Source organism: Miniopterus schreibersii (assembly GCF_964146895.1).
Source record: "Miniopterus schreibersii genome assembly, chromosome: 8".
NCBI classification, from domain to species: Eukaryota; Metazoa; Chordata; class Mammalia; order Chiroptera; family Miniopteridae; genus Miniopterus; species Miniopterus schreibersii.
In genome coordinates this window covers 9,567,388-9,628,335 of record NC_138109.1, presented here as the reverse complement: position 1 = coordinate 9,628,335, position 60,948 = coordinate 9,567,388, and the positions used below count along the sequence as shown (strand labels likewise).

The 60,948-nt window shown below is 53.4% G+C and overlaps 1 protein-coding gene across 2 annotated transcripts; it reads right to left on the bottom strand.

Moving 5' to 3' along the window:
• Positions 1-1,072: 1,072 nt before the first annotated feature.
• On the bottom strand, positions 1,073-28,067 carry WNT4 (Wnt family member 4). Of its 2 annotated transcripts, none has more exons than XM_081145153.1 (5): positions 27,827-28,067; positions 13,830-14,065; positions 5,008-5,097; positions 4,776-4,918; positions 1,073-4,069 (listed from the first exon to the last, which is right to left on the bottom strand). In XM_081145153.1, the coding sequence occupies exons 1-5, from the start codon at positions 27,901-27,903 to the stop codon at positions 3,602-3,604; spliced, it is 1,014 nt and encodes a 337-aa protein (XP_081001279.1). In that variant the 5' UTR covers positions 27,904-28,067; the 3' UTR covers positions 1,073-3,601. The 2 variants fall into 2 exon arrangements, with proteins under 2 accessions (XP_081001279.1, XP_081001278.1); XM_081145152.1 differs by having other exon boundaries at positions 5,008-5,139; positions 27,827-28,065.
• Between the last annotated feature and the right edge of the window lie 32,881 nt (positions 28,068-60,948).

Below are 60,948 nucleotides of genomic sequence, written 5' to 3'. Positions count from 1 at the left end.
TATTATTATTTAGCCCCACTTGGAATTGGTGCAAGGGGAGCTTCTTCTGTTGGTGCCTAGGGGCAGCTTTGCCATTGCCTTGCTTATTATGAATGAAGAAAATGAATTCCAGAGAGGGGCAATGAGTTGTCCAAGGTTCCCCATAGCAAAAGGATTCCAACCCTGGCTTGATTGCAAAGCTCAGGTCCTTCTCCCAGTTCTGAAAAATGGTTGGGAATGGAGTCCTTCATCTCTTCTCTCTGCCATCTTGGACTCTGTATTACCAGTCCCCTCCTCTGTGCCTTGACCCTCATTTGAGGATGAGGTGTCCTTTTCTATCCACGCGTAGTCTAGATCCCATCCCCTCCCTCCATTCTTCCTGTCCTAATTCTTCACAAATTTGTGTACTGCTGTCCTGAAAGCACTTTGCATCAGCCCTTTTATTTCCCACTAAACTTCTGGAAAGCCAAGCAGTTTCCAACCCATTTTCAGGCTGATGTGAATTTGCTGCAGTGGGGGTGGTAGGTGGGGATTCAGGCCATGTCCCCCTTGATGAGGATTTCACTAGAGTGGGGTTCCTCAGAGGCCACCTTGGGTTTCCCCATCACCTGTGACTTGAGTTATACGGTATCTCCTATCCAGACACCCCATTTTGACTGGGCTCCAATCCTGGAGTTTACTTCCAGCCACAGGCTTTGAATCCCTGTGTCCTTGACAGGAACTAAGTTCTTTCCATTTGTCCCCCGTCTCCTCAATTGGCACCCGCTTCACCAGACCCTTCCCTGTCATTGTGTTTGTCCCTCCTCACCATATCAACACTCAAGAAGGGCTCTGAGGCCTTGGCTCAGGCCAGGGTTTAAATATTTGATCATGGCTCAGTGAAATGCAAATATGGCCTCTGTGTTAAAAGTGACTTCCACACAGCCTACCAGTGGGTCCTTACTCGTGGCCATCAAACCAGTTATTTATAAGGAAAGAGGGCAAACAGGATGCCCATATCTAGAGATTGCTACTATTTATTTGCTTTTCTCACATCCTTTCCCAAGTCTCTCTTCTCCCTCTTCTGCAAAAAAGTCACTACCACATTGCAAGATAAAGAAATAATCATTTTATCGTGCATCAGACTATTTCATGGGGATGTCACAATGGCAAGGAGCCTAGTATAAAAATTGGAGGATGGGATGGGGCAGCAGAGGGGCAGCAGCATCCAGAGCCGGGGCTCATCCAGCCCGAGACCTTGGAGGACATCACCTTTGCCTGTGGCAAGTTTAGTGAAGGTTTGGGGCAGGACTTGGACCCTCTGGCCAGCTTCCAGAGTGGGTGGGCTATGTCAGGCCTGTGCTGGTTCTTCCTCTTTGGGACAGTTTGGAGGAGGGCGTGTCCAAGGAAGCTCCATTTTCCTGTGGCTGAGGATCCCTTTGGCATTCGGGGTGCTGGTGATGGTGATGGTCAGGCTGGGCAGAGGCTCTTAGAACCTAGTCAGCTTCACCAAAGTACACCCTTCAGAGCCCCAGGAGGATCAGCTTTAAGGAGCCCCCTGGCAGGTGGAAAGGCAAAGCCCGTGAATGGGCACAGACCCTCTCCCTTCTTCCTGGGGCAGTGCCCAGCATTCAGCCTGGACCTACTTTTCCTCTGGCTCTGGGGATAGGACTTAGGGGTGGGGGAGAGTGGCTCAGCCCTATCTCTGGAGGAGGAGGGGTCCCTACTGTTTCTTTTGTCTGGGCCTGGCCTCTGCCAGTGAGGGATAGTATTTTCCCTGGCACTGAGCAGACAGCTGACCAGAGCCCGCCAGAGGAGCAGCGAGCCCAGCTGGGCAGCTGTGGGGACATAGTCGGCTCAGTTTTCATCCACATCAGAGCCTGCCTGCCCCAAGATTATCCCCACATGCGAATGTGGCTCCAGCATCTCGCTTGGTTTTGGCCTTCTTGGATGGACATTGAGCAGAGAGCTTGGCTGGAGGCCAAGAGTGTTGACCTCTTCTTGAGGGAGCCAACATCAGGAGGCACAAACCACAAGGCCTGGAGAGCTTCTACAGTCCAGAGCCTATATTCTGAATCTGGAACTTTGATTCAGATGTTGAACCCTGGAGCCAAGAGCTTGGGGTCTGAGAACCTCCAATGGGGATCCCAGAGCTCAAGACCTCAAACAAGGAGCCTAGATCCCTAATGTGGGGGAAGCCTGGAGACTGGGCTGGCAGCAACTTCCTTTGGTGGTTGGGAGCCTACCCTAGAAGCAGTTGGGTCAGGCTAGGTCTTGCTGTGTGCTTGTCTTGCTCTCAGAAGTTTGTATTGGACTTCTGATGGTTTGGCTGGATTGCAGGGCCAGGCCCGGGCTGCTGATGCTGTCTTGGGGGGACTCGTCAGTACCAGTGGTACCCAGGGACAGTAGTGCCTTACATCTGTCCACCTTGTCCCTCAGAGCCTGCTCTGCCCTCAGGAACCATGTGGACTCTAGCTCAGCCTGTGGTCTATGCCACCAACTGCCTTGCGGCCCCTCTTCCTCCAACCACAGCCCCTTCCCCAAAGCTCAGGCCCAAGAAGACCTGCAGTTTCTGGGCCTTTGGGTGCAGTACCCCAGGAGGAGCCTTGGCTGGATGGCTCTTGTGGCTCTCGCTCTGCATCTTGTTTGCTCTGGTACCGGCTGGGCACTGCCCTCTCTGCTGTAAAATGGGCATGAGCATCCCTGTCTTCTGATCATCCAGTGAGGTGGCCCAGTACAGGGCCTAGACGTAGTATTTGCTCAGTAAGTTTGGTTGAAGGAAATAATGGTTGGGAGAGGGCTTTTTTACAGGGCTCTTTGCTCTCTATGTGTGTGAGAGATTTCCATTCTCAGTTCCACGGAGGAGCAGCACTGTGAGGAGACTCACAGGGGGGTGCCACTGCAAAGGCCCTGCTGAGATCTCTGATCCAGGATGGCAGGCTATACTCCTGCCTGGAAGGGACCAAGGAGTGGGGGTTTTCCCTCTCTGAGGGGGTTTTCCAGGCAGGATAGGCTCTAGGGTGGCACTGTAGCCTTCTCTTGCCCTCATCTCACCTGCTCTTCCTTCCTGGAAGGTCCCACAGAAATTGAACCTCTAGCTGCTCATGGAGGGCTGAAATTAACCCTTTACGCTTGACCTGGTATCTGCCCATTCCCTTTCCAGGGGGCTTGAAAAGACAAGGCTACCAGGCTGAAGCTGCCAGGGGGCCATGTGTATGTGTGGGGGTGCAACTTCCAGCAAAATGGCACCGATTTCCCCCCGCCATAGGGCCACCTCTTTCCCTAAATGGCAGGGTCAGTAGGCACGTGTCTGTAACACTCCTGTTACCCACTTTAAGTCTACAAGTAGAAAAACGGATACAGATAACAACTGAGTGGTCAGCAGCAGCCACATGTGGACAGCTGGAAGCATGAGCAAGGTCCCTTTGGTCAGTGGCAGCCACAAAGGCCCAGGCTTCAGGGAGACCCCAGTTGGTGCCCTTGGGGTCGCCTGCCTGGTTTCAGTAATAAATAACATGAGGACCCAAAAACCAAACCAAAACAAAAAAATATAACCAGTATCTTTTGGGGTAGGTGGTGGGGGACTTTAAATTATCGGCCTTCCCGGGCCACTAGGTGGTTGCTGGCGTGGGCGGGGCGGCAGTCACCGGCACGTGTGCAGCTCCACCAGCCGCTGGCACTGCCGGCACTTGACGAAGCAGCACCAGTGGAATTTGCAGCTGCAGCGCTCGGCCAGCTCCACCTGTGCTGTGTGGAAGCCGCGGCCACAGCACAGCAGCTCACAGCCGTCGATGGCCTTGGACGTCTTGTTGCACGTGCGGCCCCTGGTGCCCAGCACACCGCTGCGCATGTCCTGCTCGCAGAAATCTGGGCTGGGCTCCAAGTACACCAGGTCCTCATCTGTGTGCGGCTTGAACTGTGCGTTGCGTGGCACCAGCGCCCTGGAGGAGCCCACACGGCGTGGCTCCACCTCGGTGGCACCATCGAACTTCTCTTTCAGTGCATGGCCCACTTGGCGGAAGGGTGGCACGGCTCGCCAGCACGTCTTGACCTCGCAGGAGCCTGATACCCCATGGCACTTACACTCCACCCGCATGTGTGTCAGGATGGCCTGCAGGGAACACAGAGGGGAGAGACCATCAGGAGATGTCAGGAGAGGCTGGGGAGGGGTGACTGGGCGGCAGACAGCGGGGGCATAGCTGGGGTGGAATGCCACAGAATCTGAGAAAGATGCACTGTCATGCTTCCTCTGTATTAAGCACCTACTGTATGCATGGTGGGCTGGTAAGCTGTGTTGGGGACAGTTGAAGAAGATATTGTCCCTGCCCCTGGGGCACTTATAGTGCCAGGGGAGAGACATTTTAAAGGGCAGTGTCATGAAACAGTGAGTGACAAGTGACATACATGATGGGGAAGAACACGGTTGCATTGAATCTGTACAGGAACCTTGATGAGTAGGCATCAGGAAGGCAGATGGTATCAGAGATAAGCACGTGACCTTTGCTGTGGCACAGGGTTCAAATCCTAGCTGTGCTACCTGTTAGGTGTGTGTGTGTGTGACAGAGGGATGGAGATGCACACCTACGTGCATTAATATGGGTGGGGCATGTGGGGGGATGTGTGTGCTGTGCAGGGGGGCCACTCGCATTGCTCTGTGATGCCTTCTCCCTGTCTGTTCCCCACCCTGCCGCTCCGGGAGGTGCCTGGTGCTGGTGGGAGCCTGTTTTCTGAGTGGCATGTGGGTGAGAGAGTGTTTTAGACACTTTCCCGAGCCCCATGCCCCAGTGGTGATGGGGGCAGAAGAAATGCCACATTACCTTCCTGCCAGCCTCATTGTTGTGGAGGTTCATGAGGGCCCGGCTGGATGAGGCCCCCTTGCTTCTCTCCCGCACATCCACAAATGACTGTGAGAAGGCCACGCCATAGGCAATGTTGTCCGAGCATCCTGACCACTGGAAGCCTGGGGCGCGGTGGGCAGAAGGGGCCACGGGTGAGTGACGGCCCATTCCCCTGCTTTCCCACTCATGCCTCCCCACCCCCGGCACTTACCCTGGGGGCTGACCCCGTGCACTGTCCGGTCACAGCCGCACTTTTCCAGCTCCCCACTGCTGCACGCCCGCGTCACCGCGAAGGCCACACCTGCTGAAGAGATGGCGTACACGAAGGCCGCCTCCCGAGTCCCTGTGGGAGGCAGAGGGAGGGCAGGGCTGGGTCCCAGTGCTCCTCCCTGCACCCTCCTTTTCAGAGGTGAGGGGTATATGGGACCTGAATGATGGAGGCCCATGAGAGATCTAACTCCCACAGGCCAGGAGTGCCACTGTCGGTGATTATTCTCACCATGTGGATGCCAAGGACACTTACTACGTGCTAGGCACTGCTCGATGTGACACGTGCCAAGCATTCATCCTCACAGCGCCCATGAGGTCAGTACTGTCATCCCATTTTACAGAGAGATCAGTCAGCTTGTCCCTGGTCACACGGTACATGGTTGAGCAGGAAGACAGCGCCATTGCTTATAGCTTCTGTGGGGTTACTGTTCTTAAAACCCCTTCCAGAAGGCTAGTGATGTTCACGTCGTTTGCGAGAGAGAAGATAGGCTCAGAGAGGTGAATGAATGACTTGCCGAGGCTGCAGAGCTGTGAAGTAGCAGGCTGCACTGCCAGCCCTCCTGGCTTTCTCTAAAACCTGTGTTCTTTTTGTCCCTATTTCCTAGCCTCCCCCTGGGCTCTGAGGCGTCCCCCCTCAGGATCCTGCCTCAGCCCTTCCTGCTCAGGCCAGGCTCATTGCTGAGATTGTTTTGCTTCTTTATCTCTTTAAGTGTAAATTGTAATCACAGTGGCTTCTACTGTTCACCTCCATCACTGCTGATGAGGGCATGCCCTCTGCCACCGGGAGCTTTATCTGTGCCCATTTCACAGATGGCGCAGTGCAGGTTTGGGGAGGGGAAGTGATTTGGTCCCAGTCACCCAGCCAGGAAGTGATAGAACCAGGACTCAGACACAGGTCTGTCCGCCTCTGTGCTTGTTCTTTCCCTTCCGCCCAGGACTTCTCAGTGGTTCTATTTCGGTGTCTGCCCTCGCCCCCTGCCTGAATGGGTGTTTTTATCCTCTTAGGAACTGTGCCTCGGGGGGTGTAGCTTCTGTGGAGTCTCTTTCTGGGGGTGTGGGTGGTGGGAGGGAGTGTGTCTGTGTGTGTGTAGTGCAAGTGTGGTGCGTGTGTGCATGGCTGGCCGGGAGTGTGACCAGACAGGCTCTGCTCCTCTCCTGGGCCCTGTGAGGGCCTCTGTGTGCCCGTGACTGTCCTTCTGTCTCTTGCTGGAGCGTCTGTGTCCGCAGGAGTGGAGGGGGCAGGTTTTGGCCCCGTGGTTGGCAATTACCTCTGCGACACCCAGGCCTGTGCTCTCGGCTGCCCTGGGGAGCAGTCGCCGTGGTCAGACGGAAACAATCACCTCCTCTGTGCCCGTGTCTAAGGACAGGCAGCAGAAAAAGCGGGGCTGGGGTGGGGGCAGCTCAGGCCCTGGTGGCTCGGGATGCCTTGCTTTTGGCTCGGCCCTTGAACTGGGGATACTGCCCAGCACCCACTCTCCACTGCCCACCCTCTGCCCTACCCTGGCCATTTTGGGCTGGCATCAGGGGCCTTGGCTGGGGCCACGGGGGCCTCGACAGCCTGAGATGGAATCCTCTCCAAGTTAATCGAGGTTAATAGCAGGATCATGTTGGTTGGTTTTGTGCTGTGGCCGCCCAAAGAGAGACGACTTTAGTTTCTGGTATTTCTGGTATTTCCAGGCCTGAACCAGCACAATTCTTTGCCCCAAAGACCAAGGGGGAAGGGAAAGCAGGAGATAGGGCCATGGGCCCCAGCTCTTGGCCCAGTGTGGTCCTTTCTCCCTTGCTTCTCCGGGCTCTCAGGCAGCCCCAGCCCACCCCAAGCCCTCGCCTCACCTCCTCCCTTGAGTGCTCGTGGCCCTGGGGTGCAGGGCGCCCTGTGAGGTTGCCCGGGGAGACCTCTGCCTCATTTCCCAATCAACACCCATCAGCCAGGACTCTGGGTCCCCCTTTCCCTAGCCTCGGAACAAGGACGCTCGGTTTTCTCAGCTTGGGAGTGGGCCTGAGGAAGAGATCCTGGGAGGAAGATGGTAAGTAGAGCTACAGCTTATAGACCCTTCTCTGTGCTGGGCCCCGTCTCAGTGCTTCACGGAATTTATATACTCCTCCTAACACCCGCATGACTTTTTATTTTGTTAATCCTTACCTGAGGATATTTTTTCCATTAATTTTTAGAGAGAGTGGAAAGGAGAGAGGCAGGGAAGGGGGGAGAAAGAGAGATGTGAGATGTGAAAGAGACACATTGACTGGTTGCCCCCTGCTCGCACCCGGACTGAGGCTATAGATGGAACCTGCAACCCAGGCACATGCCCTTGACCAGGAATCAAACCCGCCCTTCAGCCCTTGGGCCGACACTCCAACCACTGAGCCAAACTGGTCAGGGCTGAAGTGGAGACTTTTAACCCTCATTTTACAGTTGAGGAAACTGAGGCACTGAGTGGTGAAGCAAGTTGTCCAACAAGACCCAGCTGGGAAGTGGTGGAACCGAAATTGGGACTCAGGCTCCAGAGCTTCCAACCTTGATATCCTGCTTCACAGCCGGAGCCACCCGGAATATACATCAGCCACTCTCTTCCCACCTCCCATGTGTGAAGCCAAGAAGGACTTCCTCAGGTCTACCCTAAATCTCATGTGCTGTAGGACAAACCCAGGTCCTTCTGTGGGTTCTTTACTGGGGGGTGGTGAGCAGCTGGCCTTTGTGCTCAGCACAGGAGGCCCCAGAAGGCCTGGAGAATGTGGCCAAGCCACCATGCCCCTAAACCGAAGGCACTGGCCCCTGCAGCTTTTTCTAACTGCCTCTGGGTCCCAGCCCTTTGACTCTAGTGCTGTGGCCCCTCCTGGCTCCTTCCCTCTGCCTGGGTGCCAGACTGAAGCCTTGCTTCCTAGTGGGGCACCTGGCAGCGACTGCTGAGAGAGAAAGGATTGCGGTGCGCCTGCGAGTGCAGCAGAAGGGAGCTCCCCAGCCACATGGTAGATAACTGCTCCCTGGGCAGCGTGTGCCTGTTCCAGCCGCGGGAGAAAGACAGTCCTGGCTTTGTCCTTCTGGGACAGCAGAGCCGGCCCAGGGTAAAGCAGGATTCTAAGGTGCCAGCAGCCGCCCTGCAACCTTCTGCCTTTTCCATACAGCCATCTGCCCATCCCACACCCGGCTCCTTTCTTCCTGCCTTTTCTCCTTCCCAGGGCACCTCCTTTGCCAACTCCACGGGTCTACATCCTGTGTGTCCTCTGGGTCCCACCTCAGTGCCATCTTTTCCAAGGTGCTAAGCAGCCTGGGGCTGGGAATTCAGAGTTGTCTTATGGATCCAGCTCCCCTTTCTGAGGGCGCTGGGGCCTTTGTGTAGGCTGCCTAAGGCTCACAACAACCTTAACCAGCTGGCTCCAGCTCTGCTCTATGGAGGAAAAAGCAAGGCTCAGTGGCTTGTCTGGGGTCCCTCCGCCAGCCTGTGGCCAAGACGTCACATGCGACGTCTCTCCCAGAAGTTAGAAGGAAAGACATTCTAGCAGGAAGGAGTGTTTGGAGAACCAGATGAGGCTGAGTTGGGCTGGAAAAGAAGCCATGGACATGGTGATGCCCTGGTACCAGGCTGGTGTCCTGGTGGAAATGCCATGCCCAGCGTACCTCACATATTTCCAAAGCAGATTCAGTGGGAGTCCTAGGGAGGTGGGCAGGACAGGCACTGGCCTCAGAAAGACATTATCCCCTTCTCTCCCCATCCCTGCCCCCAGCTTGTCTTTCCAGTTTCCTCTGCTCTCTCATCCGCAAAAGCTCACCTTTTCTTGAAATCAACCTGTCCCGAGTCCTGGTCCTATCACCTCCTGGAAGCCTCTCTGGATTTAAGAGATGATGTAGAACAGGGAAGAGGAAAGGCTTTGGAGCTGGACAAAGCCATGTTGAGACTCTTACTAGTCTTCCTCAGCCTCATTTCCCCAGTTCAAACATGGAGAAAATCTGCTGCCTGGGAGGTCAGACCCAGCACTTCTCCTTCACTTCCCTCCCACTATCATGGATTTTCTCTCGTAGGCCTGTCTGTCCTTTGCAATCAGGATCGGGGTCACAGACCATTTTATCTTCTAAGTGTCTTGTGTGCTTGTCTGGCCAGGCTGTCCGTCCTGCATACTTCTCTAGCAGGAAGCACAAGGCTGGGCACAGAGTGGGCCCCGCACAGCAGCTTGGAGACAGGTGGGGTTGGGAAAGAGCAGGGACGCTCACCAGGCAGGCCTGAGATCGAGTCCTGGCGCTCCCACTTCCTAGATGTGTGACTTTAGCTTTCTTGTCATAGAATGGGGTTGATAACAGTACTGACCTCATCAGGTGGTTCTGGAAATCTAATGAGGTAAAGTAGGGAAAGTGCTTAGTTTAGTCCCTGGTACCTAGTAGGTGCTCAAGACATAGTAGTAGTTATAGTGAGACTCACTGTTGGGTGATTAATGCCACTTTATTCATTTGCTAACAAACCCTGGGGGGGCTTGTGCACTATGGAGGCCAGTCGGTTGACCATGCCTTTGCCACTGGGCTAAAAGCTTCCTTAGGGCAGAGACCATTCCTGTTGCTGCCTCACCAAATGTTTATTGATCACCTGCTGTGAGCGACGCCATATGCTATACACTGGGGGGTGCAGAGGCAAATTCGACCTCAAGGAACTCCCAGTGGCAGAATGTCTCTGGCGGTAACCAGCCCCCACTCCCCACCCCCCACCCCCCACCCATAAATGATCTGATGGCAGCAAAAGTTCTGGCCCGAGAGGTCGCCCAGAAGGAAGGCATGTTCTCTCCTTCATTAAGCCCAACGTGATGCCAATATTGACAAAGATGAGAACACAGGCTTTAGTGAGTCACTGCCCAGGACTGAAAAGTGTTAATTCTGAAATCCAGCCCCAGGTTACAGTCAGGTGTCTTGGATGATGTTAGACACATGCGGATGGGAAGATGGGCCTGGTTTTGCGTCTTTGCTACGGCCAGTGCACCACATCCCCTCCCACCCCTGGCAGCCAGAGCCTAAAGGGGCCTCAGTGCTCACTGAGCCCCTTTTCTCAGGACAGGAACTTGATCAAGGTCACAGAGTGAGATGCAGATGCAGGGGAGGCCTGGCGTTGTCTACAGGTGGAGGGAAGCAGAAGAGGAGTCTGCATGGTCTTATCTGCCCTCCAGGTCCTGCTCAGGCCAGTGACTCTGAGAACCGCCCCCCATCCTCACAGCCACCTCCAACCTTTGGACTCTGTGGTGTCCCCGCCCATCCTCAACCCCTTTTCATTCACTCAACAAGTATTTATCAGTTACCTGAGATGCGCAGGTGCTGCTCATCAGGTGCGGGCTGAGGCTCATGGAGGCCATCCCGCACCTGGCCTGCTAACACCTGCTAATGCTAACGCCTGCTCAGCCAAGAACTGCCACCTACCCGCCGCCATTCCTGGCTTCCCCAGACACCAATTTTACCAAATTTCTGGTAGATTTTCAGCCTAGAGCACACAGCATGGCCCTAACTTACACACTGTCCTCACAAGTCACCATTATTTCACCATCTGTCTTGCCTCAGTAGGACAGAAGCAGGGGGCCTCTGCTGCGTGGGGTGGGGGTGGGGTTAGGGGTGGGGGAGTGCAGACTTGGAGGCTGGGAGGCTTCGGGCAGTAAGAGAGCCCAAGGGGGGGGGTCACTGTGGGTGCCAGTCAGCCCTCAGATGCCCTGTATCTTTGAATCCTGATGGGGGTCCCAAGGGGTTGGTTCTGGGATTGTCCCCACTTTACAGGGATCAGGATGGTGAGGCTCAGGGATGGAAGGACCTCACTCGAGATGTCACAGCCAAGAGTTGGCAGGTCCCGTCTGCTTGCTGAGCCCCTTCCTCAGCTGTGAAACAGGAACATTACTACACACTTGCAGAGGCAGTGTGAGCTTCTGCGGACAGCACACAGGAGGCCCTCGACAAACAGGGGTTCCTGGCTCTGGGGGCCATCTGTTAGCTTTGGCCTCTCCTGTGTCTGAGGTCATGACCCCAGCCAGGCAGCTCATGAATGTGGTACTGGCCAAGCCCCCCAATTCCCAGAGCTGGGGGCTGTGAGGGAGGCCTGCCCAGGCCGGCTGCTGCTGCTACCGCAGCCAAAAACGACAGCAGCTGGTGATGACGGATGGCTCTTCTTGGGTCAGGGTCTACACTAAGTGCTGCCACACATTATGTCACTGAACCTTCGTGACAACCCTATGAGGTAAGTGCACCTGCCAGGCTCACCGACAGGTGAGGATGTCGGGCTCGGAGGAGTGAAGTCACAGCTCAAGGTCAGCGCTTGCCATGGGCTCCCTCCCGTTGCCTCATCGACCCCTGCACCTTCTGTGAGCAGAACTTTGGCCTCGGGGTGGACCAGTCCCTTCTCCCCTTGTTCAGTGGAGCCAAATGAAGACTTCTCCAAGAGGAATTTTACTCAGGAAGAAAACGAAAGATACAAAAATGAGGAGATGGCTGGAGGGAAGATAGACTCCTGAAGACACGACTGCAGGTGTGGTGGGCCTGGGGGGAGGGCACCCTGCTTCAGCCCGGAGGGGACAGGATGCTTGACCGAGCCACTCTAATTAATCTGGAGCAAGTTCCAGCCAAGCTCAATAGGATTCTCAGTGTCTTCCCAAACTTACTGAGTGAGGGCTGGGTCCCTTCTTGAGTTCCCATCAGAAGCACAGGTGAGGAATGGGGTCCCTCACTGGCTTCAGGCCAGCACTGACCCATGCCTGCCTTTCTTGGCCCCTTCCAGTCCTTGCCCTGACTCACTTCCTGTCATTGGAAGACATCCATTGACTGTCTCCTGCATGCCAGGCTCTGCCATGTGCTGGGAAACAGGTAAATGCGACATCACCCTTGCCTTGGAAGAGCTGGAGGCTTAGGGACAGGGAGTGGGTGGGGAGACAGGCATCACAGTTCAGTCTGGAAGGAGTAACGAAAGCTGTGTGAACATAAAAGTGTGTGTGTGTGTTTTGAGAGAGAGAGAAATTGATAAAGGCAAATGGGTTAAAATGTGAATAGTCGGTGAATCTAGGTAGAGTGTATATGGCAATTCCTTGTACTAGTTTTGCAACTTTTCTGTAAGTTTGAAATTATTTCAAAACAAAATATTACAAAAAAATCAGGGGGAAACCCCAGCATGAACGAAGAGCTTTAGGACCAAGAGGGAAAAGCAACCACCTGCTTGCAGGAGCTGGGAAGACTGGAGGAGGGACCTGCTGAGTTGGTGGAGAACGGGGGGAGTGGGTGTTTGGGGTAGACGACACAGCATGTGCAGAGGCCTGGGGGTTTGAAAGGGCCTGGCACCTGACACCTGCTGACCTACCCACTAGTCCACCCAAAACACCAAACACCTACTGTGTAAGAGGAGCTCCCCATGCTCAGCGTCTGTTATTTGAGCCTAGTATCTGGGCCTCATCGAACAGGCAGCCCTGGCCCTCAGTAGTGGCACCATCGTCCCGGGAAATCCTCTGCTCCCAGGCCACTCCCTGGATCTCAGCTTCTTTTCCAAGCAGCAATGTTCAGCAATGCCAAGCATGACCGTGCCTTTTTGGCTTCTGCCAGCTCCCAGGAGAATGGCTTCCAAATTTCTATCACAGTTGGTTTCCAACAACATCCAAATGGTTTGCCACAAGCCCAGCAGCCCTAGCTGTCCAGGACCACAGGTGCCAAGACAAAGGTTGGCCCAGGCAACGCCTTCCTGCTGCCTGAGCAAGTCCTAGGGCCCCACCGACTGTTGGTGGCTCCGGAGTGTCAGTTTCATGCTCAGGAAGTAGAAGAGGCAGCTGGTTTCGAGCACTTCCTCGAGGGCAGAGGCTTGACCCGCTGACCTCTCAAGGAGCCTTCCAGCTAGCTGCATGGAACGTTCTCTATGCCCTGGCCCACCGTCCTTTGGCTTCATGCCTTCTCCTATTTCTGGTCTCAGCTGAGGGCTTACCTTCTTGGGAATGCTTTCTCTGAGCCCCAGCTCTGGCCAGAGGAGAGGTCCACCCTTTGCTCCCACTCCCATGTCCCCTCCATCACGGCGTTTTTTCATCATGAATAAGAGCAACACCCTGGAGCTGGACTGCCTGGGCTCAAGTCCTGGCTCTGCCACTTTCTAGCAAGTTACTTAACCTCTATGTGCCTCAGTTTCTTCTTTTGTAACATGGGGGCCTATTTTGTAATAAAGGGCCAGGTGAGTTAAAATACTTTGAACAGCATCTGGTCCCTAGTTACTGCTATCAGTGTGCAAGCCCTACTGAGCTGTGGTGGTTGACTTGGCTGAGAGCCGAGGAGGGCAGGAGCTGGTGCTGTTTCAGGGCTGGGCTTGGTGAGGCTCTCAATATGTGTCGTCAAAGGAACATGTGACTGGGATGGGCTCCCTAGGAGAGGCTAAGTGCTAAGGTGAAACAGCCCATGTCTGCAGCCCAGCGCTGAATTCTGCTTCTGCTGCTGACCCCCCGAGGAGCCCCTGTCTGAGCCTCGATTTCTCCCTTTGTAACACTGGATGGTAGCTCCAGGGATGAAGGCACTGCACACTGTAGAGTGCTGCCCAGCACTGATGGCCCCCCAGCCCGAGCTCCCCTGCCTGGATCAGCCCCTCTCACGTCCCCTCCACCTGCACCCTGTGCCCTCGCAGGCCCAGGGTGCTGTTTTTACTTGATAAATGACTGAACAGTCTGGTGACTAATGAGCATATCATTCCCCACCCAAGGAAGTGGCAGTCTCTTCCAGGGTCCCCTGGTGGAGGACCCACCCCCCGCACTGCTGGCCCCCAGCACCCCTGCGAGCCCCGCCCTCACCTTGCGTCACCACCTTGCCGAAGACAGGCAGGGAGTCGAGTGTGGAGCAGTTCCAGCGCCGGTTGCGGAACTGGTACTGGCACTCCTCGATGGCGAGCTGCGCGCCACGGCGCACCGAGTCCATCACCTCCAGGTTCCGCTTGCACATCTGCACCTGCCTCTGGATCAGGCCCTTGAGCTTCTCGCATGTCTCCTCCTCTGAGATGCTCCCCACCGAGGACAGCTTGGCCAGGTACCTGGGGAGAGGGTGGCAGGGGTGGAATGCCATGCAGAGCCCCGCCCCTCCTCTGTCCACTCCCAGACCAGGCCGTGCCCAGCCCAGGTCTCTGGGAGCCGACTTGTCCCAGCGTGGGTCCTGGCTGTCAGCTTCTGTCTGGATCCAGTGACAGGCTGTCTTGTCTAGCTCTTGGGGCTGGAGGGGGGAAGTGCTGTCTCCCATGAGAAGGCCTCTGCCTCAGTTGAAATGCCTTCTAGCTGGGAGTCACTATCTGCTCTGGTGTCTCTCTTTCCCACCCCCAGGCAGGGACCCTAGTGACCTAAGCCCACCTTCTGGCTGCAAAGCCAAGATCCTCACTGCCAGCCACATTCCAGGGCCACCAGATGGAGACCAGCATCAGTGCTGCAGCACTTGGGGGTGGGACAGTGAAGGCAGCGCAGGGCTGGAGGACTGGGGATGGTCAGCACACAAGCGGTGGCAGGCAAGGGAGTCTTCAAAAACCAAGCATGCCATGCTCTCCTCAGCCCCTTGGGTTTTTATAGCCTGAAGATGGGGTGACCATGCTGGCTCCACCTCAGGGTTCTGGCGAGGATCACAACCTCGATGAGATCATTTATTCAAGAAACTCTGGGACCAGGGACATGTGCGGAGAAGAGGCTTTAATGCATCCATTTCAGTGGAGGACAAGAGAGAGCACTACTGTTCATTGAACACCTACTATGTGCTGTGCAAGGTGACAGGCAGTTCATTCTGGGGCATCCTTACCCCAGATCTATGAGGTGATAATTATTATGCCCATTATATGGATGCTAGAATGAGGGCTGCGAGGGTGATGTGCCCCAGGGGACACAGACAGCAAGTGCCAGAGCTGAGCCTCAAACTCCTTCAAACCCCAAGGGCCTTCCCCTTGCCTGTCTTCCTCCATGGTGGGTTGAGGGGCCCCGAAGGCTCTGCCTCATCTAATGACAGACACTTTGTGATCTTGACCAGGAGGCTTGACTTGTGCTGTAACTGCTGCCCCTCAATCTGTCCCTGGTCCAGGTGTTCCTGGCACATAGTAGGTGTTCAAGTGGCAACCTAATGATGGGAGGAGAGCTCTGGAAGGCCTCCTCTCCTTTCCCTGCCTCCCACATGCTCAGTGAGAGATGCATCTTCTCACCTCCCAGGCCAGGGCCACCCGGGGCTGCCTTCTGGGCTCTTGGGGGAGCAGCAGAGTACAGAGAACCATAGACTTAAGGAACACACCTGGAGAGGTGGTCTGGTCCAGACCCCTCATTTTACAGACGGGCACAGAGAGGGACAGGGGCCTTTCCACCACCTCCCAGGAGGAAACTTAGACCCTGGCTGTACCCTCAGCCTCAGCCTGTGAACAAGACAGTGAGTGTCCTGCTCCCAACTCTACAGTGAACCAGGACCTCTTCCCCCCAAGGGGCTTGGCCAGCAAACCCGATTGGGGGAGCTTTCTGGAGGGTGGGGGTGAAGATGCTATTGCATCCTGTAAGGGAAGCCACAAATTTTTTGTCCAAAAAAGACTTAAGGGGGGAAGGTGACTGTTTTGGGGACTCAGTTTCCTCATCTGTAATGTGGGGAAGATACCACTGGTTCTGGCTAAATCAAGAACTGTTGTCAGAGGCAAAAGGGATGTTGTATGTAAAAGATGGTCTGATGTGAGCCCAAGGCAACAACAGGGCAGGAACTCAACAACTGTTTGCTGAACAAAGGAGTGGACGATCGAATGGTGACCCAATAGAAAAGTACACAGAAAACCCTATTAAAATATAGGAAGTTTTTTATGATGTTGATAATAAAAATAGCAAACTTTTATGGAAATTAGTGAGGGGCTAAGTACTTTGCTTCCATTATTGCATTTAGCCTTTCAGCAAGACAGCAAATTCTCATTTTATAGAGGAGGAAACTGGGGCACAAGACAGGTTAGCAATTCGCCTTGTAGGCAAAACCACACAGATAGTAAGAAGCGGAGCCAGGACTCGAACCTGGTTTTGCCTGATTTCCAAGCCATTAGAAGAGACATTGTGGCTCAAGGACTAGAACTGACACCAGTGGGCAGAAGCTGCAGGGAGCTGGGCTCGTTCAACCTAAGGATGACAGCCAAGGCGCAGTCGGCGGGCTGCCTGCTGTCGCTGAGCTCTCCATCCCTGGAGGTGTGCGAGCAGCAGCTGGATTCTATTTGTCAGGCATGTGGGTTGGACCAGAGTGATGGTTTTCAAACCTGGCTGTGCGTCGAAACATTTGTGGGTTCGTTGAAAGTGCAGGTGCCTGGGCCCCGCTCCAGGTGGGCATCTGGGCTTTTAACACGTTCCCAGGAGCAGCTGGGAAGCCAGGCTGGCACAGGCCTGCAGAGCACTTCAGGGGAAGCTCTGGGGTAACCACTGGGGATGTTTCCTTCTCCACCTGAGGGAGATCTGATACTGGGACCCACTTTGGTCCTCACTGCAGCCTCAGCCTCCTGGCTGGGGGGCCAGTCTGAGTTTGGCTTTATTTATCTAGAAGTGGAGATAATGGTTCCTGTCCCAGGGGGCTGTTGGGAGAAATTAATGTGATTTGATGTGGCTGCTGCATCTGGCTCTGAGCTGGGTACATTGTGGGTGCACTGTGATTGTAAGGATCTCTCCCTCCCCTGGCAGTACAGCCGAGTGGGAAGTGGTTGGTCTCGGGCTGGGGAAGGCCAACCTCCCCTTGCCTCCTGGGGCTCCCCTGTCCTCTCTACCAGGTCCTATCTAGTGGATGCACAAAGACTGATTGTGTCCTGGCAGAAGCCTGAGTCTCTCAGAGGGGCACAGGGTGGGAAGATGGCTGAGGGGCAAGGGGAAGGTACATCTGGAAGGCGAGGGAACCACTTGGCTCCTCAGTGTTGCCTGGGTGCTCCCCTGCCTCTTACAGATGAGGGAAGGGGTCCCCTATGGAGCTAGTCTACCTGGCACTCTTGGCCTGCAGGGGGCGCCAAGAGCTCAGCTACTGGCTGTGGGCCAGGTCGATGTTTGGGAGGCCACAGTTGAGGGGACAAGAAGCTGGGCCTCAAGTTGGATCCTTTCCTGCTCACACGCAGGGTTGGCCTCTTGGAGAAGGGTGGGGACCCCTATGTCCTCTGTGACATGGGGGCACAGAGCTGGCTTATCCCCATTTCAACCTATACGCACTCTGCGTCTAGCCAAGGGGTCAGGTCGAACTGTGCTGGGTCCTGGCATCTGGTGAAGGAAGGTGCTCAAGGGCAGGGTGAGCAGGATAGGGAGGCCTGCCTGAGCCACCAACCCACTGTGTGACCTTGGGCAAGTCCCCACCCCTCTCGGAGCTTGTCTCCTCGTGGGTACAATAACCCAGTGGGTCTGAGTGGCCATTCCCACTGTCATAGTGGGCAGCTCTCCTTATACAGACTCGGATGGGGGGGTTCCAAGCCTCAAAGGCCTCCTGGACCCATGCCAGGCTGATACATGGAGCTCCACTGAATGAGGAATGAGATGGACTGGAGGGGCCTCCTACCCCCTCTCCCTAGGCTCAGAGTTCAACAAGGAGAGATAGGCTGAAATAACAGTATTAGGGATTTAGGGGTGAGCTGCTAGGCTGCCACGGCCGTGACTCACTGGGACAGCTTCCAGGAAGAAGCTGAGAAACCTCTTCCGCTGAGGAGCATCTCTGCCCCCACAGCTGGCACCAGTGCCCACCACCCCCAGCCCCTGCCTTTATCTGGCCCAGCAGCTGTCCCCTTCTATGCCACAGAAAGCACAGCCCCACCCCCACCCCCACCCAGGCTCTCCCGAGTCTCGGGTCTTGCCTGGGCAGGCCTGGGTGCCAGAGCTGGAAATGGGGTGGAGAGAGATAGGACCCTGGGCATCGCAGGCTATCCCTTGCCTTTCTTGCTTGTTCTGGTATCCTTAGGGTATCTGGCCTTGTTTTACAGATGAGCAAACTGAGGCCTGAACAGGTGAAGTGACTTGCCCAAAGTCACACAGCTACTGAATGGCAAAGCTTGGGATGCAAATGCAGCTCTGCCTGGGGCCTCTCTTTCCCCTGTACCCTGCTTGTGGACCTGTCCTATTGACAGCTGCGGGGGCTGACGCCACCCTCAGTGTCATGTCCAGCCCGGGGTCTCCTCAGTGCTTAGCATGGGGTGCAGCACATGAAAAGTGTCTAATAAAAACTTGCAGTGTGAACAGAGGGCTCCGTCCTGACTGGTCCCCTCTGCTCTCCTTCTGGCAGAGGTCTCCGGGCTGGTGAGAATGGTGTATGGGGCTGAGGGACAGCAATGGGGACAGCTTCTACTTTTCAGTCCACCGAGGGCTTGGAGACCCTTAGGGACTAGGCCCACCTAGTCCTGGGGACCTCAGGAGCCCCTTCTCTGCACCCTCAGGTGGCTCAACCTTTCCCCCAGAGACACGCATGCCACTTGCTGACCCTGGAGCTGGGCTGGGCTCCAATGTTGACTGCATAAGCCATTTCTGGGGGAGACAGAGAGCCTGGGCACAATCGGTGTTGGCTGCCGCTGGGCTGGGCCGGCCTGTGGAGGGCCTTGACCATCCCTGCTGCTTCTCCGGCCCTAGTTGCATTGCCCCAGTTTAGGCTTCTTCCTGCCACTGCTGAGTACATGCTTAGCAATTTGCCACCTGCTGCCCCGGCCACCCAGGACTCTAGCCACAGCCGTGCCATCGATCAGGTTACCCCACCAGCCCGGGCCGCCCCGGCTGCTGCTGCCAGCTAGCTCGTGCCCCATCTTCTCCAACAGGGGCTGCAGGTCCTTCAGGCTCCTCCCAGGAGGCCCTCCCCGCGCCCGGCCCGTGCCTGTAGCCTGCAAGGCTGGAGGGCCCTGGCCCTGCCAGGGAGATCAGATCCTCTCGGCCACCTGCTGTTTTCATTAGAAACTAAAATTAGCTGGGCTTGTCCCAAGCTTTTCCAGGTTTGCTTGCTTTTTAAAAAAAATATACAAATTCCTAGAGGAAAACCCGCACCTCTCGGACTCCTCCCCTGCTCTTCCTCTGCGCGTGCAGAGGACAGGAGACGGGAAATAGCTGGAGCGTTCTGGAGGCCAAGCAGATCAGTGTCGTGGGTCCTGGCCCTGTGGGTGTCCAGGTGGGGGCTGGGATGCTGGCCCAGGCCTCTCTGCCCCCTCCCTCTGGCCTCCCTGCCTGCTTGGGCCACATTTAGAGCCTCCTCAGGAGCGGTCCTGCCTGCGACACCAGGGAGGAGGAAGGCCAAGTGGAGGGAGGAGGAGTCCCAAGGAAACCGAGTGCCTGCTGAACAGTGAGCCACCTTGGGAGATGCTGGGCTGGGTGACAGCGAGGGAGACACAGGGGCCATCCAGAACTGTGTTCTCATGGGGGAAGGGGACTGCCTGGTTCCCCAAGATCCCTACCACACCCCCAATTGTTCAGAGCTTTGAATGTTTCTGTACCCTTCTTGGTCTTAACATCCTGCTGTCCTCTCCCCCATGGTGCTCCTGTCCCCGACTCTCTTAGGGAGTAAGAGTTTTAGGTAGGCAGTGTGGCACATTGTGCCAGGGAGATGGACAGACTGGGTTAGAATCTCATCTCCATGATACTTGAGGCAAGTTAATGAGCGTGGCTGAACCTCAGTGTCTTCATCCACAGAATGGGGAGAATAGTTCTTATCGCAGGAGGCTTAAGTGAATTAACTGCTCACATAGTAGGCACTCTCCCCCTGTTGGCAACTTTATTATATTAGCATCATTATTAGGATGTCTACCATCATCGCAGTCATCATCGCCGCCATCTCAAAGCCTCTTCAGAGCCCCTTGAGCTGGACCCCCTGCTGGACCTCAGACCAGCTCTGCTCGCTTGTCTTCTTTGCTCAGCTCTGTCAGCTTCTTAGGCCTGGGTTCCCAGCACTTTTTTCAGCTGAGCACGTTTAGGGGAAGACACACTCCCATCAGGAATAGTGGGTCACTTCAGCCTCGATCCCAACCGCAGACTTGACAGAATCTCCAGACGGAGTATGTAGAGTTAGGGAACGTGTTTTCCTGGTGCTTCTGGCCCATCATCTGTATCCTTCAGGGACCGGGAGTATGAGAGACGGGGGGTGGGGTGGGGTGCTGTTAGGAGATCAGGAGCTGGGGACACTGGGGTGAGGAGGGCAGGTCAGCAGGTGTCCAGGACAAGCTCAGGTGTGCTCGGGGCACTTGGAAACCATTTGTGGGACTAGATGACTGGAAGAGAGGCACCTTACTTCCCCTGTCACTTGTGCTCTTCAAACAGTCACACGCTTTAATGTATCCTTACTGCACCCATTCAGTGCTGGCCAGGAGGGTATTATCCCCTCCACTTTACGGATGAGAAATCTGAGGCTCAGAGACATGTGTTCAAGGCCATGCAGCCAGTCAGGGGTGGTCCGGGTTTGAAAAGAGGTCACTCTGGCTCCTAAGCCTGGGCCGGCTGATCAGGCTCCAAAGATGGCCCAGGGTACAGAAAGCATGAAGGCTTGGCATCAATGGACAGGACCGGAGGACGTGGCTTCATTCTCCCACTGCTGAGTCTTTCCAGAACCCCATGTCTTTCCTGCGCTACAGTGAAGGTGCCTGGCTGCTTGTAGGAGTGAGGGGCACTGGGCAGGAAGATGCCTCCGTGGTTACACGGCTGCCTGGACAGTGTCTGGGCCTGTGGTCTCCGCAGCTTTCAGGGCCACGAAAGAAGTTGCTGCCACTGGCCTGAAACCCCTGGAGGGGCAGCCAGTGAGGAGGGGCCAGCCTCGGCGATACTCCTAGTGGTCATGGGGCAGTGGGTGCTGCCCAGTTTTAGCATAACTCTGGAGTTCTCAGTGCCCAGGCCCAGTTCTCTTTGCTCCAAGTGCATTTTCTCAGTTGGGGGGAGGGGAGATGTGGCCTCCTCAGGAGCCCAAGTCCCCACTCCTGCACCTTAGGGCACTAGTCCCCTCTTCCTGTCTCCTGGGATCCCTAGCTCTCTTTACTCCCGGGCCTCAGAAGATTCAGCACCCCTATTTTCTGTCTCTTGGCTTCCCAGTTTCCATTACTTCCATTGCCCTGGTGTCCCAGCTCCCCACATTTCATTCCTGAGGGCCCCCACTTCCTGTTTGGGAGCTGACTCCCCCCATTTCCCATCTCACAGTATTTGTTCCCAGGGGAGCTGGTGGCTGACTCAGGGCTAGGAAGTGGCCACTCAGGCCGGAGCCTGGATGGCCCTGCACTGTGCCAGAGGGCAAGAACCTTCCTTCTCTCCCGGGGGCAGGTGCGTTTGTGGGGGTGAGTGGCTGTCAAACTTAGGGCACTTTCTGACCTTGCCATGCCCCCTAACTTGCCAGCAGAGAGCTTCTCCCCTGCAAAGACCTACCCGCCCCTTGTCCCGAGGGCCTTTCTTGCCCTTGTAGCACTGGGCCACTGAAAGCTGAACTGCGCTCCCTAGTTCCACTGAAGGAGCCCTGAGGGTGGGGAGCGAGGAGAATGGGGGAGACCCTAGCTGAGCTGTCCAGCCCTGCTTCCTGGAGTGACTCCTGCTTTGGTGGCCCAGGTTTCTAGTGAGTTCTCTGGCCTTGGTGGGTCCCTTCTAAAGGCCTCGCCCCAACAGGGCAGATGGGAAAACCTTGGTTCCTTCCTTGCTCCAGTAGTTCACTGCCTCCAGCAGAGAGTATGGCCAGGGGTGTGGGGCTGCAGATCTGCTTTCATTTGCTACAGAGAAAGTCCTGGGAAGTCAGGAGACTTGGGATGGAGTTCCAGCTCTGCCACTAATGTGCTATGTGTCTCCAAGTGCCTAGCACAGAGCCTGATGGAGCAGCTCTTGACAAATAAGTGTTTGCCATGACTGAATGGGGCCCAGCAGGCCCTCCCCTGCTTGGAGGCTCTGTCCTGGGAGGGGTGAGCTGATCATCTCTGAGCCCCTCTCACTCTGATGGCTGGGATTCTGCCCTCTCTGCCTGGGTGCCAGCATAGCTGGGCATCCCTGACTCAGGAGGAATACCCGGTGGTGCCCAGCTCTCAGGGAAGAGCTCCTGGGACCTGGTCCTGTGTGATAGGGCTTGTGTGTGAGCAGAGTGAGAAAGAGGGTCTGAAAGGACCATTTAGTCACAGCAGTAAAGAGGCCCCTCTAGTCTCATCAGCAATTTCCTGCTGCTTCTAATGGGCCTCTCCAAAGCTCCCTCCTGAGCTGTGAGCTGTCAGGAGGTTCTCTCCCTCCCGGGACACATCACTCCCTCTTTCCACCCACCTCCCTCCCCCTCTCTCCTCAGACCAGGTCCCCTCCACTGCGGGGGTTCTGACTTGGCCAGGGAACTCTTAGAGACTGGTTTCAAGTTTGCCAGGAGACGTGGGAGGTGGAGAGGGGTTTGGATGGGGAAGGGGAGCTGGTGGGGTCACGGCAGGGAGCGAGCCATCTCCTGGGTTTGGCTGAATCACAGAAGAAGCAGTTCAGGGCTCAGAGATAAAACCTGGCAACTCCTGTGGAAATCTGGACAGCAACCGTGGGGTCGCAGCTCGGCCTTCCAGCTGAGTTTGCCGAGCTAACCCGTGGAGGCTCTTGCAAGCTTGTTTGGAGTGGGGGTGACTGGAGGGGCCAATGATGTGCAGCTGTCGCCCCCATTAGTGGTTCCCTGGCCAACTCTGTGCCAGGTTGGCTCAGGCCAAGCCTTTCTTCCCAGAGGGGGGAACAAGGAGAGGAGGCTTGGTGCAAATGCTCAGCTTTCCAAACGCACCCACAGGGCCTGAGTTGGGCGAGTTTCAACAGGTTTGGGGAGCACTGTCTTGTCAGATGCTTGCTGAGTTGCTCAATTGCTAATCCCGGGTTGAGGGAAGAAAGTCAAGCCACAGCAGACAGCTGGGTCGTGACTGCCGCCTGAGCAAGCCCCTCGGGCAGAGCCTGGTCCTGGGGCCCTGCAGTGAAGGGTGAGGGAGAGACAGCACTTAACCGGGCCCTGAGGGGTGTGCCCTCGGTGGGGAGCTGAGGCCAGATCTGCTGGGTGACAGCCACACTCCCCGACACCCACTTTGGCGCATCTTAGCATCACCCGAGACTCAGGGACGTAGAGTGGAACCTCCCTCCTACTCGAGGTCTCTGAAGAGAGGGCACCATTTGACCACAACTTAAAGCCCTCTGGAGGGAACAAGCCCTTCCTTCCTTTATCCATCAAATATTGACTGAGTACCGACTGCGTGTCAGACGCGTGTCAGGCACTCCGAGGGTGCGAGAGGTGTTCATGCCACAGCCTCGGCCCCTTCCGTTGATAACCACGCAGAAGCGGCAGCCATGCTGCTGGGCGACAGGTGTATATAATGCAGAATAGTTCTCCTGGGACTAAAACCCAGGAGACCTGGACATGAGAGAGAGAGTCAGTTTCAAGTACCGGCTTCTGATTTTCAGAATGTCCTTTGGGAAGTCATTGCACCTCTGGGCCACTGAAGTGGGACTGGAAAGAATATAGTCTCCTTCCTCTGAACAAGGGAGGGGAAGAGGTTATATGGTTCCAACAGAGTGATGGGTGCGAAAGGGCTTTGTAAACTGCTGCTTCTCAACCAGGCTGATTTTGCCCCACTGGGGATGTCTGGCAATGTCTGGAGACATTTTTTTATTGGCATCCAATGGGTAGAGGGCAGGGATGCTGCTAAATATCCCACAATGCACAGGACAGGCCCCAAATACCAATGGGTGCTCTGAGAAATCCTGGTGTCAACTGTAAAGGGCTGTGTGTGTGTTAGTGATTGTGAGTCAATGCCCAGAGCCATTAGAGGATCTCCAAGGGGATGGGTTTTTACTATTTAGAAGGGAGAGAGGTATTCTTTTCAGACAGGGACTAGGGGGACACTTCCTGGGGAAGACAGGCCACACCTTTACCTGTGGGGCTGGCACTGACACCTGGGCTGGCTTTGCATGCACACCTGGCCCAGCGAATTGTCCCCAGAGTGCCAGGCCTCATTCTGCCCATGGCCAAGGGAGTCACATAGCAGGCTGGGCGAGCAGATGCATGGGAGCTCGGCTGGGAGAGGTGCACCTGTGGGAAGCCAGATCTGGTGAGGGATATGGTGTCTCCCCCAGTGGCACCAAGGGGCTGTCCCAGCAACAACTCCTCAGGCCAGCAGGATTGCCTGGGGGCCAGGCTGGGCCTCCCTCACTCTGTGAGGCTCTTGCAGGGGTCCTGCTTGAAGAACAGGCAGGTGGCAGCCTAAACCCCACCTATCTGGCCTGTGTAAGACCACAGGACCTGGACAGAAAAGTCTGGGGGAAATGGGGCTTGGGAGAAACCTGGAGGCCTGTTCTCTCCACCACCCCTGTAAACAGGGACACTGTCCCATCTCACTGATGGCAGCCTCAGCTTCCAGCAGCAGCAGTGCCATCTCCTTTGGTGTGCCTGGCACTGTGCTCAGATGCTACATGTGTGGCCTCCCTCCTGCCTCACAGGCCCCCAAGGGTGGGTGCCATCTTGCAGATGAGGAACCTAAGGCTCAGAAAGTTTGAGTAACCTGTCCAAGGTCACTTAGCGGGTCAGTGGCAGAACTTGGATGGAAGTGTGGGCTCTCTGTCATCTTGGAGACCCAGTTCTTAGCCACTCTGCCGGACTGTCTTTGAGTGCAGCATGGACTTCCCTGCCCTTGCCAGCTGGTCTCTGCTGGGACCTCAGCTCAGTGCACCACTGCCTTCCTTCGGGAAATCCACAATAATGAAACCTTAGCTCATCTATTCTCTAACTCTTCACAGTACTTCCATTTGGGGTTCATTCCTCTGCTGAGGACTACAGCCCCGAGGATGGAATAGGCCCACCCAAGGCCACCCAACATGTGGGACAGTGCTGGGAATGGAACCCCAGTCTCCCAGCTCCCAGCACAGCCCCATTGCCTGGGGGAACATTTAGAGACATTTCTGAGCCCAAGTCTGTGGCAGAGTCTAGGCCATCCACCGATGGACTGTTTTTATCCATCCATCCATCCATCCATCCATCCATCCATTCCTCCCTCCCTCCCTCTCTCCCTCCCTCCTTCCCTCCCTCCCTCAGTGGTGGGAGCTGCCACAAGCTGTCAACTCTCTCCGGGTGCCAGACACAAGTCTAATCAACAGCTTCCAGCTTCTCTGGGCTTGCCCAGGCCTCAGGCCGCGGAGCCCTCCCAGCTCCAGGCTTCCTCCTGTCCAACAGCTGCACACAGCGGGACACCTGGCCTCCCTGCCAGGCCACCCGCCCTTCTGAGACAACAGACAACACTGGCTCTTGCACCAGGCCAGCCAGCCGCCCCTGGACTTCAGGTACTAGAAGGGGAGAGGACAGCCAGGCCTTGCCCCTCTGAGAGTGCTGCCAGCCACCCTCTTGGGGCCAGACCTCCAGCGTGGCTCACACTTGAAAAGACACAGTGCCAGCCACCATGCCTGAAGCTTTTCCTTCTAGAAGCAGCTTTTGGATCAGATCCTTCTGCCATTTACTAGCTAGGTGACTCTGGGCAATTACCTCTGTGATCCCCGATCTTCTCATCTGGGGAATGGGACTCAGATGTCAGGGTTTGGAGAGTACCGTGGAAGCTACTGTAATTATTATTCTTACTGTCACGATTCTAACCTCCAGGCCAAGTCCCCCATACTGTGACTGCTCCAGCTCACATTTAACCCCTTCCTCTGCCAGCAACAACACATACACTGCCCACCCATTCGTGGTTTTGCCTTCATCTTGTCTTTCTTTCTAGACCCCAAGCTCCTTGAAGCCCAGGCTGTGACATGGGTTTCCTCCAGAGCTGACAGTCCCTGGCCTGGGGATGGAGGGTGATAATTCATGGCAAATGACCCAGTCTTGGATGTGCCCAGAGATCTCTTCTCTATCACAGCCTCTCTGGTTGGGTTAGGGTCCTGGGGAGTCCCTGTTCCTTCTGCCTTGGGCTGAGCAGAAACCCTTGGCTGGAAGCCCAAAGCCCAAGGTGGAGCAGGAGTGAGCGGGGTCATCCAGAGACTGCTCCGTGGCAACCTGAACCATCGCCGTCCTTCGCAGAGAACAGGTTTGCCAACCTTGCTTCTCCCTCTAGGCCGCCCTCCTCACCCCCCCTCCATGGCGCGAGTATGAGAACCGAGCTGTTGGAATTCCCCATGGCTGGGGCTGGGATTTTGGGCTTGGATGTGACACCACCTGAGCCACACTGGCTCAACTTTGGGACAGCTCCAGAGAAGGGGATATGTCACTGCCTGGGAGTCAAAGCACCTGGGCTCAGTTCTTAGCTCTGAGTTTGGGCAAGTAGCTTCCTTCCCCTCCTGGGCCTCAGTTTCCTTATCTGTATTGAGCCCAAACACCAGATGCTCTTGAAGGACTTTCCACTGTGGGTGCCACTCTCTGCCCCGAAGGCCTGGGTCAGACCCTGGAATTGCCATTTCCCTCTGCCCCTTCGGGGCCCTTCGCTGGGCTGTCAGACCCAGTCCTCACTCTTCCTGATGGTCCCGCTCACTGTGGAGACCCAGCTCTGAACCGGTGCTTCCAAGAGTCAGCTCCAGGGACCCCAGACTCCCCCAAGTCCAAATAGGCTCCCCTCCTCAGCTCTGTGATTCATACCCACTCAGGGGGCTGGTCCGCAGGGTGGGGGCAGTGGGAGGACGTGGTGATGCCCTGGTTTCTGTACACTGTGCCACTGCCCCTGAAGTGTTAATCAAATTAAGGCTCCAAGAAAAACAAAAGCTCTGCAGCCACTTCAGGCGGCCTCAGAGTCCTCGCTCCCAACAGCTGGGAGAATTCCACATCACCTCCGTCCCCCAAGCCCTGGGCGGCTCGGACCCCAACGAGCACTATCCTTCCAGCCCGCGGGGCTCCGACCGGCCGTAATGACCTCATAGCAACAGCCATTGGACACTCAGGGCGATTTCATGGGAGATATTTGTTCTTTGGTCTTGATGCAGAGAGAATTTTTCCTCTCCCGCCGTCTCCATGGAAACCCCAGCTACACTGTTGGCTAACCCCCTTCCCACCTCATGCTTTTCAGATCAATATTGGAGCTTGGCTCCCCACTGGCTGCCCACAGAGGATGGGGCAGCGCCCGGGGCGGGGGTAAGCCTGGAGCCCGGGCAGTAGTCGCTGAGGGGGGATGGCGAGGGAGTCCTGGGTCCTCTCGCTTCCCCGTGGGCTCACTCACCCAAGCTCATCCCTTTAGAGACCCCCACACCGCCCAGTCAACCTTCTGTCCCTTCACAGGGACAGAGTCAGGCCCTCCTCAGAGAGAAACAGACAGACAGGTCACCGGCAGCCACCACCCCTCCCTCCTTAGGCGAGAAACCAAGAGGCGGGGGGCTGTTGTCCTCTTTAAGGGCCCCACGGAGTTTCCTCCCGCCCCAGGGGGAACCCGGGCCGCCAGCGCCAGCCACGGGCTCCCGGAGGCCCGCGCCCCGGTCCCTTCTCTCCTGCGCGCCCTGGCTCCCGCCCCCCCGCAGAGACAGGTCCCTGCACGCCTCCCGCCCGGCCCGCAGCGCGCGGGGCTCGAGCCTGGACGTCTCCGGGTGAACCTGCGGCCGCGACGCGGGGTCCGTCCCCGACGGGGGCTGCCTCGGCGACCTGTCAGCCCGGCCCGGGCTGCGCCCCGCGCCCGACACCCCGCCCCTGGTCCGCCCCACGCTCGCGCCCCTCGCGCTCTCCGGCGCCCCAGGCCGCCTGTGGGTGCGGACGCCGCCGCCACCCCTGTCGCCTCCGGGCTGCGAGCCTGACGGGGCAGAAGGGGTGCCCAGAGGGAGGCCCGGGCAGCGGAGAGCGCGGGCGAGCCTCGCGTCCCGCGACCGAGACACCTGCCGGGCGCCCCCGCGGCCGCCGCCCCGCCCCGCCCGGCCCCCGCCCGGCCCCGCCGGGTCCCTGCCCGACTTACAGCCAGTTGCTCGCGGCGGCCGAGAAGACGGCGAAGACCAGGAGGCGCAGCGAACGCAGGCAGGAGCGGGGACTCATGGTGCCGCCGCGGGCGCCCGGCCCTGGGCAGCGCCTGCGGCCGCGGGGGGCCTCCCGTCGGGGCGGCAGGTGGGCACCCCGCGGGCGGGCTGGGGTGCAGCGCCGGGCACGGGCCGGGGCGCGCGCGGCGGGGCTCTGCCTCCGTGCCTGCCGGCAGCCCTGCCCGCTGCTGCGCCCGCTGCCCGGCGCGGACCAGACTGTCAGCGCCGCCCCAGAGCCGGGATGCGGCGGCGGCGGCGGCGGAGGCGGGCGGGCGGCGGGGGGGCGGGCCGGGGGCGGGCCGAGGATGGGGTTACCTGGGCGGGCCCAGCGGCCCGGGACACCCCCCGGGGGCGGGCCGGAGCGGCGGCGGTAGCGGCCGCCCTGGCCCGCGGGACTGGGCTTCTCCGGGGGCCTTCCCGGCGCGGCGCCCGGGAGGACTTGGGGCCCGAGCCCGCTGCAGACACGCCCGGCTGCGCGCCGCCTTGCCCGGCCGGGCTAGAGGCGCGGCGACCCAGCTGCCGCGTCCCCGCCCGGGCCTTGGGGACAGGCGGGCACAGCTCCCCCAGCCCGTCGCCGCGGGCACTGCAGGGCCGCCCTCGCCGCCCCGCCTCGCCCCCGCCGGCGCCTCCCAGCCGGACCCCGGACCGACCGTAGCGGACCGACCCGAGCGCGTCTGCCGCGGGCGCGCACCCGGCCGCTTGCGCTCCGGACGCCCCAGGCTGCGCGCCCGAAAGCTAGGGGTCGCCGGGCCACCCCGCCAGGCCCCTCCCTGCCCCCGGGCCGGCGCGTCCTCCGGCCCAGCCCCTCCCTGGCGCTCACCTCCCGCAGCCTTCCGGGAGCTGCACGGGCCTCCCCAGCTTCGGGCAGCTTGGGACAGTGGACCGGGACTTCGGGAATCTGAAACCTCTGGTTAGCCATTCAGATCCGGGCGCGCCCTAAGCAGCAGGGTCTTGATTAAGTCCCCGTCTGGGCCTCCGTTTTCTCATCCAAGAAATGGACATAAGACCCAGGGGTTGTGAGGATGGAAGGAGCTTAGGGAAGGTCTCTTTTTAGCACTCATCAAGTCTTGCTTTGTGTTTTTGCTTTAGGGATGCTTGTTTTAGTTAGCCTTCCGGATCCGACAGATCAGTCCCAGCTCAGCGCCCGGCACAGAGTAGGTGGGGGCAGTGTTTGTGGAACGAATGAATGGAATGGAAGGGGCTACAGCCTACGCCTGGATAGTGAGAGTGCTCAGTTCCACCCCCTAATAACCGACAAAGAATTATTTGCCCATCCCCAGGTCCCTGGCCTGATTCTGTGTCTGTCCTCACCTTGCCTCAGTCTGAGTCCCACCGCTACTCAGGGCTGGAGGGGCCTCTTGTCTAAATGGAGAAACTAAGGCCCAGAGAGGGGCATGGAGGTGCCCCACCTCACTAGGGCTTGGGGACAGAGCCATAGACCAGGGCTATGCCCTCACCCCTGGCCCAGGTGCTGCTCTTCACTGTTTTAGGAGCATGAGGTTTGCTCCCATGTAGATGGTTATGTTTGGGTGCTGGGATGGTGCTCTCCACTCCATGGAGTCCCTGGGCTCAGCAGGAGGGGGGGGGGGGCTCAGTAAACATTTGGTGTTGAGAGTGGGCAGAAGGTGGCAGGGATTTGTGGGGCTGAGCAAGAGTACAGATGGAGGCTCACATACCATATGTCTAAATATTTGCAAGTTATAAATCAAGCTAACAAAATGTGAAATAAAATATGTTCTATGCTCCTCCCTTGACAAGCACACTTTCATAACAACCTGGAAGGCCAGCTTTGAATATAGAATTCTCAGGCTCCTTGGACCCTGCACTGAGCATAGTGGAGCAGGGCAAGGAGGCTCCCTTCTTCCCCACCTCTGTCTTTGGCCTGCTCTGCAAGGGGCCTGTGCACATACATGTGAACATCTCAGCCTGCATATGCCGGCTGGGTCTACACTGCACCTCCCGCCGGAGAACTGCCCAGGACGTGGCATCTGGGTAGGGAATCCCAGGGTCCTGAGTACCCAGAGTGTGATCTGTGGGAGGGGGTACAAGCTCCAGGTGGGCTTGTCCCTTTGGCCCCTTGGTCTGCTTTTCCTGTGATGACAGCTTAGCTGGAGGACGACCAGAGTGTGGGGTCCCAGGGCAGGGGCCACTCTCAGGGTGGTACTGAATTATTGAACTATTTTGAGCCAATGTATTTGCTTCCTGGAATCTCACTGTGGTGTGGTGGAAAATAATAATAATAATAATAATAATAATAATAATAATTTAAATGTCAATGGGCAATTATTTTAGGGCGACCATATAATTTTCTTCCAAACCAGGACATTTCTAAGAGTGATGGGGGACTCTAACTGGAAGATTCGCTGGGCTCTCAGGCGTGAAGCAGGACTGTGCCTGGCAAAATAGGATGTCTCGTTCTGCTAAAGTATTGAGTCCCCCTCGTATGCCAGGCACTGCCCTAAGTGCTTTACATGCTGTCACTCATTCAAGCCTCACAACAAATCCCGGAGGCAGGTACTGTTACTTTCCCCGTTTACAGGTGAGAAAATGAAGTGAATGGCTAGCCCAAGGAAAGTGGTGCACCCAGGACTCCAGCGCCAAGTCCTCGGCCCCCATGCTGCCCAGTGCCTGCGGCTCAGGTGTTCCAGCTTGAGCCTCTGCCCCACAGCACGTGGCCCCTGTCCTTTGGGGAGCTGCTGGACCTCCAGTGTCTGCATCCATGAGCTGGGGACAACGTTACCTGACTCACCTTCTCTAGGGGCTGCTGGGAGACACACATGAAGCAGTGGGTGGGAGTCCCGTTGGCCGGAGTGAGCTGAGCCAGGCAGGGAGGGCGGGCGGGAACTGAGGCCCAAGGCCAGAGAGGCCCGCCCTGATCGTGATAAGGCGGAGGAGGAGTCCTCTGGTCTGAGTCAGTGGAAAGTCTTAATGTGAAAGTCTCTTTGAGGAAATGCTCTTCTAACTTTCAAGAGCAGTTCAATTGTGAAGATATAAACGCTAACTAATTAAAAGTTTAGTCGTCAATGGCTCTGTCATATGTAATCACATATCGTAATGACAAATGAGTATCTGGTGCTTCTGTGTGCCAGCCACTATCCCAGGTGCTTTGCTCACATTAACTCATTTGATCCCGGCCACAGCCCTGGGAGGTAGAATCTGTTCTTTTCCCCATTGACGGTGCTGAAGCCCAGGTGCCGTCACTTTAGAAGCACTCTAAAGTGCTTGAAGATATATCAACAACCCTATAACAGGGGCACTGCTGTCTTATCTTCATTTCACATATGGAGAAACTGAGGCACAGAGGGGTAGAATGGCTTGCCCACGGCCACACAGCTAGTAAGCGGCACAGCCAGGTTTGGGGCAGAGGAGCTCTGGGTGATGCACCCCCACTACACTGTTCAGCAGACAAGAGCCTTCCATACATAAGGACTAATGTCTCGGTCCCGAAGGGGAAGTCAGGGGGTTTCTCTAGTTCCTCCTGGAAGTACCTGTAAATCCCCAAGGCCTGAGGTAGGGACTCTCCTCTCTGTACCCCTCTCTGTTCCCAGAGCATTGAGTGCCCCACACATAATGGAATCGGAACACATCTTATTTCCTATTCCTTGGTTGAAGGAAACAATTCCTTAACCTGAGGAGCTCACTTTTGAAGTGAGTTCTCCTTTCTTGCTCGGAAAATGTTGAAAATTCATCAAGGCAGAAACACCTGGCCGTTTTAATCAGCAAGAATCCCATTCAGCGGGTCTAGATTATGGCCAGCTCTCGGTGAGCGGGTCCAGGGCAGTGTGTGGATGTGTCTCCAGCCCAGTTTCAGAAGCACTCAGGAGTGGAGCGTCTGGGCAGCTGGTGACTGGGATTTCCACTCCAACTTCCCTGACTTTTGAGGTGGAGAAATCAGGGCTGGGGATCTAGAATATTTTTAAGCCTATACATGCACTGTTCAAGGAACTAAAAAGTAGAGGTTTCCTCTCCTGCCACCACGGCCCACACCATTTTGGGCTTGGCTGGACTGATCTGTGTAGTCCTGTCCTCCAGAGCTGTCCACCCTGGGGCCCTGACCAAGAAGTGGACAGGAACCTGATCAGTCTCAGCCAGCCATGCGTGTTTGTGCAGCCTGGGAAGCTTCCTGCTCCCCCTGGGCCTAGTATTTGCTCCCTAAAGGCCCTTCTTGGAATTTAGAGCAGGGATAAAGTGGGACATCAAGTTCTTGGGAAGACCTCTGTTTGTTCCCAGCCCTGCCAGATCTCTTCGCTTCTTTGAGCCTCAGTTTGCTCATCTGTGCAATGGGGTTTATAAGAGCTATTGTGAGGAATCAATGTGGTAATGTGTGTAAAGCCTTCTAAGCACGTGGCCCAGCTTCATGGATGTTAGCGCTTCCTCTTGTTTTAGGGTTTAAACCGGAAGTTACCGATGGTCTGCAGGTGTGTTTTGCTTGGCCCGCCCAATGTTTTTAAATATATGAATTTGTTGACAATGTTTCAAGATTGAGAGAGTCACATAAGAAGCTGGATCCCCAGTTCCTCTTGAAAAATGGGGAGATTTGGCAACAGGTTACCCATGTTCTCTGCTGAAGAGGGTGACTTCCACACAGCTTTAACAACTCACTCATGTCTCTGTACCCCCAACAGTGCTCTGGGAAAGAAGGAAGCCAATATTTCCGAGCATCCTACTGTGTGCCAGGGACCATATCAGATGCTCTGCCTACATATTGCATTTAATCCTTGCCATAAATTATTAATACCTTATTTTGCCAACGAGGAAGTAAAGGCTGAGAGATTTGTGATAAGTTGCCCAAGCTCGCAGTGTTAGCAGGTGGTCCAGCCAGCACTTCTAATCAGGACCCTCATCACTTGTCTCTTTTGGGCTCTCTTTCCATCCTAAGCCCAGCACAGGGTCCATGGAAAACCCTGGTTACAACCTGTTGATGGGTCGATAGATGGATTTAGACATGTGATGTCAATGCCTGTGGTTCCTATCCTTTACGTTCGGACCCCCGGGGGCTGTGGAGTTAGGGTGGGGATCCTGGAATTCTTGGAATAAAACTCTCCCACCTACATGCATATAAAATGATCATAGTTTCAAATTTATTATGAAAATGTTCAAATATACACAATAGAAGAAAGTAGTACAGAGTATTAATAAACCCCGTCATACACATCACCCAGACTCCGGAATTATCAATATTTTGTCCCATTTGTTTCATCTACTCTTTGTTTCTCTTTTTCTTTACTGATTTATTTCAAAACACATTCCAGATATCTCATGTCACCCATATGTGCTTCAGTGTAGAGCTCTAAAGCCAGTGGTGTGCTGGAGCCAGCTGGTTCCGGCTGCTAAGAGCTGATTGTGCTCATTTCTTTTTAATTCTGATTCCAGTGATGTCATATTGGTAGCTTGAAATGGACCGCGGTGGGAGGATTTACACCACGGGAATCAGCAAACACGGCAGACCAGGGCTCCCCTCCAAATCCCACCCAAGAGAACTGGTTGTTAAACATTTACACCACTGTCTAAAAGACACAGACATTTTCTTACCTAATCACCATACTAGTATCTCATCTAATGAAGCTAATGCTAACACTCTATTCAAATGTCCCCAATGGTTTAAAAAATGTGTGATTACAGGTTGGTTGTCTAATCAGGACTCAAACAAGGTCCACCTATGACATTTGGTTGTTGTGTCTCTTAATATTTCTTAAATCTAGGGCATGTCTCTCTATCCCTCACCTGTGGCTTTTTTATGCCCTTGACCATTGCAGACATCAGGGGCCTGATCTGTAGAGGGTCCCCATTCTGAGTTGGCTATTTGTGCTGTTAGTCAATGTGTTCCTCTGTTCCCATATGTCTTGTCTTTAAAGTCTGAATAGATTCAGCTCAACTTTTATTTTCTTTTTTGTTGGCTTTTTTGTGTGTAGAGTGCCAGAAGACTTCATAGATGGTGCTGGGTTGTACAACTAATTGCTCAGTGCTTATAGATGATCTGTGAGGAATGGAATGCAGTTATTGAAAAGCATTTTTAGATTTATGGTGGCTTTTTATTATTTTATCATCAACGTATACTCCAAGTACACCCACTGTGGAATCTTTTGCTATGAAGGAGGGACTTTAGAGTCAGGAAAGCTGGGTCCTTCTGATTGGGCCTCACCCGTCTGGGCAGGTCTTTCTACATTCCGGTCTCGGGGTTGAAGAATTGCCTTCAGGAGTTCATTCCAGGATGCTGTCATTTGGATGGTCGGGTAGTCCCACCTTATGTCTAACTGTAGTCTTTCCTGCTTTAGGTGCACCCCATTTTCTCTACCTGGAACCCTGGAATTTCTTAACTTCCCCTCTCTCAAGTCTCTTCTAGTGCCGAGGAGAAAAGCAACCATAAATATCCTGTTATTCTAGGATTCTAAGTCCTGTACTTGAAGTGGTCATCATTTCACCCAGAAGTGGTTCTGATCTCATTCCCCCAGACAAAGAAGGAGTTGTACATACCCTCATATTGGAGAGGCACAAGCAAAGGTCCTGAGGCCAGGTAGCCTTGAAATCTGGCCCAGGCACATCCTTCACTGGCTATATGGCTTTCTGAAAGTCATCTGTTGTGTCCCTTCATCTCCCTTCCATCTCCACCCCATCTCCCCTTCATCTTCCCTCCATCTGTTTTCCTTCTCTCTTCCATCTCCCTTCCAGGCCTTTGCGTGTGCTGTATACCTGCCCGGAATGCCCCTCAACCTGCCCTTCCCTGGCTTAATTCTCGTCAGGTGTTAGCTTACATGTCTTGTCCCAGACGGCTTCCTTGGACTCCTGGTTCCATATTCTCTCTCCGCACCCAGGACTTTTTCTTTGAAGCACTGCCACCTCATCAAAATGATTATTAAGTAGCTACTTGTAAAATTACCTGTGTAAGGCATTTCTTCCCATGGATTATGATCTCCAAGAGGGTGGGGATCATGCCTGTTTTGCTCACTGCTGTGTTCCTGGTGCCACTGTGTGCTTGGTACATAGGTAGCGATGGATGGATGAATAAATGGAGTGCAATTCTCTAAGCCTCAGTTTCTTCATCCAAAAAATGGGCCTATGAGTATCTTTTATTTATTTTTTCAATTTTTTTTGTTAATCCTTGTCTCAGGATATTTTTCCACTCATTTTTGAGAGAGAGTGGAAGGGAGGGGGAGAGACAGAGAGAGAAATGATGTGCTAGAGACACATTGATTGGTTCCCTCCTGCATGAACCCCGATCAGGTGTGTGCCCTTGGACAGAATCGAACCCGTCACCCTTCAGTCCTCGGGCTGATGCTCCAACCACTGAGCCAGACCAGCTAGGGCTTGAGTATCTTTCTTTTAAATGGGAAAAGATATACCCAACAAACATTGGTTTCTTTCCTATTCTCCCTTTTTGCAAAAAGCTCAAAAGAAATAAATGGTCTTTTGACTTATTAGCCTGCAAAACCCACAGCTCAGGGGAGCAAACACAAAGTTGGAATTGTAATTCTGGAATGGTTGAGCTGTCCCTGGTTTCTGCCACAGGGAGACGACCGAAAGGGCTCCCTCATTTCCTGAGGTGAAGGAATGCTTTCTCGTGGGGACGAGAGCTGCTTTGCCTGTGTGCACAGGGCCCAGGGCTGGGCCGAGGGATCCACAGGGAATTGTGGGGACTCCATTCTGCCCTGGGAGTGGCCTTTGAGGTGGAAAATGCTGGCAAGACTTCCTGGCGAGTCAGGGGAGACGTCCTGGCAGAAGTGATATCGAAGCTCAGGCCTGAAGGGTTGGTAAGGTTAGCCTGGCAACTGGTGAGAGACGGCGCGTAGCCTGGGCTAAGGGAACAGCGTGTGCAAAGGCGGGGGGCCAGATGGCGTGGCGTGGCGTGGCGTGTCTGGGGAAGAGAAGACGGTCAGGGTGGGGGGCAGAGATGGAGAGGTGGGTGGGTCCTGAAGCTGGAAGGAGTCAGCAGGGGCCAGGGCAAGAGCAGAGAGGAGGAGGCCACCTAACATGCCAGGAATGCCCCGAAGGAGACGAAGCCTGTGGGATGCTGTATGCATGTGCGTGTGTGCGTGTGTGCATGTGTGTGCCCGCATATGTGTATGTGTATGTGTATGTGTAATGGGGCAGTTGCGGGGGCAGCACCCTCGGCCTCCAGCCAGGAACCACGCGCACCAGATGCCCAGCCGGCATCCCCGCAGATGCAGACACCCCGGCACTGGGGTGTCAGGAGCCCGTCGGGGCAGGAGCAGCTGCTTCTAAATCAAGGCCGAAGGCAGCCGAGGGGCCGGGTCGGGTTGGGTGGCTCTGCCGTATGGGCTGCCGTGGGGGCTGGGGCAGAAGGGGGCTCTCCGTGAAGGATTCTGGGCCAGAATGAGCCTGGCTGGTTTGGAGAAGTTTATTTTGGAGGCTGGGATGATGCAAAATTAAGTGGGGAGGAAAAAATAGATGAGGCGGCGGTGAGGGTCTGTCTGTGGCTGGCGGGGCTGAAAGCATCCAGCTAGAGGAGCATTGCCGGGTAAACAGATGGGGTGGCAGTTTTCTACATGTCCGCTATAAATACCCCGCGGCTCGGCCCTGCTGGGGTTTCCTGGCATCGTGGGTGTGGAGATCAAGGTGCAGACACGGGGCATTTCCGGGAGCAGCCGAGGGTGGCCGGCCCTGCTCAGATCCCAACCGCCTGGGGGGGGAGTGGGTGCTGGGGCCTGAGGCCGAGGCCCTGGCGGGGGTGGGAGGGGCGCCTTCACTGCCAACTGGCTGTGGATCTCAGGCAAGTCTTGTGACCTCTGTGAGCCTCAGTCTCCTCACTTGCAACATGGGGATGGTACACTATGCAAGGGGCGTGTCACTCCTGGCACAGCGTGGACACTGTGACGCTTACACCGCAGACACTCAGGGAACGCTCTCGCCCGCGGTCAAACATCTTAGGTTCTGTGGGAGCTGGGGGAGTTCTCTCGTTTCTCTGAGCCTCAATTTCCTCGTTGAAAATATGGGGGGGAGGTCTGAAGGGTCCCTGAGGGATCTCCCTCTTCTCTACACTATCAAAGTACTTAGTAATAATGATAATGGTGATGATAACTGCCATGCCCACTGCTGGCCTGTGGTGATCCAGGGACTTTGCAAACCAAGTTATCTAAGTTCATTGTTATCTCGGTTTATTTTCCCAACCTCCCCATTTTACAGATAGAGAAACTGAGGTTCAGAGAGAAGGAACTGCCTGAAGGAACAGATCAGGGATCCCGAAGATCCTTCATCCAGTCAATAAATGTCAGTGAAGATGAGCCATGTGCCAGGTCCTGAGCCAGCTGTTGGAGATTTAGCGAGTCCCTACGTCCATGGAGCTCACAGCCCGGGGGAGGAAATGGGCTGCCAGTCAGCTCAGGAGTGACACACACAGGCACCTCGTAGGGAGCATTACCTGGGACCTCCTGTTCTCCTGCATCTTTAGTGGATGTATTTGGGTTCCTCCCTGACCGAGGGATTTTGTCATCCAGGCACACACAGTGCTGGGCCCTAGTTGACAGTTTCCTGCTGAAATGAATCAAGAACAAGTCAGTTCAGTTCATCAAAACATCGCCTGAGCTCTACTCTGTGCAGGACTCCTGCTGGCCTCTGGGGCCCCAGGGCTGGTCGGGCTGGCTGGGGAGAAAGGGATGCAAGCACCTCCTTATACACATCTGTATGACGTGTCACGGTGCAGAAGCAGTCCCACATCTTCCCAGAGCCAAGCAAATTAGGCAGGGCCGCTATCATTGCTCCCATTTTACAGCTTAGGAAGCTGACTTCCCCAAATGGTCCTGAATTCAGCTCAGTGAGGTAAAGTGACTTGCCCAAGGACACTCAGCTGGGACCCACGTGGTGGGGCAAGGCCTGGAACATGCCCGACTTCAAACCTGCGTGTGAGAAGGGGCCCTGCCCAGTGGGAGAGGCCCCAAAGGCCCCCAGCCACCCCTGAGGCCCACGGCAGCATTAGGACTGTTGACAAATGCCCAGGTTCTCGTCGTTCTAGATCTGTGGCAGGGGCGCCCTGCTCACTCCTTGAGGTTAGGGGTGGCCGCGTGACTGGTTTTGGCCAATGAAATGTGACAGTGGCCAGCAACTAGCAAGATGGTGGTGGCTTGGGTCCTGAGTGAGGACACCAGGGAGCAGAGCCCCTGCCAACTCGCAAGCATGTGCTGTGAACAGGAGCAAGGACTCAGCCTTTGCTGTTTAGAAGCACTGAGGTCTGGGTCCTGTTTGTTACTGTGACATAACCCGGTGTATCCTGACTGATGGGTTCGGGGATGGGGTGGTGGGGCAGATGGGACAGCAAGAGACTGCAACCTTGGGATTAACGGCTCATTCGTCCTTCCTTCTTTTATTTTTTCATATATTTAGCCACCCATTCACTCATCCCTCCATCTGTCGATTCATCTGTCTGTACATTCATCCATTCATCTATCATCTATCTATCATCTATCTATCTATCTATCTATCTATCTATCTATCTATCTATCTATCTATCTATCTTCTATCATCTATCATCATCTATCTATCTATCATCTATCTATCTATCTATCTATCTATCTATCTATCATCTATCTATCTATCTATCTATCTATCTATCTATCTATCTATCTATCTATCATCTATCTATCATCTATCTATCAGTCCATCCAAGGAGTCAAACCCAGGTCAGCCTGACCATCAACCTCCTCTGTGGTTCCAGGATGCCTCTTTGGAGAAGACACACCCTTCTATCTGCCTTCCTGAATCCTCTCTGCCCTCAAGCCCTGCCCAACCCTCACTCCTTCAGGAAGCCTTCCCTGGCCAGCTCCCAGCCCCAGCCAGGGTGCCCAGGGGGCTAGAGAGGCCCACAGAGCCCTGATCACCACAGCTGGCCCAAAAATGTATTGACTGAGTCGTAGTCTAAAAGCATAACTGCACTCTCAAGAAAGTGCTGAAGTGTTGTGGGAATTTGCCAGCAGTGGTCCCAAGACCCTGACTTCCCCAAATGGTCCTGAATTCACACATCTGGGGACTCTTGTCTTTGGCAGGCCTCATGAGTCCATTTTGAGCTTGGCAAATGTGATCACCCTAGAAATGTGCTCCCAGCATCTCAACCCCGCTCTTGGCTCCTCCAGAGTTCAGAGCAGGCACAGGGTCTTATTTTGAAAACAAGGAGGAGAAGCCTTAATGTAGGGGAAACTGAGTTTTAGTGAAATTGTGAAATATTGGTTGGTTATGGAAGCCACTTGGGCCGCTGCTATTTTCTCTGGGGTCTTCCCAGTAGCTGTCTCTGAAGTATTGAGAGAACAGAGGCTCCCCTCAGTCTTGGGGGGCAGGGTAGGCCTAGTGGTGAATCCTGGGATTGAGTTCCTTTCCACCTCTGTGGGGCCCCTGAGCCTCAGTTTCACATCTGTAGAATGGGGACTTTCTTAGCCTGTAGGGTTGTTGTGAGACTGTGATGGGATAGTAAAAGTGCATAAAGTACCGTGCACGTAGTAGGTGTGCAGTAAGTTGTAGTTACTATCAATGGTGATAGTGCTGTGCACTGGACAGGACTTGACTCAGTAACAAATGTGCAGAGATTTGGTGACAGGAGTCAGGGTGATGGGGGTGATTGTATTTTTGAACTAAGTCCAGTTCCTGTTGTGGAGGAGGCTTAGACCCTGGGTTAATGGTAGGACCAAGATTGAGGGCACAAATCAATTTACATTTATTAGAAGAAAATTATTATTTTCTAAAACTTCTCCTGTGTGCCAGGCAGAGCAGGTTCATGATTTCTTGGGAGCTTCACATGGACTCTCAGAAGGACCATTAGCCCCATTTTGCAGATGGTGCAAATGAGGCTCACAGAGGCCAAGGTCAGGGTCCTACAGTGAATAAAAGACAGAGATTCCAGCCCAGGTCCCTGTCCACCCCAATTCCTGTGCTCTTTCGTGCACGGACAGTGCTCAGGCCCCCTGTGCTGCTCACTGTCTCTGGCTGAGGTTAAGTGTGATAGCCCTGAGCAGCTTTGGCAAAGTCTCTCCTTAATCCCAGGGGGACTTCCCCTGGGGCATGGCTTTGGCTGACACCCGCTGGAGTGTGGGCTCAGGTCTGCTGTGGGACAACTGGGCCAAACTCCCTGGGTGCCCAAGGGCCAAAGGAAGGAGGCAGGAAGTGGGCCAATGGGCAGCAGGTGGTGGTGGCATTGGGGAGTCAGCAGGTCGCTTCCCAACACCTCCTCCCTCCTCCCAGCGCTCTTCCCTCCCCTTCCAGCTCCTCACCAGGGCCACCACCACCTTCATTTTAGAGCCCATCTCCCTCCCTCTGGTCCTAGAAGAGAATCAGTCCAAGGGACCCTGCACTTGATTTAGGCCACAGTCCCCTCTGTAAAGAAAGGCCCAGGGACAGGAAGGGAGGCTGGCCAAGTGGCAGAGCCAGAACCAAGAACCTGGGCTCCAGATTCCCTGCCCAGGGCCACTTCCTCTGAATAGCCACTAGGATGATCCTTTCCCCCAACAAGATGCTAGTTGGTTCTGTGGGAAATGGGAGCAGATGATGTGAACTGAGAACTGTCAAGGAAAATTCGGGACAGAGTCAGCACAACTAAACCACACAGTGCCTCCTCCTCACTCCCATGTTAGGGACTAAATACATTGTTTCTTCCAGGAGTGAAGATGCTGGGTATGCCTAACCCAAATCGCCAGTTTCCACAGAGAAATTTCAGGCACGGTGGTACCTGGGCCCCCAGGGCAGAGATTCTGGAGCGAGGGGACACTCCTGGCCTCCCTTCTTCTTACTCCACGACGGCCTCAGGAAGGCTGACCAGAGCCCTTGCGCCAGGCTGGGCCTCCTCAGAAGGCTGTTTCTGTGTCTTCCTGTTGCGGTTTTGACTTTGGAGAAATGCTCCAGCCTTGAACTCATCGAGGGCCGGCCCCATGTGAAGCTCGAAGTTTGTTCAGCCGTTTTGGGCTCCTGGTGGCAGGGAGCTAGGCCTTAAGCAAAGTCAAATTGACCGCAGGTTTCCAGGGCGACTCGGGAGCGGACGGGCCTATTTATATGTGGTGGGCACTATATCACCACTTCCCTCCAGGCTGAGTTTGCGAAGGTTTTTCTCTAGGGGGAGGAAGCGTGACCTTCTTTCCACCATCACTTTCGCTTTTCCTGGCCCCTCAGAATCAGGAGACTGACTGGATAAAGAGAGGCAGCGCCACAGTGGTCAGGGTGTGGATGCAGACAGAACTGCCTTTGAAACCTTTAGGTCTCAGCTCAGATGTCACCTCCTCCAAGAGGCCTTCCCTGACCACTCTTTCTCTGTGTTAGTCTCCTAACAGTATTTACCACTGTCTGAGCTATTTCATCACAGATTTGTTTGTCTTACTGTCTCCCCCACTAGGATGTCAGCTCTGAGGTCAGGGGTTGTGTCTATTCACAGATGCATCCTCAGTGCCTGGAACAGTGTCAGGCACACAGTAGGTGCTCAACAATAGCTTGCTGAATAAATGCCTAAATGGGGTGTGTTCCCTCCAACAGTTGTTCTCAAACTTCAGAGCACACCAGAGCCCCAGGGCGCTTGTTAACTGTGCTGACTTGGGCTCCACCCCAGGGGATCTGATTTGGTGGGTCTGGGGTGGGCAGGAATCTGCAGCTGGTCAGGAAATGTTGAGAAACATTGGGAAACATCCTTTGGGAAACATTGGCCCAAGAGCCCTGGGCCTCAGAGGGGCCCAAAGCATGGCGCAACTGGTGCTTAGCTATGGGTGCGGCTCCCTGAACACCCTTCCTTGGAGGTCTTGGGAGGGGGCTGTGCAGCAGGAGAGGCCTTAGGGGCCTCAGTTGAGGGTACCAGAAGGTGAGTTCCCAAGTGAAGCCACGCTGTCCCCCACACAGGCATTTGTGTCACAGATCCTACTTTTTTAGAATTCTTTGTTTAAATTCTTCTGTTCTTTCTGTCCCCAGAGCAGAGAATCAGTCATTTCCTAACCGCCCTTAGACCTAGGCCCTCACCTTGACACTGGACCCTGCTCTGGCCCTCTTTTGCCTGCACCCCATCTCACAGGGTGAGAGGCTGGGGGATGTGCCACCCACAGCCCATATCACACCCTCTCGTAGACCACTCTGCAGACCCTGGAAGGCCCTGCCCCAGAGGCCTGAGCCCGCTTCCAGGATCACCGTGGGCCTCTTCCCTGGGCTCTTCTCCTGGGGGTGGCTGCACTGCAGGTGTGCGCACTGCTAGACCGAGGTGGCTGTAGGGCAGATGTTGGGTGGGGATGGACAGAATGTGGACGTGTGGGCTGGGGTAGCCACACACTGAGCCCGGGGAGGGTGGGGGGGAGGGAAGGGACACGCTCTTGTTGGGGAGCAGCAAAACTTAGTCTAGCTCACAGTGGGATTCCCAGGGCGGCTAGGGGCCTGGGGCCTGGCTCACCCTCTCCTCACTTCTCCCAGTTTCTCTGCTTCAAGCCTGCACCCTCCTTAGGAAGCGAGCAAGGGAGGGGTGGGAAAAAGAATGTAAATGTGTCATTTCCTTGCCACGTATGTTCATCATTTATTTAGGGCCTGCTGGCATGTCCAGAACTTCCTTAAGTTTCCATGTTTAATCCTCACAGTGTCCAGGGGGTTAGGTCATGTTTTCCCCATCCTATGACACTCAGAGAGGTGAGGTGACTCGTCCGAGGCCACACAGCCAGTGGAACTCCCTCAATCACTGACTTGAAGACCGGTGCTCACAGGTTGGGGGGAGCCCATTGTTAGGAAACAGCAAAACTGGGGAATTGTGTGGGAGCACGTGCTGATGAAGGCCTGTGTCTAGAGTGATGGGGTGATGGGTGAAGGGGTGGTATGGCTCCAAAGTGTCCTGAAGAGGTCAAGGTCAGATTCTAGTCAAACGGGAAGACTGGGACCACTAAGGTGTCAGCAGTGTTGAGGGACAACTTGGGAGCTCTTCAGACCTCAAAGCCACCACTGGCCCTCCCAGAGCCTCCCTACATAACCACCGGTCATATTAATACAGGGTTTTAGCTACATAAATGCAGCATCAGCTCAAACCTGTGGCTCCCTTCCAACCGGATGTCTAAGAGAAGGTGGCCCCCAAAGCAGGACTCACCCACCACTGGGTGAGGCCAAGCTCTCCTAGGCCAGTGTCCTCTCAGGAAAAAAGCAAGTCCTTGGTGTTCCCTCAGGAAAGAAGTGAGATCTCAGTGGGGGGTCCCCTCAGGAAAAGGCCAAGTCCTCTTGCCCCCTCAGGTAAGGAGTGAAGGCCTCAGTGTCCCCTCACGAAGCCCGAGCCCTTGGCCAGGGCTCCCCAAGTCAATCAGTGTTGAGTCATGTGCCAGGCACTATGCTAATTTCACTGTCATGCAACCCATGGGTGGTTACAGTTATTATCCTCATGTTGCATATGGAGAAACTGAGGCTCAGAGAGGTGAAGTGTGCTTTGCTTGAGGTCACAGAGCTGCAGGTGGAGGGGGAGTTGGACCCAGGTCTCTGACTCCAGAGCCCAAGGGCTTGTCCTCCAGCATCAGTTGGGTTTGTCGAAGCCTTAGGCAGTGGGGCTGGAGGAACAAATGGAGGTGAGTTCCCATTCCTGGTCCCCTTGGGCCCAGGCAGACCAGAAGGTGAGTGTGTGGCATGCTGGGGCTGTGGAGAGCTGGGGTGGATGGGGATCAGTGTGTGGCGGGTGATGGCATGAGGGGTAGGAAACCCAGCCTGGCAATGCCAACCCCTAGCAGGAAACACCCTTGCTTATTTGGCCAGGCTGTGGGCAGAGGACAGCTGTGTGGGGTGCCCACTGCCACAAACCGGAGGTGGTTTCTAAGGGCAGAGGGTAAACAGTCGTCTTGGCTACTTGAGTATGCACCTGGGGTGATGGGTCAGCTCTGGAATATTCCGGGAAGTGAAGGAGGGGCTCCGGAGGCCTCGGGCTCTGAGTGTGAGGTGGAGGTCATGAGCTGGAGGGCCCGAGAGGAGCCTGCTGCACAGAAGCCAGCCCCAGCTGGGCAGCTGGGATTGTCTCTTCCCCAGGGAGGGTCCTGGAGTCGGGACATTGGGGACGCTCTGCTCCGGTCAAGCTGGCAGCCCCTGTGTGATGGGAGAAAAAGACATCGCGTTTCTTAAGAATCTTGACCCCTTTCTGGTCCCATTCTGGGCTGTCCACTTTCCATTTCATTTGTTCATCCAGCAACAGGTCATCGAGCAGGCTCTGAGCCAGGCCTGGGGTGCAGCACCGAAGAAGATGAGCTCTTAGCCGTATCCATGGAGTTTCATCCAGAAAGGTTGTACTGGCTCCTCTCCTCTGTAGTTTGCAAGGTGAAACCAGCTTAAGCAAAGCAAAACAAAACATGGATGGGGGGTATCGTGTAATGGGGAAGATTTTCAGATGCTGCTGACTCCAGGACAAAGGCATATTTTCAGGCTCAAGGGCTCTCTCTGTCTCTTGGTTCTATGTTCTCTGTCCTGGGGCTTCATTCTCATCTGGGCATTCTCCATGGGGCATTGAGGATGCCTGCCCAACCAATGTCCCTACAGCTGCCCTCCTCCATCAACACCAATATCCAATCTTAATCCGGACCCACCTCTGAGACCAGTAGGTGTGTGTGTGTGTGTGTGTGTGTGTGTGTGTGTGTGTGTATGTGTGAGAGAGAGAGAGAGAGAGAGAGAGAGAGAGAGAGAGAGAGAGAGAGAGAGAGAGAGAGTTTGGGTAGGTGGGTGGGGTTGTTCTCCTGAGGAAAGGGCAAAACCAATATGCCCACGACTGAGAAGACAGATATCCAAGGCCCAATTCAACCAATACTCATGGAATTGTAATTGTGATTGGTGCTACAAAGGAGAAGTACAAGATGAGATCAACAAGTGGAAGAATCTGAATCTGGCCTGAGAAATCAAGAAAGGCTCCCTGAAGAAGTGGCCTTTGAATAGAGATGTGAAGCATGAGCAGGAGTTAACAGGCCTAGGATGGGGAAGAATGTTAATGGCAGAGGGAACAGAGTAGCCATGAGGTTGGGTGCAGAGAGCCCTAGCCAGAGGGCAAGGAATCAGTAGGTAGGGTGGCTGTATCAGCCCACGTGGGCCTCTCTGTGGATAACAGAAAGGAATTTTGGAGTTTCCTTGAGAGCAAAAGGAAGCCATTGGAGGGTTGTAACTGGGGGGACCAGCATCACTGAATTTATCTTCTATAAAAATCTTTCTGGCTGCACTATGGAGAATGGCTGAAGGAGCCAATAGGCACCAGGAGATCAACTGGTTGGCTATAGTGGTAGTCCAGGCAGGAGATGATGGTGGTTTGGATGAGGGAAGTGACATAGGAGACGGATAGATCTGAAATATATTTTGGAGACAAAATTAACGAATTTGATACTTGATTGGATGGAGGAGGGGTGGGAGGAGATAAATACTCGAAGGACGGCCTTTAGGTTTCTGGACTACACAGCAACCCACATAGTGGGGATTAGTGGCTCTCATTTAACAGCTCTGGAAACTGAGGCTCAGAGGCAGGACTTTCCCAAGGTCACACAGCATGTGAATGGTGGAGTCCAGATTCAAACTCAGGTCTACAAGTGTTCAAAACCACCCATGCCTTTTTTTCCCCATGGTTTTCTCCCTGTCTTTTTCTCCTCCATTAAGGCTTTGAGAAATGAGTGGCAGATTGAGAGAGGCTTTGGGAACCCAGCTCCCTGCTGAGGGAATACTCACAATGTGGGTGAGGGTCCTAGAAAGTCCACAGCTAGGAGCCAAAGTCAGTGGGCTGGTCAGAGAGAAGCCTAGGGGAGGTGACTTGGGAAGGACACCCGCCTCTTCTACCCCTAACAGCCAGGACATGGAAAGCAGTGTGTAGCCTGGGAAATTGCAGTGTCTCAGGACAAGCAGGGACTCTGGAGTCAGGCCTGGAGGTTGACCCCTTGCCCCGTGACCTCTGAACTCTGTCTCTAAGACTCAGTTTCCTTGCTTGTAAAATGTCTACAATTCGTAACTTTCATGGTGATGAAACTTTGGGACAGAGAAGGGGCCTGTAAATTGCAGCTATTAAAATTCTCTTATGCTAACCTGGGGTTTTGAGTAATACAGAGAGAGCCGAGCAGGTTTCCCTGCTTGGGATTCTGGGATGGGGATTCCTAGAGGTGGGAATCTTGCAAACAGAAATTCCCTAGCACAAGGGTAAAGTGGTTGGCACCAGTGCCAGCCTGGACACCTTGATTTTTGTACCCTACTTTCCACGGCTCAGCAAAACTTAGTCTTCTCCAGGAAGCCTTCTCGACCCACCCCGTCCACAGTGTACCTCTCCTCCTCCAGGCCTTGAATTCTTGGTGGACCTGTACCTCTCATGGCTGTCTTCTTGCTGATCTGACCTTCATGGCTCCCAGAAAGTGAGACCAGGTAGAGTTGCCCAAACAGCTGAGTTGCCCTGGAGCAACTTAACCTCACTGACCCTCTGTTAACTCAGGGGTCCAGAAGAGATAGACCATTTTCCCCTGAGCATGTTCAATGAGATAATGTATGTGAAACACCCAACACAGGAATAATAATAGTCCTTCCCGTTGGGTTGTCATTGTAGCTTTGTCCCTGTCTTCTTTCTAGGCCATGAGCTTCGCAGAAGGTAGAAATTACACCTCAATGACCTCTGAATACTCAGAGCCTGATAGGATGCCTGACACACAGTAGGCACTCAGTTAAGGCCTGCTGAATCACTGGGCTCTCTTTCTTGGTGTCCCCAGCAGTGCCTTGCGCATGATTGAGAGGCAGGTTGAGGTAGAGGTTAGGAGAATGGATTTTGGAATCAGGTAGATTTTGGGTTCATATCTTGCTTCTGACTTTTAACAGCTTTGAAGCTTCAAGTCACTTGCTTCTCTGCAAAATAAAATTAAAAGGCTACCTCCCACTGTTTTGTGATGATTTGTTAAATCACATCAGCTCATGCACGTGAAATGCATAATGCAGTTCTTGAAGGCAGCTGCAATTATACTTAATCAACTAACTCATGTGTATGTGGCTGCCCAATGCTGTGCGCCTATGTGGGTTGCTTTCTCAAGTATTCCCCTGCCCTCCCAGCTAGCCTTGATTTTGGTGTGGGGTGCCATATAGTTCCAGGGACTGACTCTGCTTTTGGGTCCTTGCTGGCACTGTTAACCTGCTGGATCAAGCCTTTCCTGAAGGACTTTTAAAAAAAATGTGAGCCAATAAATTGACTTTATTATTTACGGCTGTTTGAATTGGGTTTTCTGTTCCTAGTAACCAAAATCATTCTTACGGATACAACCCATACATTTCTCCACCTTGTGTAGCTGTCACTTCCTTTCTGTGGGTGGGGTGACATCGGCTCAGGCCACATTTCCTCCATGAGCACATGGACTCTGTGAGAACCAGCTGACGCTGCTGCCTGTCGGAAACCAGACCACCCAGGAGTCGAAAGATTATGGAAACATAAAGAAAACCAGAGCAGGGGAAAATCCAAGTGAATGCTTCCAGAATAACTAAAAAGAAAAAAAAAAAAAAGTGGTGGCAACTCTAACAGCAAAATAATTGACCACCACACTCCTGATTGAAAAGGGTGTACCTTGACCTGAAGGGTGTGTCATCTCTTCAGGGAACGCTCGCATCTTCTGGCTGCCAGCGTCTACTCCCCTGCAGGCCAGCACTCTGGTTTCCTTCCCTGGAATTACCTCAAGGGTCCCACCTTCCCCAGCTAAAGGTGGGCAAACAGAAGCTCCTTTACTGGGATCGAATCTTGGACTGAAGAGGCAGATCCATCCACCCCTGAGTCCGGATCCTTGCCATACTATTCCAGTTGTGAACTCAATACTGTACCTTCTGCTCTCTAACCTCTGCAGTGTCCTTGGTTCCCCAGCCTGGTGCTCCAGCTCACTATGGATCCTAGTAGCTGAAGCTAGCAAGGGTCATTTCTGTTGCTTGCAACCAGAGTCCTCAGTGACACAGCTTCTGAAGGGGCTGTGACAAGGTGGGAGAGGGGTGTCTGTCATTACTGAGAGCTTATCAAACGCAGGCTGGGTGATTTCCCACCAGATGCTGGCGATGCAGTCAGTGGGCCCGTTCCTGGGAAGGCAGACCCGGTAACTGTGAAGGGCCCTCAGAATCATAGTGCACTGTTAGGTATCAGGCATTGTCTGCAGGCTGAATACATACATATAGAATGATGCTGAAGTGATGAATAGAATATGAGTCAGTTTCAAGGAATTCCTAAATTCACATTTAGAAAAATCACTAGGTAGTTTATCATCGAACGAGTACCAAATGTAAAATCTGTGAAAGGGTTTACATGGAGAAGGGGGTCTGCTCTTGAAGACGCAAGAACCGCAGCGGGGGTGTGGTGAGCTGAGGTTGTTTTGCACTGCGGTCGTCCATCAGTCCTGCGGCCCAGAGCCCCCTTTCCCCCCACAAGGGGATTCTGACGGAGCTCTGGAAACTGGCTCCTCCCACTGGCTCCGGGTGGCATGTGACTCAGATGGGGCCAATCAGAGCATTGGATTTCCCTGGCCACAGTGATTGGTTCAGGGATGGGGAAAGGATCCAATCAGAGCCAACGAGAAGCAATAAGAGCTTTGCGGGGGCTGCTGGGAAGGCGCTGCCCGCCGGGGCGTAGAGGACTTGAAGCTGAAGAGGCGCGAAGGTCTGGGGCGGCCGCAGGTAACACACGGCGAGGGAGAAGTTGTCCGTGGGTGTAGACGGCGCAGACAAGGGGGGATGAGAGAGAGGACCTGGGTCCTGGTGAGGCGGGTTTGGGCCTCTGCTCAGGCCTCGAAGAGCCAGCCAAGCCCTGGACTCCTCAGTGACATGAGCCAAAGAATCCCCCCCTTTTCCTCAGCCACTCAAGGGCCCTAACGCGCACGTGGCAGAAGTGGTGCACGGGTCCTGAGACATTTAGAAAACCGTCCCCTTATCACCCGAGAAACCGGCATCTCAGGAAAGGCACATCCAGTGTAATTCACCCAAGACGCACCTGGGACCTGCTTTCCTCGTGGGGTGTGGTTTCCATTGGTTACCCGCCTCCCTGAGGGGACTCATTTCAGAGCTGCCAGGTTTAGCAAATAAAAAAATAGGACTTCTCGTTAAATGGGAAGTTCAGATGAACAATGAATAGTGTTTTAGTATAAGTCTATCTCATTCAATATTTGGGACACACTTATACCAAATGATTATTCCTTGTGTATCTGAACTTCACATTTGCCTGAGTGCCCAGTAGTTTGTCAGGCAACCCCCACCCCAGACTTCCTCTGAAGTTGCCCTGGGCAGGTTTGTCCCAGAGACAATGATGATGATGATGATGATGATGAGGAGGAGGAGGATGATGATGAGGAGGAGGAGGCGGCAGGCACCGTGCATTCCCGCTGACACTGGATGGAGTGGGAGCCTGGAGATGTGAGGTGACGGGGGAGCTGAGGAAGGGGAGAGGGAAGAGAAGAGAGGGAGCGGGGACTCTGAGGGTGTCACCAAATGGGGACCCTGAGGTCTCTCAGGGAAAGTATGTGGCAATCACTATGCCTGCAGTGGCCACAGCCCCCTTGAAGCGGAAGCTCTCTCCTCCCCCTCTGCTCAAGGGGTCCATGTTTGCCCCTCATGATCCTGCCCCCCAGCTATAGTTGATTGGATAAGAATGGGCTCCTGACCCAAGGGCAGACAATCCAGGGCCAGACTTTCACTGTGACTCAGTGGGAAGACTTGAAGTGGCCTGGTTAGATCCCATGCCTGAGTTTAGAGATGAGGAGAGGCTTAGGCAGCCGGCAGTGGGAACTGAAGCCCAATGGAGATATAGAGAGAGGCTGTGAGGCCATGAGGGGCCTGTGCAAAGGAGGGGGGGGGAGCTGTGCCAACTCAGAAGCTGTGAGTCAAGTTATCCTAGGTCTTGGGGTTCCAGACATGACTCCACTCTTGAGAAGCTCCTAGTCTCATGGGGAGCAGACCTCTAAGGAATGAATACTGTGTCTTGGTGTGAGGTTAGGGAAAGGCATAATATGCTTCTGGGACATAGGGGAGGAAGATGCCAACTCTGCCTGGCAGGTTGAGGAGGGCTTCCTGGGGGTTAGAGAGGAGGTTGGATTAGAGATGAGGACTTGGAAATTGACTGTCTCGAGGTGACATGTGGATGAAGCTGGCCAAGCAGAGGGGAGAGACCAGGGTCACAGGCTACTGTGTTGGGGCGCCAGGTGGGCACATGAATGAGCTACGTTGGTCAGGTGTGAGAGATCCTGTGGCTTTATGGAGCTGAATTGCATTTCCTACTTTTAAAAGGGCAGGGACCCAAAATTGTTGCCTAATTAAAATAAACCACAGTGAAATGATAAAGAGCTAATGTCACTGTGGCCAACTGGAAAGTCGACAGTGTCTAAAGCAGCTACCCACTAGAATCACCAGGGGCACTTTTACAACGTAGGATTCCTGGACCCCACACCTGGAGAATCTGATTTAATTGGTCTAGAGGGGGGCCCATGCAGCAAAATATTTTAATAGCTTCCCAGGTGATTCTAATTTGATTCTAAGGTACAGCAGAGGCTGAGAACCACTGGTGCAAAAAGAATGCCAGTTGGTGCCTTGCAGGAATATGTCTTCCCAAACCTTTTGATTTTTCAAGGAAAACCAGAAATCTGGATTTTTCTGGGAAACCCCCTTATTTTGAAATGTTGATTCAACTTTTTTAAAAAGGCAAAATTGGGGAGTACTTACTTTGGGCTGTTCTAAGGCCCTTTCCTCACAACCCTATGAGGTATCAATGCCTATTTTGCAGATGAGGAAACAGAGGCTATGGAACTCACCTATAGCTAGAAAATGCCAAACCAAGATGCTTACCCAAACAGTCTGGCTCCAGAGCCTATGCTTTTCTCCACAGCACCCATCTGAAGCCTGGATCTGGCACATGGCCCAGCAGTTTGTGACCTCTGGCAGGTGAGTAAGAGGAGAAGACAGCCTGGGGCACAGCCCTGGCCATGATGAAAAAGAAGAAGTGGGCAGAGGGTGGGCAAGCTGCATCAGACACTGGTTGAATGAATGGAAGAATGGAGCCCTTTGCCATCTGTCATGGCCTCCAGCATCTCTGAAGCCCCATGTGGCCCTGCCCAGGGAATGGAGCCCAGCCAGCGGCTCTGCTTCCTACAAGGACTAGCAGGTTCAGACTTGGGTCTTCATCAAAACAGTGCTGGCTGGGCCGAGATGCTGTAGATAAATGGGCTCACCTGGTGCTGGGGCCGTTGCCGAGGGATGCCGCAAGCTTTGTTTGTTGCTGTGACTCAGGGCAGGTCATCACCTGGTGGCAGCCATCACACCTTATGCCCTGGGCTCCAGTCTGGGTCCCAGGAGGTGTCTCTGCCTGAGGCTGGTGAGACCTACCCAGTGAGCGCTGCTCCTATAGTCACCTTATAAGGGACTTCAGGCTTCAAGGATGGAGTTGGAGCCATTCTGGGTTAGGCAAGAGAAAGGATTTAATCAACTGGTGGGATTGAGAAAGAAGAGGAAAAGTAGACATTTTCTGGGTGCCCCCTATGTGTGCTGTACCATGCTAGGTGCCTTTTATCTGGTTTCTTAATTTTTATAACACTGAGAGGTCAGTGTTGTTATCTCCATTTTACAGATGAGGAAGGTGAGGTTCAGTTGAGACTCAGAGAGGTGAAGTGACTTGGCCAAGGTTTCATGGCTTGTAAATGGAACTGTGATTTGAGCCTAGGTTGTTCCCTGGCTATATATCTTCTCTAGATATGTCCTGAGGCCCCTCCTCAGAACCACCCAAATCACACTCACTCTGACCCCAAGGCCTAACTGCTCTGCCCTAACAGCTACAGTGTGTGCAGCTCAGTAGCATATTTACAGGCCACAGGCATCTCAGAGAGACCTGATCAAGAGATGACAAGTATGCAGAGCCATGTGGGCATTTGTACAGATAAATTGCAGAGAGATTTGGGGCTGGCAATTGTTAACACACCGATGAAATCATGTAATGAATCTGTGGCCACCAGGCCAAGAGTCATTTTAATTGAGTTAAAAATAAGAACAAAGCTATATGTTTTTATCTAGCAGTGATTATTTTGTTTTCCAGCTCAGTTTTAGCTTTGTAAAAGTACTTTAAAAATCAATATTATTGTCTTTTCATCTCTGCTAAGAACTCCCCTTCCTGCCCCTCTGCAGACAGGCTGGCCAGGTGGCATGTGGGCCTGTGTCTTAGTTGCTTGGCTCTCTTTGCTTGTCTGTTCAGCCCTTTTGCATCCAGATGAAGGCCCCACCAAATGGAGGGTCTGAACTTGGATGTTGGTGAGTTCTCTGGAACAGTCCCTGGGGCCCAGGCAAGTATACTTCTCAGGAGGGTCCCATTTTGTGGGGTGGGCTGGGTATTAGGTGGCTGGAACCTGGGAGGGAGGTTTCCAGCTCAGTTTTTAACAAAAGGCCAGCTTTATGGCCTGGTATTCTAGGCTCTTCTCAGCCAGGCCCTGCCTGGTCTAACCCTCTGGTCCCCTCCCCTGCTCTTCCTCCCTTGCCTCCAGACCTGAGCCACTCAGCAGTCTCACTGTGCCACACCACCTGTGTGTGGCAGGGTTGCTGGTAGGAGGTAGAGGAGAGAGGCTAGCACAGGTCTGGGTGCCCATACTTATCCTTCCCTAGCAAAAAAAGTGAGGGGACCTTGGGGGAAGGGGAGAAGAAAGAATGTTGGTTTGGAGCCAGGTGGATCTAGGTTTGACTCTACCTCTGTCACTAATCAGCTTTGAGGGCTTGGGCAAATCACCTCATCTCTCTGAGCCTCAGTTTCCCTGATCGTAAAGTGAGAAGAATCATACATGCTTCCTGGGATTATTGTGAACATTAAATAAGGGTGAATAATGTAAAATGTGCATACTGGTGCCTGGCACAAGCAAAGAGTACGCCAATGTTTGCTTTTATTGTTACTAAGAATAAGAACCCTACTGTAGACCAAGCCAGGTAAATTCCTTGAAGACTTGCCTTGGTTGTAATTCCAGTTCTGAGCTGATGGACCTTGGGCAGTTGACTATGGGCTTCCTCCTTGGGTGTCAGTTTGCTCCTCTGTAAAATGGAGATAATAACAGTTTCTATTTTAAGAGTAGACATGAGGATTAAATGACAAAGTTCACAGAAATTGTTTGTCTCTATGCATGGCACATAGCAAGTGCTCAGTTAACGTCAGTTCCCTCCCCCACCACTTCCCTTCTTTGTACTGGATGTGGAACAGCAGGAGGTGTGGGCAGTAGAAAAGCCCAGACCTGGAGACAGAGAACTAGGTTCTGCCCCAGGGTTGGCACTAAATTGCTGTGCTTTCTTTGAGTGGATCTCAGTTGACCTCCCATCTGTTAAATAATGACCGTGGACTTGATGGTCCTGCTTCTGACTCTAAAGTTTCATTCTGTGGAAACAAAAACATTGCAGCTTGCTTGGGATGGAGCTGCACTTTTGCTTAGGAAAACCCCTTGTGCAGCCCTTTTTGCCCCACCTTCCATCGGGTCTGGCCTGGAAGGAGAAGGTCATCACAAAGTGAAGGGCATGGATCTATGCATCAAGGAACAGGAATTTGGGAGTTATCTCTCTGCTGCTGGAGAGAAACTTTGGGAGGCTTGGGACTCTAAGCAGAGTGGAGATGAGCAGGGGGTTCCTCAGTAGAGAGGGACTCGGGAACATGGGGGCAGCCAGAGCCAGGGAGCAGCTGGCAGAGAGGGCCCGGGAACATTCTGAACAGTAAGTGAAATGTTCACTTTGATGTTGCTGCTGGTTAGGTCCAGAAATATCTCTTTGTTCCCTAATCTTCAGTAGGGTCTATTGCACACACAGCCTGTGTCTTGGGGCTTTGGGGATCAGGCAGTCAGGCAGAGGCTGCACACAGGAGCAGAGAGGGGCTGGCAGACAGCAGGATGCAATGGAGACGTGACTCAGGCCAAGAGCAGGACTAGGAGTGAGAAGAGATTGGAACTGGAAGCCTTTGTAGGAGGTCTCAGAGATATCAAGAAGGGCATTGGACTTCCCTCAGCATGGAGCATGGGTTTTGAATGATTTTATTTTGAAATGAAGACATGAACCTAGAGGACATGGAGACATTGGGGGTCCTGGTTTTGTTTGTACGGTGTGGACTGACAGAGAGGAAAGTCCATTCCCTGTTGGATGGGAGTGGGGTGGAGGAATGGCACGACCCAGGCCTGGAGCTGAGAAGCATGAGATTGGAGTGGAGGACTCGTGGGCGGTGTTGCTGTAGAGGGCATTGGGTTTGAGTCACAAAGCGCCTGGCATGGTAGGTAAGAACATGACCTTTTCTACAAGCAGTGGGCAACCATGGAAGACTTCAGAGCCGGAGAGGGACAAGGAGCAGCAGAATGTAGTGAATGTACCGGAGTGGGAGAGGGACAGGAAGTAGGTGGGGAATGAGAGTTTGGTGTTGAGAACAGTTCACTCTAGAGGGTTTGTGGTGGCCACATCAACACAGAGGGGTTACCAAGAGTGGGTGTGAGGCAGCCTCCTGTGAAGAGGGCACCTGTGTAATGGTCCTGGAGGCAGCCTGATTTCACCTGCATCAGTCACCAGCTTCCTCCCAGTCTCCACCTTTCCTGTGACTCAGCCTCTCTGAGGACGTCACACAGGGTTGGAGGAATTCTTAAAGTCTGTCATTTTGAAGGTGACTCAGCGAAATGGGCAGGGCCAGGGGGAGGGGAATCTCTCCCCCCAGAACTTTGGTGTAGTCCCCAAATCAACATGGGTCACAGCTAAAGTTCAGCCAGCACAAGAGCTGAAACTGGGACCTAGAGAAGGGAAGGGACTGGTGCAGACCTGAGTGGCCAGAGCAAAGGTCGGGGTTCAGTTCAAGATCAGTCACTCTGTGTGAGCCTCTTCTCTCTGGGCCTCTGTTTTCTCATCTGTAAAATGGGATAACCAAGTCTGCACTAAAAAGCCATTTTCTCCCATCCTCTCACTTCCTGGCATCCTTCCCCTCACCATAGACAACATCCTTGCTCAGGCTTTGGTCACATGTACAGGTCCTGGATGTCTTTACAGCTCACAGGTACTCTGCTACCTCCTCTTTTGGGTACTGGCTCTGCAACCCTCCTGGGACCCTGCTTCCCCAGGGAGACACTCTTTCCTAACACTGCCATTCTTCATTATCTTTCCTGGGACCTTGCACCTTCAACAATCCCCATTCTCTCCCAGTCCTTCATGTCCTTTCTCTGGCTCAGCCCTCACAGCCTATTATGTCTGTCTTCACATCTCAAAATAAAGGATCCCAAACCTCCCTTGAACTGGTGTCTTCTTTCTAGGTACCAAGCTTGTCCCTTGCCCAGGGACCTCCCAAGTGTGGTCACCTTACATGCCTTCATTTCCCCCCTTCACCACCATCTCTCCTCCCGCATCATCCTGCAGAAGTAGACCAATAACATCATTGCCAAGTTCAGTGGTTGACTCTTGCTTTCTACCATTTTTTTTTTCCTTCTGGAAAGTTCTCCCTTCTATGTTAGAGCCTTCCAGGTGGCCTCCCGTACAAACATTCTTCCCTTTCTTTAGGAAAGCAGTGTGGTCTGCTAAAGGGCCATATTTCCAAGTTTCCTTTGCATCTGGGGGCAGCCAGTGAGATGTAAGTGAAAGCTCTGGGCGGTCTCAGCTAGGAGGCAAATCTGTTTTTGCTTCTTTCTTCTTCTTGCTGTTGGAACATGAATGTGATGGCTAGAGCTGCAGCTGCAATCTTATGACCATGAAGTCACCTTGAATGTGGAAATTAGGGCAAGACTAGCAGAGCAAGAGCTAGAAAAGCTCGAGTCTCTGGTGATGATGTCTCCATACTTTTATGTAGGGGAAAAAAGAAACTATTTTGTTTAAGCCACTCATTTGGGTTTTCTCTTGCTTACAGCAAAACTCAGTCCTAGATTGTGCAACTTCAGAATGGTTTCCTGGCTGCTGCTCCTCTGTCTCCATTTGTTGGTGCTCATTGTTCTGCTCCTAAAATATAGGGACCCCCAGGCTTCTTTTCTGGGCCTCCCCTTTTTTCTGTATCCCAAACCTCCTAAGTAATTTTGTTCTCGCTCATGACTTAACATGATAAGCTGGTGACTTCCAATCTGCAGCACAGACTCTCCCAAACCCACAGACTCCAGTATTCAACCAGGATGTCCCACCCTCAAGCTCAATGGCCTGCAAGTTTTTCCTCATGTGATGTCCCCTCCCAGCTCAGCTGGTGAATCTTCATCCACTTGGTCAGCCAAGTTGAAAACCTAGGAGTCATTCTCTTTGTCTTCCCCCTCTTATCCCTTCATCTCCTCATATGCGATCATTCATCACAGTCTAGCAATTTACCATTTCACACCCATTAGGTTGGCGGCAGTTATAAAAAAACAGAAATAACAAGTGTTGGCAAGGATGTGGAGAAATTGGAATCCTTGTGCATTGCTGGGTGGGAATGTAAAGTGGTGCAGCCACTATGGAAGACAGTATGGTGATTCCTTAAAAAGTTAAGCACAGAATTACCATATGATCAGCAATTCTACTTCTAAGTACATGCCCCAAAGACTTGAAAGCAGAGTCTCAAGGAGATATTTGTACACCTTTGTTCATAGCAGCATTATTCATAATAGCTAAAAGGTGGAAGCCACCCAAATATCTATCGACAGAGGAATGGATAAGCAAAATGTGGTATATCCATACAATGCAATATTATTCAGCCTTAAGAAGGAAATTCTGAAACATGCCACAATGTAGATGAATCTTGAAGGCATTATGCTAAGTGAAATAAGCCAGTCACAAAAAGACAAGTGGAATTGTAGGATTTCACTTAAATGAGCTAAGTCCTCACTAAATGTCATTGATAGGTTCTCAGAAATTGCAACTTGAAATGACATGAGCATAATGAGACCAATTTCACCACAGGCTAATTGATATAGACAAGAGTTAAGTTCCTACAGTATATTTCTGGCGACAGAAACATCACCAAACTTCTAAATAAAGACCCAAAAGACTTCTAATATTAAACATTAAAATAAATCTGAGAATACATTTAAGAAAGATTAGTAAAAACAAGTAAGATCACTATTTTCTAACATTATTTTACAGTTTAGGATTTTAGGTGGCTGGAGCCTCTCCCTGCAGCTCAGGGCACAAAGTGGGACCCCACCCTGGACAGAATGTCCTTCCATCGCAGGGCACATCCTCCCCCCCCCCACACACACACACTCAGACTGGGACAATTTAGACACACCAATTGACGTGCACATTTTTGAACTGTGGGAGGAAACCGGAGTCCCTGGAGAAAACCCACACAGACAGTGGCCCCAGCCAGGTATCAGGTTTTTTTCTCATCAACGTCATAATGAAATGACTTTGAATGAAACTATGTTATTCAAGGACCTGCTGTAGCTAGAGTAGTCAAAATCATAGAAGCAGAAAGTAGGATGGTGGCAGCCAGGGGCTGGGGACAGGGAATGGCGAGTTAGCAATTCATGGGTGCAGAGTTTCAGTTGTGGAAGATGGAAGAGTCCTAGGGATGGATGGTGGTGATGGTTGCACAACAATATGAATATACTTAATGTCACAAAACTATACACTTAGAATGGTTAAAATGTAAATTTTATGTTATATATATTTTACCACAATGAAAAAAAATCTATCAACTTTACTTCCTAAATGGTCTCAAATCCATTATCTCCATAGCTTTTGATTGTCAGTGGGACCACTGCTGAACCTTTGCTCTGGTGTCTCTGCCTTCAATATTCCCCTCAGCCCAACTCCCTCTTAATCAGAGTGTTTTTTATAAACCTCAAATCTGTTCAAGTCAGATCTTCCCATAAAACCCCCTAGGGCTCCCAGTTGCCTGTGTGACTAATTCTAAGCCTGGCCTTCAAGGCTTTCTCTGATCTGCCCCATCTGTCTTTCTAGCTAACACCTCTCTCTTTTTGATGCAGTAGTTCCTCAAGTGACCCTTGGCTGTTTCATACCTCTGTGCCTTTGCAGGTGCTGTTCCCTCTGCCTGCACACTCACAACGACGTCTCCTCCTTCTCTTTGCAGCCCATTCATCCTTCAAAACACTGCTCTAGAGTCTCCTCCTCTGTGACACCATCACAACACATCTCTTCTGGTCTCCATATCACTGCTTGTAATCTACATCTATTACTGTGCACAACAAGCTGCTCTATGATTATTTGCATGCATTTCTGTCTTCAGGCAATCCTTCAACTTCCCTCCTTTTCCTCCAGGAAGTCTTTCCTGACTTCTCCAGCCCACAATGACATTGTCCTTCTCTGAGTTCAGTCTCTTGCAACTCATTGGAAACACCATCTTAGCATTTGATCGGACCATGTCTTCTCTTTAATTTTCTCATGGGGATTAGATTTCCCTCTTTGGTGAGCTGGTAAAAAAACCTTGGTTGCAGGCACTGTGGCCTCCTATATGGGGCTGGCTGCCTGGAAGAAAGGCAGGAGTGGACATTTAGTGGACAACTTTGTGCCAGGCTCTCTCGCACCTGTCATGTGCTTTCACCCTCCTGATGACTGTGAAATGTGCATTATCATTCCCATTCTTTAGATGAGAAGGCTACAGCTCAGAAGGTCAGTGGGCTGGGGTCACACAGCACAGCATTGTGGGAGTGAGGGTTTGAATCCAGGTCAGACTCCTAAGCTTGTGCTCTGCTTCTGGTCAAAGGCTGGGCCCCAGAAAGACTTGATGGGTCGGGCTGGGCTGAATGGGCACACACCCGGAGTATGTCTCTCATACATGTGGCAGGGTTTGATTTTCCTAGCAAACTCAAGTACACGCAAGTTGGAGGTGGCATCAAGGGGAAGCAGCCCGTGTTGGTCCTGGTTCCGGTCTGGGAAAGTATTCAGAGCTGTGGAGGCCGGTGGAGAGTTGAATGGCATTGGGGCAGTACGCGAGTCTCCCTGGTATTCCCAGGAAATCCTGTGCTTGTGCCAGCTGCCCTAAGGGCATGTCCATTTTCTGCAATAACAACTCATATATTTTGAGATCGATCTACCTGTCATCCATCCATCCATCCATCCATCCATCCATCCATCCATCCATCCATCCATCCATCCATCTATCCATCCATCCATCTATCTATCTATCTATCTATCTATCTATCTATCTATCTATCTATCTATCTATATCAATCATCTATCTATCTATCTATCATCTATCTATCTAATCTATCATCTATTATCTATCTGTCTATCTATCTATCATCTATCATCTATCTAATCTATCTTTCTACCTACCTATCTTAGATCTCAGGCAATTCCTGTCACCTTTCTGACTCTCATTTTCTTTATATAAAAAAATGGGAATTTCTATAGTTGTCTGTCTCAGGTTTTGAGGGATAGATCCTTTGCAAGGAGAGCTGTAACAGTATCTTGATGATGAAAACATCCCATGCCTTTTGAGAGGCTTTGCATCCTCCCAGGGAGCCTGTGGCATAGATGTTGGTAAGGGTTGCTAGTCCCAGTTTACAGATAAGGAAGATAGAGCCTCTGACCATGGATGGATTTGCTCTCTTCTCATAGCTAGCGAGAGAGGGAGCTGGGACCTCTGAGGTTTTAAACCAAGTCCAGCAGCCTTTCTATTTGACTTTACCCAATAGATGGAAGCGAGCAAGCAAGAGGTTAAATAATTGGAATTTAGGACTAAGGGGTGGAGAGTTTAATGGTAAGGGAGTAAGCACTGGGGGAAAAATAATCAGATTACTAACTTAGAGGATCAGAGAGGGAAAGTCAGTTGCCCAGAGTCACAGAGCAGAGCAGATTGGGGCAGAGCTGAGTCCAGAACTTAGCTACAATGACAGGGCAATGACAAAAAAAAAGAAAAAAGAAAGAAACCCCAATTAACATTATTTATTGCATCCACTCGGTAATAGGCACTCTGTATATACTAAGCAGTTAATCCTCCGGGCAGCCTGAAGGGGTAAGTACCTCTATGATTATTTTCACATGTAGTTATGGAAGCTCAATGAGGTGACCCCACTTGTCCAGAGCTCATGCTTGGTTAGTGGGAAGCCAACATCTGAACCCACACTGGACACCAAAGCTGGTGTTCTTAGCTATGCTGTCCCACCTCCCCACTTGCCCATGTGTGTATGAGTCTGTAAACCTAGGCCCAGAGATCCAGGGCAGGGCAGATGGCCAGGCTGGTTGCTGGGTGCCAGCTGTCAGGCCTTCAGCCCATGGGCAGCCAGGTGTGCAAAGACTTCATCAACAGGGGTGTGGGGAGTGCGCTGGCTTGGGGGTCAGGAGGTACATGCTCACCACCCAGACCTCAGTTTCCCCATCATGAAATATAGATGCTAACTGATTCTAAGTGCTTCTTAAACCCACATTCCTGGCTCCTCCCTTCAAGGGGCTTCTGAGTTGAGGTTTCCTGGGGGTGCCAGCAGGCCCCTCCCCCTCCCCCAAGGTGTGAGCCACCCAGGGAACGTGGGGCCAGCTGTCATGGCAACCCTGTGTTGAGAAATGACATAATTGGAGTTCCAAACGTGTGAAATCAAATACAACATCCGCAAACACAGCCTGGGGGTCGGCATGGCAACCGCAGGGCACCAGGACGGGTAGGCGCTCCCCGCCCACATCAGCCAGCCTGGCTGGCCACTTGGGCAGGCACAGAAGGCAACTGCTCCCTCTCCTGGGGCATCTGTGAGCCCCTGCTGCTGCCTGCTTCTCTCTCCCTTCTTGCTTCTCTGGGAGGTAGTGTGTCCAGCTGGGTAGGGTGTCAACTTCAGCATCAGACAGATCTGTGTCTACATCCTGACACAGCAGCTGTGAGGTCTTGGGCAATTAGCTTTACTTCTGGAATCTTCCTTGCTTTGGATATGATCTATTATCCTGTATTTTCTTTTCTTTCTTCCCCTCTGTTGTCCTTTCCCTGCCTTCCACCCTTAAGGCACCTAGAGGGCCCAGGAGTGACTGTGGCCTAGAGCCTGGGCACCCAGGTTAGCAGTCAACTCCTGTATGGCTTTGCCATGTGGTCTTATTCTTAGGTCTTCCCTTATTTGGACCTGCATCCTCTCCTCTATGAAGTAAGGGCATAGCTCATCTGTCTCTTTCAAAGTGTGGCCCACAGGCCATTTTCCTCAGCATCACCTGGGTGTCTGGTTAAAAGTGCAGATACCTGGACTCTTCCCCTTGATGTTTGATTTGATAGGTTTGGGGCGGAATCCAGGAATCTGACTTTTAACAGGCTCTA

What these genes read in the sequence shown, in the direction of transcription:
- WNT4 (XM_081145152.1), bottom strand. Translation starts at nt 27,903, where the DNA reads ATGAGTCCCCGCTCCTGCCTGCGTTCGCTGCGCCTCCTGGTCTTCGCC. An exon ending in GCCGCCGCGAGCAACTGGCT is followed by an intron (nt 14,066 to 27,826) that starts GTAAGTCGGGCA and finishes CCCTCTCCCCAG; the next exon opens with GTACCTGGCCAAGCTGTCCT. An exon ending in ACAATGAGGCTGGCAGGAAG is followed by an intron (nt 4,070 to 4,775) that starts GTAATGTGGCAT and finishes TGTTCCCTGCAG; the next exon opens with GCCATCCTGACACACATGCG.